This window comes from Lepisma saccharinum, chromosome 28 (genome assembly GCF_977018435.1).
Source record: "Lepisma saccharinum chromosome 28, izLepSacc3.1, whole genome shotgun sequence".
Lineage (NCBI taxonomy): Eukaryota > Metazoa > Arthropoda > Insecta > Zygentoma > Lepismatidae > Lepisma > Lepisma saccharinum.
In genome coordinates this window covers 25,084,267-25,156,355 of record NC_139256.1, presented here as the reverse complement: position 1 = coordinate 25,156,355, position 72,089 = coordinate 25,084,267, and the positions used below count along the sequence as shown (strand labels likewise).

The window sequence follows — 72,089 nt, the reverse complement described above, 5'->3', positions numbered from 1 at the left end:
TTATAATTGCACTGGTCATGATGAACTTGGAAAATATCGTCATCATCAATTCCTCTGTCTTCAAAGAACTCCTTAATTACTTTCATTTCTTCATTGCTCAACAGAACGTCTGGGCGAATATCAACCTCAATGTAATCTACAAGGATGCCTTCTCCAAAAGCTACACACACGTTAACTATCATATATCTTTCGGTGTCAGCTTTCAAAATTTGGAAAATTATTTCTGGAATAAAGTAAAGCATGTAAAAATAAATAGGTGTCTCTGTTTTACACATGGAAGGTTAAAAGCGCTAATCTCTCTCTCTCTCTCTCTCTCTGATATTCGCAAGCATACAGATTTAGTAGTGCAAAGTATTGAAAAAGTCGGAAAAAGTCGTACGATATATATATATATATATATATATATATATATATATATATATATATATATATATATATATAAGAGTTAACGTGAAACAAGAAGAAATGCAGCCGACCCCCGTGGCAGAGTGATTAGCGCATCGCGCTACGAGCCCGGAGGTCCCGAGTTCGAATCCTGGTCTGGGCATGAATGTTTGTGAGTGTCCATTCATCAATTTCATCATGTCATAACTCATCCACATCTTCGCAAATTAGCCACAAGTAGCACAAAAAGCGAAGTAAAATAAAGCAAATAAATCAGTCAAGAAGAAATGCAATATATGGATAAAAAGGGGTTTGTGAAATTTAAACATTTGAATTTTACGCTATGCATTTTAAATTAGAAAATTAATGGATTGAGAAGCCCTAGAATCGAGTGACATATAGTGGTTCCGATCACAGTTTGAACTGTAGGTCCAGTCCCGATTAGCCTATCTGCGCACAAAAATAACTAGAAACAAAACTCAGCGAGAATGTAGTTTCAAAGCATGATTTATAAAACGTAACAATTTACCAACAAAGTTGAAGTAATACTTTATCTATTTAATCATATATTGTAAATAGATCGTAATTTTTGGAATATCATCATTCATCATTGTGTGAGGTTTTTTTTTTTTTAATATTCACGGTCTTTGGAGACAATTTCATGGAGGATCGTGTGGCCTCCGAGGCTTCTTTCATGGCGAAGATTTATGTCATTGAGTCAATTGGATTGGGGCTGTCTACATGTTGGATTCATAGGCGTACGCACGGGGGAAAAGGGGCAGTTGCCCCTCCTAATATTCGCACTTAGAAATTTAGTGTAGAGAAATCTTATTACCATTATCAATTTTGTTCTCTTTAAAAAATAAAGTATTTTTAAGTCGATCAAAAGTTCCGGCGGGATTATTTCCTATGTAATTGGACTCGCTTCGTTCTCCAGCAAATGACTTGTTTTTAAGACTCACCCATTTTATTCGTTAGCCTAGTTGTGTTTCACCTATGTGGTCGCAGAATAAATTGGTCACACATTGGAAATTAATAGATTATGTGTAGTTGTTTTAAATCTGGTGTACGAAATCATGTTTATGTAAATTAGTGAGAACCACAGAGAAGGAAAATAAAGATGGAAGGAAACGGAGAACGTTTATGCCACGAATGCTGGAATTCTTCTAATAGAGTGATTTTCGGTGGGTCCGGACACACACTATATACTTATCCCCCTGTTTAATACTACTACTACTACTACTAATAATAATAATAAAATCGTCTTTAATAGAGCGCGCGTGTTTCGACCTCGAGGGCCGCAAACCCTTTTCTCGGTGATTAATACAAAGTAAAGTTAAAGTAAAGTACAAATTTAATATATGATTACATGTTTGATGGATGAACATTGAATACAAAAATACAAATTGAATAAACATAAGAAAGAAAAAAGGATTATATGTATAAGCTAATGGACATAGATATCTAATGTTCGTCGCTTTCATCTTTAGTGCATATACATATACAGGGAGGTCACAAAGTGGGCGTACCTCCCTTTGTTCCCATACTACAGTGGTTGTTGTTATAGCGATGTGATCACGTGCCTGATAGTTCACGTGTCCAGGACATCGGTATGGAGACCATCATCATCATAGCCAGTGATGTGCGTCTACGCGTAAACAACGATAGTCTACATTCTACACGTAGACAATTTTATACGCATAGATGACGTAATCTATGTAAACAACATGGCGAAAGGTGATAACTTGGCAAAGGGCGCCGTGGAATTAAAAGAAAATTAAACTGCATATCAGTTGCTGATGTGTAAGGATAACTTGTCATACTCTTTCTTCCAAATTCGAACAATTCCTCACCTAGGAAGATACCTAATATGGGAAATATTCTAGTGTTTTAGGGGGAAAAGACCACTCTTGGCTCACGACTGCCATCTGTTGTCTTTTTTGCATACTATTTATCTTTTTCCATAGTTGATGATAGAAGAGAAGAGAAATTTTGTTGTTAATAGGATTCTTTTCAGTTCGTTAGGAATCAATATAGTTGAAAATGTTACTTTCCTTTCATGAAAGCCTTGAAAATTAACTTTAATGCAATTTAGATTGTCTACGTAGTCTATGTAAACTACAACCCAATGTAATCTACGCGTAGATTACGTGTAGACAACGCATGTAGACGTAAACTTATAGTCTACGGCACATCACTGATCATAGCACAGCTGAATTCTGCGCCGTGTCCTGGCAGATGCTTTGCAGAGATATTCCGGCGTCACGTCCTATCAGCATCAGAGAGTTCATTAACGTGACAAGGACGGTACGGCTTGCACTCAACAATCAACTTTCAAGTGTTTCATCATGGTCCAACGATTGCAAATCCACAACAATTAAACACACTTTCCGACGAAAAACCAGGGGTACGCCCATTTTGTTGCCACCCTCTATAAAGTCAGCTGGAACAATGAATGAAACAGCAATAGCAATAATAATAATAATAATAAATTGAAAAGACAAAAGAAAAAATAAGAAATTTAGAATGCTAATAGCTATAACAAGTTACATGAACAGAGTTGTCAATTATTACAATGGATATATACGTATATGCGTGTTTCAAAATGATTTGAACGATAAGAAATCGTTCCATGAGCTTTAAAACACTATCGACTATTAAAATTGTATTGAAATACATTCGACCACATCCTCGAGTTTTGTGTGGCACGGTCATAGTAGTTCGAAGTTCTTCCGTCAGATTGCAGAGTGACAAGTTGCAAGATGGCTGCCTGTGGTGCAGAAAAAGCATTTTGCATCCTACAATTTCACTTTAGTCAGTGTTGTGAGAGTTCAACGTGAGTTTCGTACCAAATTTCGTCAAGAACCACCACCAAAGAACTCCATTCGCAATTGGTATCAACAATTCAAGACAACAGGATGCATTTGCAAGGGAAAATCGTCTGGTAGGCCTTCCACGTCTGAGGCAGATGTGGAGAAAGTTCGAGCTTGTTTTCAACGCAGCACTCAATAGTCTACAGCGAGAGCTAGTCGAGAACTTCAAATGTCTCGAACAACTGTGTAGCACGTAGAGCGTAAGCGTTTACACATGTATCCCTATCGAGTGTAGTTGTTACAATATTTAACACCTAATGATCACAAGTTCCGCAATGAATGATCACCGGACTTAACCCCCTGCATTTTTTTTGTGGGAACATGTCAAAGACATTGTGTACAAACCACCTCTACTCCCAAGATGTCCGTGAACTGCAAGAGCGCATTACTTCTGCAATGCAAACTGTTGATGAAAACATGCTGAAACCAGTCTGGGAAGAATTGGACTACAGAACCGATGTATGCAGGGTAACAAAGGGTGCTGACATTGAGCATTTGTGGGTTATTGTTTTACAATTTTTACCACTAAAACTTTGACAGTTATTGTACTTATGTGTAAAATTTTAAGTAAATTGCACAATTAATGAAAAAATTATAAGGAGTTGAAATCGTTCAAATCATTTTGAAACACGCGGTATATTTATAACAGAAACGTTGCTCGTGATTATGTGCTTAGCTGCCTTGCTAGTAGATGATTGTTTAGTTTCATTTAGTTTCACTGCTCATGACACTGGGTGGATGTTAGAGAGTACTCTATAATACAATAAAACAGGGGCCCTGAGTTCGAATCCCGGAGTGGCCATGGCTGTTTCTGAGTGTCCTTTCATCAATTTCATAACATCATTATTCATTCCCATCTTCGCAAATTAGCCCAAAAGTGGCACAAAAGCGAAGTAAAATAAAGCAAATCAATCAGTAATACAGTGAGATGGAATGAGGTTTATCTTTCTCCGACTGAAGGCTCATCAAGGCTTTTGACCCCCCGCCCATCCCCTAATCAGAGGGTCTGCGCACGCCTATGAATGGATTATTTTGATGTTAGTTAATATGTTAATGTAAACATTTAATCGCCAGGAAAATATCTTCACTTACCTTGGTTGGTCTGTGTGTTGTAGCATTGCACTGTTTTGCCAATGGTGCACATTGCTGTCGACGGAAAGTTGTACGTGTAGGAAAAAGCCCTTAGCACTGCTACACTTGCATTGTGTACATGAATGTTGAGAGTTGTACAATCAAACAAAGGATATGTCGCATTTAGGATTATCCAATCGCCAACCAGCTGTTGGAATACACAGAATATAGGAGAATGTTACATTTGGTAAAATCTGAGAGGTGAACATAAATATTTGATTTACCAGTATATTTCTTGTCCAGTCTTGCGGCGGGCGGCAAGTGAAGTGTCGAGCGGGGAAGCGACCAACAGCACGAAGAGACACACAGCAGCTTGTGGAACGAGGTGAGCGCAGCACCTCCTCCCGCGACGCCGTAACGTGTCCGGTTGGTCCACGGCGTATTCCCCGCTGCCCACTTCCCTTGCCAGCATGTAAGCCGCCCACCGCAAGACCAGAAAAGAGCTGTAGTAAATGTTAATTGAGTGAGACGAGTAAATGTATATTGCCTTTTGTAATGTGTCCATAGCTCCACCGTTGTTTCTGACATGGAGACATTACAAAAGGCTTGGTGATATGGGCGGCTTTTGCCCCTGTATTTCAACCTGGTTCCCCTACTTTTCACCTCCACGAAAATCGTTATATAATTTCTATATATACATATATATACTTATATATATATATATATATATATATATATATATATATATACAGGGTGTCATTTTAATGGCGCCCACGGACCACAGATTCGTATAGAGGACATCAAAACAAATAACTTTTCCCAGTAACATTTTCCTCGTTGGTGCGTCGATTCGACGCTACAGCCGTTCAAAAAAGACCGTTTTGCCGCCTGGATGCTGGCAACCCAACACAACATTTGATCGTACCTGTGAGGTCATATCCTGCAGCGAAACAGCGCACGGCAGAGTTGCAAGGAACACACAAATTTTGTGAAAAATGACAAACTACCAACCACATTATTAGCTGTAAAACGAAGCGAGAAACGCGTCCAGCAGACCGAACATCATAGCCTACCAGCCAGAAGATTAGCAGTCATCTCAGGGGAAGGGGGAAGTGAACCACCGATAAGATAAATGGTAAAAAACGTATTCAAAATGAAATATCAATGTCGGATTTTGTCTCAGACTACATCTAAAATATCAACAACAATACATTTTATTGGACTTACAGCTTACACGTGGCTGTTTACGCCCAACTACATGTCAAATATTTACAAATCTCGTTGCAAGGTTGATATCTACAGGTTTGTGTCCAGATGCCTTATGCTACTTTTGTGCTGATAATGGAAGTATCCGACGTTCACATTACGGCTAAAACAAGTACAACCACAGTAACAATCTAATGATGAATCAGTAGCGAATATACTGACCTGTTCACATTTGCAAATTATTACATGTGTATCCGGTGCATAGATAAACACATAGTCGTCTTAGAGCTTGTATTACTACTACTTATATCCCTGTATTTTCAACCATTTTTACCACTTGCCTCATAATGCTCTGAATATACATTATATTATCTGTTGCTTACCTTTGGAATTTTGAGTTCCTTCATTTCTATTTTGTCATCTGTTCAGTGTGTCACAGACAACTAGTATCAGAAGGACGAAGTGGATAGACTAAATTGTAGATGCCAACTTGGTAACTAGATTTGCAAATATTTGAAGTGTAAGTTGAGACATGATATGACCACTTTCACTTGAATTCTATTTTCTTTCTACTATTTTTCGTATCGTTTGTTTACTTCCTGTTGGGTTACAGAACGTATTTTCTCGTTTTGTGTTACGGTACATAATGTGGCTGATTGTAGCTATGTCATTTTTCACAGAGTATGTGTGTTCCTGGCAACCCTGGAACGCATCGCTTCACGACGGGATATGGCGTCACAAATGCAATCAAAAGTTGTGTGTGGTTGCCAGCATTCAGGCGGCAAAACAGGCTTTTTTGAACGACTGTAGCGTCGAAACGACGCACCAACGAGAAAAATGTTACTGAAAAAAGTTGTTTGTTTTGATGTCCTCTATACGTTTCCGTGGTCCGTGGGCGCCATTAAAATGACACCCTGTATAATACACACACTCTTATTTATTTAATACTTACAGAACGATATCAAAAATAACGGGAATCTCCTAGCTTATTATTACATGATTTTGCTATATGCTTATCATGTTGTGCATCAGAAATTTCAATTAATAACTCTACACAAATCCAACTATTTTAAAAACAAATATCTACGCTTATAATACAGAGATGATATTTTGGCGTTACTCAATGGAGATGTACTGGTTTGGGGCCGCTTCACCCAGACATCGACCTCTCCTGCTTGGGGCTTTTGAAGACATCAACATCAACCACGTACCGCCTTTCAAGACAAACAAATCTACATAATATATTCAAAAAACTAACTAAGCCGCATTACTTTCATAAGAAAATTAGCACCGACATTGATCGCACTGCCATCTATGTTTCTCATCCGTCTGGGGAACCAGTTTCTTGGGTCGTTTTCCACACTACGTAATTCAAGGTGATGTACCCTGGGTAAGGATATTTTAGAGACACGCATGGTGATTTTTGGGTACGTTGTAAGGAGTTTGATCCAGGTGGAGGCACATAGTGGTTCGGATTCCACTTAAAACTGTAGGTCCATTCCCGATTAGCCTTACTGTGCATAAAGTGGACTTAAAACACAAAATCAATCCAATCCAATCAACCACTCAACTTAAGTTACGGTTTTAACATGGAAGTAAACAAATTTAGCAAATTTCGCACACATTACAAAACGAAAAAATTAATTTCCAAAGGAATACATTGCCATCCTATTATGAAATTTTGCACACAAATAGTCAATTGGTGTCTTTAAAACATATATTAAAAAATGGTGTTTTTTTTATATTTAAAAAAATCTTTTTTCAAGTTTTTTAAAAAATTACAAAATTCAAATACCACAGTCATGTTGCATTTCAAATTAAAGCTCATTAAAAGCAGAAGAGATTGACACCAATTTGAGCTCTCTAGGTCAAACAGTTTTTGATCTACAGCTGTTCATAGATTTCAAAATGCCGTCAAATTTTGGGATTTTTGCTTCTTTGAAAGTCGATAACTCAAAAACTAAGAGCCGAAAAAAATCTGAAATTTGGCAGTTTTCGTCAACTTTACTGGTACTACCACTGCACCAAAAATTATCAATTTCTGAGATGTCAAGGTTCAGACCGTGGTTGATTTGACATAGAATGACCCGGAGAGCATTTCTTTTCCACAGTTGGGGAAAACTTTAGAAATTTAGAGCCTGCAATACGTGTGCACACAAACCGAGAGCATTCAAGGTTAAATTTCTCCAATGTTTGTTACAGTTTGGCCTGCCTCTGAGGAATGAATTCTCAAAAGTAACTGTTTCTGTAATCACTGTTAATGTTTACAAATAGGTAGAAGTACTACCATTTCACAAAAATTTACTAATGTTGTCATGTTATGATTACAGGGTCCTGGAGTTACAGTCACCGATAAAAAAAAATAGAACAGCTAGAAACTGAAATATTCGCTTCCCTGCAAGAAATAATATCCCATCGGTACGAGTAGAATCTTGGCCAGACTTTGATTTTGTTGAGAAAGAGGTTTCTACACAGGAAGCGGCCGTTGCTTACCTTGAGGGAAGGTGAATGAAGGTCAGGGCAACATGAAAATTTTCAATGGCAACTTCTACCACCGCCGTAGATTTAGGCAACACACAGAGCCTTGCAGAGAAGCCAGTATTTCCAGTGGCAGCTGCTTCCTAGCACGCTACTCAATTTACTAAAATGAAAAGAAAGAAAGGGAAACATTTCATAGATTGAAGAAGTTTAATAAAACACTGAAGCGAAATGAAACTTCTCACGTTAAGAGGCTCAAAAATTTTCAGCGCGCTATGTATTTTCCGCACGCTGTTAAGCTACAACGAATACCGGGCTATTGGCTTCATAGCACGTTTTCGCCACCTCGCGCCGCGCCGAATCTACCCGAATGCCCCTCGGTTCTGCGGAGGAGGTAGGGTCTTTGCTAATCAGCTCGGGAAATCTGTCTGCCAGCGTGCTACACAGATCCACAGTACGGTAATGGTCTATGGGCCAATTGGCCAAAATCAACAATTCGGTATAATTTGGGGGTACTAATTTTCCTTTATGCCACAGTTATATGGGTGTATAAGGTTACCAAAACACTATGCTTGACAACTAAAAGTGGTAGTTAATAGAAATGGCGGCAAATTCAAGATGGCGGATGTTGACATTTGAATAAACGACCATATCTCTGAAACTAATGGTCCGATTTCAAAGATATTTTTTTCAAATGAAAGCTTAAGATGTGTTCTATACTTAATGTTATTTTAGGTTTTTCAATAGATGCAACTGTTAAGTAGTTAATCACGGATTAGTAAAGAAAAATTGTATTTTTTACTATTCATTTTATGTTTATCATTAATTTATTAATAATCTAGGCATCTGAAAAGAAAATGTTGCAAACAAAACTTGTAGCGTATATACTTACCTTTACTTTCACATATTACACTTGTTGGTTTTGACCTCAGAAATTATTTAAAACGAATGAAATATGTAGAGTGTGCAGCGAATTCTTCTAGCAGGATGTGCCCTTAGTCCTATTTAACTACACCTATTGTAACTGGTATTGACTATTGAACAGTATAATTCAGTTATATACATGCAATATCATTTAATAATAATAATAATTGTTATTCTTAGTATTGTTGTAATAATAATTTTATTATTATTAGCATGATCATCATCAGTTGTTGTTGTAGTACTAACTAGCCATAAATTTTGTTTAAATGTTACCGATGTTCATGGAAGAATGTTATTGATTGATTGAAATTTAAATTTTGGATGCGTCAGCACTTAGGCTATTTGCAACCGTCATATTATACGGGATGAAACTCCTTACAACGTACACAAGAATCACCATGAGTGTATGTATCTAAAATATCCTTACCCAGGATATAAACCGAGCTGAGGCTGTATAGGGACTCTCAATACATAACGGGCAAAACAAAGAACAACATGCAACAAATGGCGCTATGACATCAGGGGTCCCGGGTTCGAATCTCGGCCTGGGAAAATGTTTGTGTGATCATTCATCAATTTCATCATATCATACCTCATCCCCATCTTCGCAAATTAGCAAAAAAATGCACAAAAAAGCGGAGTAAAATAAAGCAAATCAATCAATTAACATGCAACCATACAAAGTAAACATCTCCGATGGCGTAATGAAACGTCGTCACCTTGTTATCAAGGCGATACCCTGTGGAGGCACATGTGGTTCGGATTCCACTTTAAACTGTAGGTCCACTTCCTATGTGTGCATAAAGTGGACTTAAAACAACAACTCAAATCAAACAACCGTAGAAAGGATTATGCTGGCCGTTGGTTCAGTCGCCAGAGCCTCGTTGGGCTGCAAGATTGCAGTTCCCGAGGTGAAGTACGTGGAAATGAGGATAACATTTGGTTGTGTTCAAGTAGGTTCCAAGTGAGTGTTTGTGTGTGTGTGTGTGTGAGTCCTTTCCTTACCCCCTTTCCATCAATTCCTTCAGCAAACGTTGTTGATTCTGGACATGCTAATGCTCTTTGAGACATTGTCCTTTCATTGAAACTGCGGGACATGCTCACACTCACTAAATGCAAAACAAATGAAGAAAATAGTTCTGCTTTTACGAACAACATGATCAACTACCAGTCTCTTTCAATATCTTTGGGCTATTCGCTGAATTAACCGTCAAAACAAGCACTTAGCTGCATTCACGGCAACAACAGTAGGCTACATACTGTTTGTTTGTTCTGTTAGTGTTAATAACGACAGGAAATGCTAAATGAGAATGGCTGTAATGTGTTCTCTGATACAAGAGATAGCACCACATTGTGAGATATGGTGATTTCCTCCACCAGAAGCATGAAATTTGTGATTAAAATATTTCAGTTCACGAACGTGAACTCCGAGATTAACCTCAAGTGGCAGAAAAGCGACACAAAACAACGAATTGAAATTATTCTCGAAGTTTTAATTCAGTAATGTTGATGTATAAAGGTAATTGATAGGATAATCTAATAATATCTAAAAGGATAATTCTAGCATTACTAAATCCGACGTTTTATTGCCGTAGCTCAGTATGTTTTCTATCCGTTTCAATGGGTAGGGTCATCCAAATCTATACCAACCATACCGACTTAAAGGTAAAATACGTTTAACAGTTTTAATACATCCAACTGTCAGCAAATGAAAATATCACTTTTCCACGTCATTACCAGGCAGTACGTGCCGCTTCACTATATTCTGTTCATTGATTGATTTGGTTTATTTTACTTCGCATTTCTTCCACTTTTGGCTAATCGCGAAGATGAGGATGAGTGACGATATGTTGGAATTGATGAAGGGACATACAATGAACACCCATGTCCAGGACGGGATTCGAACTCGGGACATTCGGGCGTCGTAGCTCGCTGTGCTAACCACTTCGCCACGGATGGCGGCAACTTCTGTTCATTTTATTAATTTCACTACTGTTCTAATCATTAGAAGAAATCAGTCTTGCTGCAACTCTGCTCATGCTGGGATCATTGATAAACAGTTGCAAGGCTTCAGCAAGTTAACCCTCGAGTACTCGCGTGGCATCCCGTAACACGGATACTCGCGCGGGTGACAGTTGTCACCCATAAGGTATTTTATTTATATCGAAAAGACTAATTATTGTATGGTGGATTTTTTTGTTTTGTTATATTTAAAATCTATTCTAGGGACACTTAAAGTATTTTTTGAATTATTTTTGTATCAAACAGGTGTCGTAAAGAAAAAAATACCAAATGGTTCTTTAACAAAATTTTGCATGGAAAATTATCTTAAATTTTAGGCTACCATAACTTTTTTCTAATGCAGGGTAACATTGTAAAACTCCTTGCTCATCTGAAAGACTGCTTTATTGAGAATCCATAAACATATATATTAACATATTTTGGCCTTTATTACAAGGCAAAAGAAATCGCTAAAACGTACCCTGCATTTTACATATAGAAAGAGTATAGTCACAACAATGTTTGTTACTCGTAATAATTTTTTATGCATATTGTAGGTTGAAAATTTCAATGACAAAGAATTGATGAATGATCACTACAGATAAGACGTCCACATTTTTCACAATGTTTTCTGGTTGTTTTGTCTCTCGCCCACCCACACAGATAGCAGCGACCTCTACTGTTATCTTGTTGTCTACGCTCAGGCTGAGGAGTTTCTTCGATTACAAGAAGCGCCTTTCCTCTGCTCTTCAGGTGTACAGGGATGAAAGGAAGCTGGATTAGACTGTCCATCAGAGGTTTTATGAGTTCCAACGCCAAACTTTTCAGGAATTCTCGTCTTGCAGGTGGTTTAGCTGCAGCATTGTTGAACTTGTAAATGATTGAGGCGCTAACCACAAGTTTTGCCCCACAAGTTCTAGGACTTCTCTGATAGGCGCAAGCCGATCAATTTCTCTTCGCTACTTAACGAACTCCGATGTCGTCAAAATGAAGACATCGCATGAGGAAATGAAATATATTCTCACTAATGGCAAGATAACAGACTTCCACACCAATCCCTGCAGAGTTGTCCCACATTGCTTAGTTTTTCTTCTTTTACTGCCAAAACAGCCGGTTAGTAGCAAAATGCCTATGAGAGCACGAATTTCAACAACATTCGTGTGTTTCGCATCCCTGTCTCGGCTAAAATGCTCCTTTATATGGTGAATATAAATGTTGGTTGATGGAACTATAGTTCCAATAACGTTAAAAAGTAAAAAGCAATCAAGTGCAATGCGTGCTTCCCTACCCATGTCCAGTTGGTCCTGGGAGCCGCAAAATAATGTTGTCAGCTCTGGTTCGTACATTTCTGAGCTGAGGGGATAGTTTTTCCACTTCATTACATTTTTAAACTGTTCTCCTACCATATATAAATTTGCAAATGGGATGTCCTCTTCATCACTGGATTCCTCTTCCGCATTTGGCGCCAGGTCATTTTCGGCATTTTTCACTTGGTCCTTTTGTGGATCATCTGCTTCTTTGGTGTCAAAGAGATCGTCCTGGACATCTAAATGATCATGTCCACCATCGTCACTATCATTCTCCACAACATCGTCCTCATCGGAACACTCACCAAGCAATACGTCCAAAATAAGAGAGTTATTACAGAGTCGTGGACGCTCTGGTGCATTCATAACGCCGTTAATCGCGCGGGGGACAAGTGTCACCCAACTGACTTTCAAGCGCAATAACACGGGCCACTCCTCACTACAACATACAAACGCACACTAGTCAGGTAGCTGGAAATGTAGCCGGAAGGTACTGAAGCCCCTACCACTCCCCTCCACCACACTGCTTGGCGGTAACGAAAACAAAGGGGCTGGGTGACAATGGTCACCCGCGCGAGTACTGGAGGGTTAAGTAAGACAACTCAGTTACTATTACTTCCAGAAGTAACCGTACTGTAACTGGGCTACAGGGGGGAAGGGATGAAAGCCCCCATCCCGTTGACCAGTCCCATGCACTTAATGCCCTAGTAAACAAGAAAAACTACCGAAGTAAATGTTCTTTTAGCTCAAATATGCTTATTTGTGTGGTATTTAGGGGTAATCAATGTGACTGCCGCCCCTACCCCCAATCAATAGAAAAAATACAAAACAGATTTATCACATTTCTATATTACAAATTCAAACTATTCAAATACTATTATAAGTATGATAACCTGCTGAATCACCTAGAAATAGATAGACTTGATGTCAGAGCTGAAAAGCGAATAATATCTTATATAGTAGGAATTTTACAGGGAAAATATCAGGTACCAAAATCTCTTCGATTCCTATGGCTTAAAGTGAAATCACATTATTTGAGAGAAAACAGCGGGTTACTATCAATTGATAAGAAGCATAAAAATAATAGGTACCTACAGTTTCTCATAAACATTTACAATTCGAATAGCGACAGATAAATATTGAGTAGTTCAATATTGTTTTTAAATTCACATACAAGGAATACTTACGAACTCTTCTAGGGGAGAGAGGGGTAATAGCACGTGTACCCCTTGATCATAATGGACTCTACCCAGCATCGTTAGGTAGCAGAAGCTTGTCTGAACTTGCACGAGTAGTTTGGTCGATGTCGGCGGAAGTGTTTCAAGTTGGTGAGTCTTTTTGTGTTTTTGTCATTTTTCTTATAAGATTTTGTCGGGAGATAACTGGGCATGAGTTTACAATACCGGACCACTCTCCAATTTCTATAAAATTTCGCCTACTTACTAATTTCGGTGTCCTGATGACGTATCTGTAGTTCATATTTGGCGGTCACTTGTTACAATTGTACATTTACGTGTAGAACTTGTAAAATAACCTTGCGATTTACCACGGTCATTGTCCATACACAGCAATTCGGAACCATCTTTCTTTCGCAATTCGTTAATGGTCTTCCTTTACGCACAACAATCTTGCTACCTTGAATATTGACGTCAGACGAGGAATGCCTACGAGGTTAGGTTAGTCCTGTTAGGTTAGGTTCCATTAGCATAAATACAAAGAAAAATTAATAATTTCGCTAAGAGAACTATACCCTGTCTTGCCTAACATGAGAAAGCGCTCTCCCGTGACGTCAGAACACTATGTTGCTAAAGTGTTGTGCGATAAGTGAACCCCATTCGGGGGGAAAAGGGTGTGTTCCGTGGAGATACTGTTCTAATGGTAGGGTTACGTTAAGTTAAGAAAACGTAGTTTATTTCGTTTTTTTCTCGATTTCCATACTCGACCGCCAATTATTACATGCAGATTCGTGATTAGGAGTTCACAATTAGTGAGTAGGCGAAATTTCATAGAAATTGGAGAGTGGTCCGGTATTGTAAACTCGTTCCGATAACTGCGGGTAAGTTGAAATTCAGTATGACTAAAATAAGAATTCTCACTCTATCCACTACGTTGGTACCTTTGGTTTGAATTGGAACGTGGTTTGCCTCAGTTGTTCTTCTTTTGTTCACACGAGTTAGGTAAAATGATAGTGACGTGCAAGTGGGATCGTACGCGGTGAGTATCATTACCACACAGAACTCTGTAGCATGTTTTAAAACTGTTTGTTCTAAGCATATTTCACTGTTTCAGTGAAGCAGATTTCAGGGTAAAGATGTGCCAGGAAGACGGAAGGGAGCATCAATACTGAAGCTGTCTGCTTCCATCACAGACTCCAGACCAAGATAGTATTTCAGATGTAGAGCTGTATCAAGATGACAGTTCAGTTGACTGTAATTCCTTTCCTCAATTCAATGATACTCAGAACGTGTGTCTGTTTTGAGGGGAATTTTGTCAGGATAGGGAGTTGTGGTAACGATGTGTGCTCTGCTCGGGGTGGATACATGCAGTTTGCAGTGATGCAGACAGTGCAGTCAAGTATAAATGTGATTTTTGTTCAGAAAAATGGACATGGTATTCTCCAACATTGTCAACCTATGTAAATTATTTTGCGTACTATTGCCCGCATGGGTGGGCAATGGTACGCTTTGCATCACTTTCATTTTTTCTTTACAACTCTGTAATTTTTACTTATTTCGAAAATCTGTTCCCAACAATGTTATCCTAAATGTATGTAGTATTTTCACTAAGAAAAAGAGCTTTGTAAGTAAATAAATAAATTCACTGTAACCGTTCAAAGTTATGTGCGTTCAGTTCCCCCTCTCTCCCCTATAGTTATATAGTTCAAAATGTGACAATGTCTCTTTTAATTGTTTTTTTTTATTTTATGTAGTTTTAGGTTATATCTGCAAAATATTTTGAAATGTTTTTTGTCTAATACTGTGGTTTTGGGTATATTGTTATTTCTCTTACTTCCACTGTGTATACTATTTCAAATATCTTAATTTTTCAAAACCTACATGTCAAGCAATTTTGTACTGCTGTATCATGGCTCAATGGCTCTTTACGGCAGTATAAACACCCTCTGCTTCAACACTCATCTGTTTCTGACGCCGTCACTGTAACATTAGGTTGTTTTACAGTTATTATTGCTGGAAACCTATTGTCACGACTTACATATCCGTGTAAGACGAAATTAATGTTCACAAGGTGCCTTGGTCGTAGTAAACTGTAGCGCGCGATTCCAATATTTTTTTAAAAATTAAAAAAACCGGACTTCACGAGAGTTTGTACAGTGTGTCCCTTTATTAATTGTGTATTATTTCTAGGCAGACGTTGCGAAATAATGCCCCTTCCCTAAATAATTCATAAATATATTTTAGCTACTTAATCTAATACAGGAATGAATATGCTAATTATGACAAACTTTTAAATTTATATCAAATCAAGTTGGCTCGGTTGTTGAGAGCCGTAAGTGGTAGACTTTCGACTCGCTACAGACGTTTTCGGGTTCGAGTACCGACCTGTGCATTCTCATCGGCGCGATTAGAAGGGCTGTGAAAAATGATGGAAAGGAAGCCAAGTGACCGACTTCTTGTTTGTACAATAGTAATTAAGTTCCTGATTTATTGTCGCAACACATTAGTGTCCTGGTAAATTCATTTCTTGTGAATGTAAGATTTAAAATTACGGACTGTTGTATTTTATGTTATGTCAACCTTTTGCCGATAAAGGGTGGTAACAATTGTGAACACGAAGACATGAGATTTTCATCGCTAAGAGAATGCTGAGGATGGCAGTTCGATGCCCAGAAGAAGGAAGGGAAAGTTTCCTTATAGATGGAAAAATGGGAAAGCCATTTTAAAATCGGGTCGTGTGATCGAACGATAGAACTTTTGAAAGCATTTGAAGCTGAAATTTGGCAGGAGTCGAACCGAGTACTGCAGAAGTCCCAGACGCAAGGACTAGGGGACTAAGGAGCCGGGGGTTCTTCGGATGGACCGAGGAGAGGCTGAGTCGACCCTAGAGCGGGAGCCGGACATGTTCTTTGGAAGGTGGAGGAGCTGAATCTGTCTGCACCTGGGAAAACTCCTGATGACCAGATGACCGAGATGTCCAGGAGGTTCCAGGATTCCCGGAGGAAGAAACCGTGTGGAAATAGGATATCTAGTGCAGTGAAATCTAGACTCTTAATTTTCAGAGAGACGGTTGTGGTGTGTAGTGAAAAATAACGTTATCAGTGAACTTTTTCTTTTTTCAGATACAGTGCTTAACTTCTCTCAGTGACTTTAAGACAATTCACATAGACTGAAATTTAAATTTCAGATTGAATTGTAACGCTGGGGAGGGGGAATCTGTTACCCTGCCCCCGTGTCAGGGCAACAGTGTTTTTTTTCCTTATTGAAATATTTATTAATATATTAATTAATTGGGTAATCAAGTGTATAAACATATATATGTGCGATTAGTGTAAATCAATTTATTATGCATTTTTAGGTTCGTATTATTCCATGTATAAATACCATGTAGCTCTCTGTTCTTTCTTCGTGTTTCGAACGTTCAAAAGAAAGGCGGGCTTAAAAATTTTGAAAGAAGGGCGGTTGGCAACAGACGCCAACAAAACGTATATAAACTCCCAGATGAGAGTGGGGGAGGTCGGCTGTTGGAACTGAGACTTGGAAGGGAGAGGCTGTTTTTGCTTCGGTTAGCTAGGACCGGAGGACAGGTCTCCCAAAAACGGATGCTGTAAGAGATTGGATTGCCGGGCAAGCTAGTGCCTTGGTGTCCAGTTTACAGGTAAAAAGGTAGTTTGTACTGGATGTTAATTTGAAGTAATTACGGTGCGCCGGGCAGCCTAGTGCCTTGTCACCGTGGAGGTTGAGAAATGTACACGTCGGGCGACCTCGCCCCTGTTAAGACGTTTCTTGGAGTAACGCGAGTCTACCTTGTGACAAGCGTACTTCAGATGTAATTCATGAAATGTAAAGCATCCAGGTACAAACAATAGAGATTCCAACATCAAAATTAGAGTTTTGGCCCGATAAATAATTAGAAAAATGAACGTTCGGATACGACTTGTATATACTTCAAATTTTACATTAATTAAACTATAGAAAATATCCAAAATTTCAGTTTTTAATTTCACAGATGCTGGACAAGGTAATTTATCCCCCTGATCATAAAGGTTTCGCAAGAGGTTTTCCGTTGTCTCTTGTAGTTAATTATATAATTATGTTGATTTGTAGCAACCCACGTGCATTGTCGTACAAAGAAAGATACCCCTAGACAAATCTGAGCCGAGTACGAAGTGCACCGAACCTCGAGTGCGGAGGTAAAGTGTGGGGGGCCAAGCTAGTAACATATTTATTTGATCCCGGACAGGCCCCCAAATAAATATGTTACTAGCTTGGCCCCCCACACTTTACCTCCGCACTCGAGGTTCGGTGCACTTCGTACTCGGCTCAGATTTGTCTAGGGGTATCTTTCTTTGTACGACAATGCACGTGGGTTGCTACAAATCAACATAATTATATAATTAACTACAAGAGACAACGGAAAACCTCTTGCGAAACCTTTATGATCAGGGGGATAAATTACCTTGTCCAGCATCTGTGAAATTAAAAACTGAAATTTTGGATATTTTCTATAGTTTAATTAATGTAAAATTTGAAGTATATACAAGTCGTATCCGAACGTTCATTTTTCTAATTATTTATCGGGCCAAAACTCTAATTTTGATGTTGGAATCTCTATTGTTTGTACCTGGATGCTTTACATTTCATGAATTACATCTGAAGTACGCTTGTCACAAGGTAGACTCGCGTTACTCCAAGAAACGTCTTAACAGGGGCGAGGTCGCCCGACGTGTACATTTCTCAACCTCCACGGTGACAAGGCACTAGGCTGCCCGGCGCACCGTAATTACTTCAAATTAACATCCAGTACAAACTACCTTTTTACCTGTAAACTGGACACCAAGGCACTAGCTTGCCCGGCAATCCAATCTCTTACAGCATCCGTTTTTGGGAGACCTGTCCTCCGGTCCTAGCTAACCGAAGCAAAAACAGCCTCTCCCTTCCAAGTCTCAGTTCCAACAGCCGACCTCCCCCACTCTCATCTGGGAGTTTATATACGTTTTGTTGGCGTCTGTTGCCAACCGCCCTTCTTTCAAAATTTTTAAGCCCGCCTTTCTTTTGAACGTTCGAAACACGAAGAAAGAACAGAGAGCTACATGGTATTTATACATGGAATAATACGAACCTAAAAATGCATAATAAATTGATTTACACTAATCGCACATATATATGTTTATACACTTGATTACCCAATTAATTAATATATTAATAAATATTTCAATAAGGAAAAAAACACTGTTGCCCTGACACGGGGGCAGGGTAACAAGTACCGACCTGTGCATTCTCATCGGCGCGATTAGCCAAAACCGGAAAAATGGCGACGTAAAAAACACAAATTGTTCAAATCAAATTATCTGGCACGTTGATGAATGAATGAACACTCACATACATCCATGCCCAGGCCGGGATTCGAACCCAGGAACACTGGCGCCGTAGCGCGATGTGTGCTAACCACTCCGCCACGGGGACCAGCTGCTCACGATAGTGTCTGTGGTAGTATGTAGTGCTTTCTCAGGTTTGCCCATTGGGCTGCTGTTATGGGTCAAAAGAACGTCAGTTCAGTAAAGACAAAAAGTGATATAAGACGGTGAGTATTGTTTTGTGTGGAAGATGAACTTCATGAATATATGCCATCACACTTATTTGCTTTCCTTACGTAAGAGCCAGCCAGCCAGAAACAACTTCGTGTGTGCAGCCGCAATCTGGACTTCATTTGTTCGTACCTCTTGATCTGACGTCACCGGACGTCACCATCACTTCCGCAACCAAAGAGACAGCTGATCCCCTGAGCGGTGAAGACAATTTGCCATTAACATGTAATTTCGCTCGTCGTGTCATACTAAAGAATTGGTCATGTAACTGCTATTCCAAGTATTCCGAAATGTCATATGTCTAATTATGCCTCCCCGATGGCGCAGTAGCGTCGTTGCCTTCTAATCGGATTCGATACCCAGTGGAGGAACATAGTGGTTCGGATCCCAGTTTAAACTGTAGGTCCAGTCCCGATTAGCTTTACTGTGCATCAAGTGGACGTAAAACTACAAATAAATCAATCAATCAATCTTTAATTATCAATCTCGAGGAGAGGCCTTGACAAATGCAGTCAACATACTGATCCTTCATGTGGTTAGGTATGCTGTGAAAGTTTTCATTTTCTTCTGTCAAAGATTTTATTTCATCAGTAACATATGACATATACTATATATTGGGATCTATGAGTATTACCATGCTAATTGTCCATGACCATTTTAATTAATTTTTATCTTACATCCTATGCATTTTTAACCGACAAACCTTGCTCCAAAATACTAAGTTGGCAACAGTAGTACGTACAGCTCGGCTTCCCTTCCACTTGACTGTTGCTGGAGGAGCGGAGTTCTGTCGTCTGCTCACCACACAAACGTCAAACTGACCCGAGAAAAGTGTAGTTCTTCCCCTTTGCAAAGGAACAGAGACAGATGAAGAATTGACAAGGATCGACCACTATTCATTTGATTTTCGCGATAACTGTCTCATGAGTGGTAGTTCTTTCTACGACTGTTTGTGGCTAAATCACTAAGCAGATTGGGAAAAGAAAACGAAATGAAGAAAAACCTAGATCGAAGACATTTTTTGGGAGGGATGGGGAGATAACGTATAGCAGACATAATTGTCGTACTGATGGTCGGTAACACTTTTGAAAAAGTCACGCCACGCCACTGATTATTTCAGGTATGCGACATTTGTGTTCTCATGTCCTAAGTCATCATCACAAACAAGCTAGAGATTAGGAAAAATATCATGCAAAGGTAAAACATAAGATATGAACTTGCAGAAGTAATGGTAAAAAGTTTAGTACATTTAAGGTAAGGGGCCCAAATATCGTTCCTAGTCACTTTTGCGTACCTGGAGACCATATCAAATGACGTAAGAGGTACAACATTTTATATAACATTCGTCAACTATCTCTTTACCTGGAAACTAAGCCAAAGCGCTTGTATAATCTATTGTTAGTATCAAAACAAATTAATTTAGTACGTACTAACATATTGCAGAACCAAAAAAGTGCCTAATTTCTTCCCCCTAAACAAGATCGGATAAAAGAGGGTAATAATGTTTTGCCAAGGTATTCATGTTACTTACAAAAGGTCATTACAAAAGTGAACATAATGAACATAGTTAGTCGAATGTAGCAAACTGCAAACATGAATTTAGCACAAGTCAGAAATAATACTATGGTTACTTTAAAAAAATAAACTTAAGTTAATATTTATTTGTAAGATGAGCTTTTAGCCTTCCAAGTAAGTATAACAAATAAATTGCGCACAGCTTTTGACGTCGGAGCATGTTTCGTGGAACCATATGAAACATTTGTGCAGAGGATCCCGAGGACGAAATTAGGAACATGACGGGGGACGAAATTAGGAACAAGACGTGGGACAAAATTAGGAACACAACAGGGGACGAAATTAGGAACAACCCTCAAACTAACATAGCGGTTATTACCTTTTCAACAAGTGACCTTGATGGAACACAACGCACACACTCTTTTATATTGACAACGTACCTAAGCCAATGACAAGCAGCGAATATAAAACAATGACATTGCAAGAACTCACCTGTTCACGAAACCGAAACTTTTCCGTTACACCAGACCATAAATTGTCTAGAGCCCAAAATTTTCACAACTCTGTGTGCCTTCCGCAATCCTTGAGTTTGCTCGTATCTGAATGAATACACGGATCCAAAACTTTTCACTTAACTAAAGCATTACATAAACAAAGAAGATACTGCAAAAACAGAATATCAGTTTCGAATTCTAACAGAATTAATGATGTGTAATCTGTTGTCATAGATCAGTCCTCGTAAATTTTAAACTGTAAATTGAGTCACATCTTCAACTTTTAGGTAGCCTGGACACTTAAAGAGTAATTGCCACCTGCTGTCAAATAATCGGACAATTTACACAATTTAAGTTAACACCATTAAGCCTTGTTTCCATGATAACCAAAAACTCAAAATGCTTACCAAGGCAGATTTTTTTTTATTCTAAAACATAAACGCTACGTTTCAATCTTCTAGCAAGGTCTTCTTCAGATTCTGTACCAAGTACAAATGAAACAAGGTACAAAACAGATACACAAAAATCACTCCCCTCTAGACACAAGATTATTAGGAAGTTGTTTATCTGGAACATTCCTTTCCAGGTGTTCCAGCAGGTGGCGTTCTCCTGTCAACTGTTGTTTCACCTGACAGGCGATTAAGATGAACATTTCCTTTCTTCTGGAAAGTGGTTGGACTCCTTATCTCACGCTCTTTTTCTTTATGCTTTCTTCCTTCACTCCTCTTCTTCCTTCTTCTCTCCTCCTTTGCTCTTGTCCTTTCCACTCTTTCTAACACCTTCTTCCATTCGTTGTTTATCTTCAGTCCCCCATTCCAGTTCATTGTGTCTTCTTCACCTTTCTTCTTTATTTCCTTGGCCTCCTTCCATTTTCTCACTAGTATTATCTTCTTCCTTCCTATGTGCTTAGCCTCATCCCACAATTTAAGTACTTCCCATTGGGTAGAAACAGTGGCGGTTATTGGGTCCCAAAACCGGGGGGGGGGGCAAGGTGCCAAAACTAGGGGGCAAAGACAGTATATTTTCCTTTGTATATAAGATTTAGCATAGTGCGAGGGCAAAAGTGGCCACAACTTTGGGGGCAACTGCCTCCCTCGCACCCCTAATCGCCGCCACTGGGTAGAAACAATACTTCTTTGACACATTGACTGTTGCACGGAAGCGAAGTTGATACATTACACCAACTGTGGTAACTTCTTAACCTCTTCGCCCCCCCACCCCCAATTTTATCGCTCCTATAATGGCTTGCTTATCACGGGGCCAGTTTTTATGAGGGACAGAAACCACCTACAATTCCTTAAATAGCGAATATCTCTAAACTGTTGGAGATGTCGAAAGATGAACGGAATTTTACAAAGATTTTTGTCATTATTTTTCATCGTCACGATTAACCTAAAAAGACGAAAATGCAACCAAAATACACAAATGATATATTTATATTGAAAAAAGTATATTGTATAAGACCCCCTTCCCCTCCCCTCCCCAGCTCCCGAGAGCTTATTATTTAATGCGGTCGCATTGAAATCTATAGACACAGTTTTCTAGTCATCCTCATCTCTCGATTTACCAAAAGAGTTGCAAAAGCGACGTAAAATATAACAATATCTGTTTTGTTTTACCTGTTCATGAAATCGACATGAAATACAAATTATCCAACTTTGTCTTTTCAGTGCTATGTGCACTGACGACCCCAAGTAACAAATAAGTTTAGATCTAACACTAAAATATTGCCATCCTCTTTTTATACCCCAAATAGGAATCGGGGCAATGCTTAGAACAAAAACAAATAACTGTAACACAAACATTTACATTATTACATTTTATTTATAAATCAGTCCAATAGTTTGAAAATATAAAATTTAAGGATAATTATTGTTCATTCCAGTGGCCAGCAAGGAAATTAAACTAACAAAAATTTGATACAGTTTTCTGTGCAGAGTGAATCCTTAGATGCTTAGCAGATAAAAATATTACAATTGTAAAATAGAGTGCTAAGCCCTTATGGATGGTTTGCTGGTTTACCTGTAAAGAAGAAATAGAGAGAAATTCTAGTTGAATCTAAAAAAATACATTTAAAATTAGGTGTCAACTGAAAAACTAGAATATTCATTTTGTAACATTTATGTTAACAAATCTTTGGATACTGGTGATAAAATGTTCTTTTATATATTATTTCGAATAATGGTGAGTGAAAATGGAGAAAGAAGGAAGGTGGTAGAGATGTAGAGATATGTATATAGAAGGGAGGAATGGGGGAGAGAGAGAAAGGAAAATAGATATACATAGGAAGGTAAGAGGAGAAGAAAGAATGATGGAGTGATATAGATAAAAGGAAAGCGAGAGAGATGGGAGGAAACAAACAAAGGAGAATGATATAGAAAGGAGGAATGAGAGATATATTAGATAGAAGGGGGAGAGAGATAGAAAGATGGAAGGACAAAGGAAGAAAGGGAATAAGGGAGAGATAGAAATAAGGAATGTCAGAGAGAAAGAAGAGAGTAGAAGGAGAAAGAGATAGGAAGATGGAAGGATTGGGAGGTGACCGACAAGGGGAAGAGAGAGAGAAAGGAGACAGACAAAGGAGAGATAGAAGAAAAGATGGAAAGATAGAATGTAGGAATTAGAGAGTGCTAGAAAGACGGAGCTGAGGGAGAGATGGTAGAGAGAAAGGTGAGAGCGATAAAATGGAGAATGAAAACAGAAGGGACGGAAGAAAGAAAGAGGAAAATGAGAGACATAGAAAAGTTTGTACCATCTGCCTCTACCTGGTATCGACCTCGGGACCCCTTGATTACAAAGCGACGACATTACCACTGCGCCATCGAGGAGGCAACGTCACCAATGAGCCATCGAGATCTAAGGAAAGGGGGAGAGAAGAAGAAGTAAGGGAGAGAGAGAAGGATAAAGAGAGGGATGGAATGTAGGAGACAAGTAGAGATATAGAAGGGAGAAAGCAGACGAAGGGGAGAGAAAGAAGGATGGAAAAAGAGATAGATGGAATGGAGAAGGGACGTTCAAGTCAATCGGGGACTTTTTTCCAGGTTTAAATAGACGCCTAGGCTGGAGGTTTTGTATGAAGTAGGAACTGGCAACTGTGTGCTGTTACTGGTAGGTGGCGCTCATTTCCCGCGCTTCTGCATAGATGGCGGACAACAGTGTGAACAACGTCTACATGGAACAGCGTGTTGTGATGAAGTTTTTAGTAAACGAGGACAGAAAACCTGCTGAAATTTACAAAATACTTCAGGCTCAGTACGGTGATGAGACACACTGTCGCAGTAAGACATTTGAATGGTGTAAGCGCTTCAAGGATGGCCGTATCTCTATTACTGACGATCCCGGTCAGGGTGCATCACAGCCCACGGCAGTCATTCCTGGGAACATTCAGCGCGTAGAGCAGCTGATCCTGGACAATCGTCGCATAACCTGTCGTGAAATTGCAAGGGTGTGTAATCAGTGAACACAATAATTCATGATCATTTGATGTTCCGAAACTGCCGTGTTCTGCGTGATGTGCATAAGAGTTTACGGAAGAAACGTCCGGGTTTCATCACAAAGGGTGTTCTCTTTTTGCAAAACAATGCACGACCGCATACCGCTCAACGCACATTCCAAACATTCCAGGAAATCGGCTGGGAGATATTACCACACACCCCCTATAGTCCTGACTAAGCGCCAAGTGATTTTCACCTGTTTGAACCCCTGAAGGAATTCCTTGGAGAAAAACATTTCAACACTAATGATGAAGTAAAGAATGCTGTCCTACAATGGTTACGCCGTAATGATAAATCTTTCTATGCCGAAGTATTCCAGGCATTAAACGCTGGGATAAGTGTATAACTGTAGCAGGAGGTTATGTGGAAAAATAAATCCAGTTACCACACTTTGAAATTTGTTCTTCTATTTTTTAAAAAACAAAAAAACAAAGGAGTCCCCGATTAACTTGAACGTTCCTCGTAGTAGGAGGGAATGACAGACAAATTGAAGGAGACAGAAAGGCGAGAGGTATACGTAGAATGGAGGTATGAGAGAAAAAAGAAAGAAAGAGAGATGTATAGAAGAAAGGAGACAGGCGAAATAGAGATAGAAATGGATAAAGTAGAGAGAAACAAAAAACAGCACAGAGATATGAAATAGAGGGAGAGAGGAAGCAAGAGAGAGAGAACACGTAAATGGTGTTTTTATACAACTACAACGAAGTGGATTTTAACTTTAACGTGTCAATTTTTAACAATGCTGTGAACAGGCATGGACTTACCGACTCCCTCCTGAAGTTTTGACAAATTACGCTGCTTTGAAATGCAATTTAGACATAAACAAGGGTAAATAATACTACAGATATTGATGTGATGAAAACTGTCGATTGTTTAAGTTTCCTTGTCGCATTTGGTTACGAGAAATATTTTCTTTGTTATTCCAAACAGCTTTCTCTGTGTTTAACCAGTGTCAATTTACAAACCAATTTTCATAGAACGTTGTGGTTCTGCCCTCAAATGTACAGAAATAACTGATATATTTGAATTAACAAAATAAGTTTGGATAAGTTTTTCTTAACAAGAAATAAACTTTTTTTTAAATAACTATAATCAATTTTTTTGCTAAATCTAAACAAGTATGCACGATTACTTAAAGAACATTTGTTTGTCGCTTATCTAACCAAATGTTAGTCAGCAGAAACGAGTGCATTCATTTGGTTATTGTGCCGCTCGACCGGGTGCCCATGTAGCGGCTGGAATCACGCCGCTTGCCGGCAAAATCGAATGGCAGTGTATTCTTCTTCTCTACATTCTGTCTCGGGAATGTGTGGAACAAGGCGGCGTAAAACGGCAGAGGAAGGGGAGACGAATGGGTGAGAACGCAGTGCGCACTGCTGCAAAAGGATTGTAGCTGCGGCCGCGTTTTCTCCTCCATCCACTCATTTTCCCTCTCACGAGTTCCTTAGTTGTCACTACTTGCGCAGAGGATTTGCTTTCGTTTGCTTGCACCAGAAACTCCTAAGACAGAGTATAGATGAGACATTTTGACTATAGTTTATGATAGTATGCAAATACACAAGAAAAGAAGAAGGAAATAGAACAATATAGGAAAATGTTAGGTAGAATAAAAGACGAGAGAAAGTAGAAACAGGTACATAAATATAGTAAGAAAGAAAGAAAACACAGAAAAGAGAAAGAAAGAGAAAGAAGAGAGGAAGAAGACTGAGAAAGAAAAAGTAGAGAAATAAAAAAAAGTGAGAGAAGAGAAGCAGAAGAGTAGGACAGAAAAGAGAAAGAAAAAGAAACAACAAATAAGATAAGAAGGAGAAACATAAAGAATGGAAGACGGAGAAAGATAGAAAAAGTAGAGAAATGTAGAAAAAAAGAAAAGCAGAAGAGGACAGAAAAGAGAAAGATAGAGAAACAACAAATAAGAGAGAGGAAGAAGAGAAATACCAAGAAAGAAAGAAGGAGGCAGTTAGAAAAATGTAGATAATATAGAAGGAAAGTAGAAGAGGAGGACAGAAAATAGAAAGAAAGAGATACAACAAATAAGAGAGGAAGAAGCATAGATAGAAAGAAAGGAAGATAGAAAAAGTAGAGAAATATAAAAAAATAAAGAAAAGAAGCAGATGAGGAGGACAGACAAGAGAGAAAGATAAACATCAAATAAGAAACATAGGTAGAAACAAAGAAGCAACAAATAAGAGAGGATGAAGAATGGGCAGAAACAAACAAAAATACAAATTAAGAAAGACGGAGAAAAGTAGAAAGAGGTATAATAATATAGGAAGAAAGAGAACACAGAGAAAATGAGGTAAGAGAAGAGAAAAAAAACAACACATAACAGAGGAAGACAGACAAGACAATGGGGAAAAGAAGACTGCTCCAAAGGTTACCAGAACGTTACGCCTACGTTAAAAAGCAACGAATTTGCTTACCAATCACTTCTTGTCGGAAGGTGGGGGTGACGAGGGTCTCCGAAACTCGTCGATCTTCTTGGCAGCCTCGTCGACAATGTTGGCAACCTTCCCAGCGGCTCCCTTCACGCTGCTGGCCACGGTCTCGGCAGTGGCCCCAGCGGTCTGCTTTGCTGACTCCCAGAAGCTCCTCTCGTCTTCGGACGGTGAGGTCTCGTCCTTGGCTGTTTCTTTGGTTTCCTCCTGCACATCAGGTCTCGACACGGTCACCCTGTAGAAGGGGTTCGCGGATTCCTTTGCCGCCTCGTCGGCGACCGTATCGGCCGTCTTGGGCACACTGTCGGCGCCAGATTTGAACATCCCCTTCATTTCGGCCACCCCTGTCTCGATAGCGTCCATGGCGGCGTCAACCGCGCTTCTCCGTCTCTAGAAAACAAAATCACACAAGAGAGCGTCGTCAGAATATTTTCTCTCTCTCAAGCAATTGACAAAAGCTTCAAGAGTAGAAATACATGGTGGCGCAGAGATACGGCAAAATTTGAATGTGGAATTGGCAACACTGTAGCGCCGGCATTTGTTCGGGACCGATTCGACATCATTGAGGAGGCTTTGCCAATTAATTTAGTAATGATGCAGCATTGGAATGGTTCGGAACGTGCTTTCGCTGTGATAGCTTTTTATAAGAACGGCGATAGTGTGACTGCAGCGCAAAGCGTATTTCGGCAGCATTACCAGCTAGGACGTCATGCTCGTGTCCCATCGGCTCGTGCGATTACAACATGGGTGCGTAATTTCGAAGAAACCGGTTCAGCGTTGAAGAAGAAGCCCCCAGGTAGAGTTCGAACAGTACGTATACCAGAGAATATTGAAGCAGTTCGAGTTGCCATTCAAAGCAGCTCTCACCGCTCCGTTCGACAATATGCATCAGCCCTACAATGTAGGCGAAGAAGCGTACAAAGAATGTTTTCGGCCCTTATGTTTTTGAAAGTGAGGAAGGCATTGCAACAACAGTGACATCAGATCGATATGTTGCTATGCTTGAAACATTCTTTGCACCGAAGTTGCACGACGCACATCTTGACACCGACAACATGTTGTTTCAGCAGGACGGAGCCACGTCACATACTGCTCGACAGTTGATGGAGGCGATTCGCAAATTGTTTGGAAGGCGGATCGTTTCACGTAACGGTGACATTTCATGGCCTCCGAGATCCCCTGATCTCAGTGTTTGCGATTTCTGTCTGTGGGAATATCTCAAAAGTAAAGTGTACAGCACACGTCCTGCAACCATTGCTGAACTGAAACAGAAGATTGCGGAAGAATGCACTGATATTCCTCGAGACATGATACAGAGGGCATTCCAGAGTTTCCACATCAGACTTTCAGAATGTGTACGCCGAGATGGAACACATCTTTCTGATGTAATCTTTAAGAAGTAAAGTGACATGTAAATGTCATAGTTAATGGCATACTATGTACATGCATATCCATCATTAAATGTATTTTTTCCTGTAATTATTCGTGCATTTTACGTCAATTGAAATTTTGCCGTTTCTCTGCTCCACCCTTTATTATTAATAATAACAATAATAATAATAGTTTATTTTAAGGCTACGAGGGACATTTTCGCACCATTTCAATAATGTCGAAATTTGAACTGCTTCTAAAAAGAAAAACGACAGGGGCAAAAGAGAACATTTATTTCTCGCCATGTTGGAAGTGGCAGCTGTTTTTTTAAGTTGATTATTGGACCAGATACGATCTGTGAAAAATATGATGAATAAGTATTTACAGGATCACACATTGCTTATGGAGAGGCAACTTCAGTTTCAAATTACATTTAATTCGACTTTTCTAACCGGAAATGAAATCTTAAGCCTGTTCTCTTTCCGTTCATATGTTTTTCTACGCCATGGGAAGTTTTATACTCTCTTTCTCCAGCTCGCCGCTGGGAAAGTTCGGTGGTGTAGGAGCAGTTTAGGTCCTCGCGTTTGGCTGGACACAAACTGTTCTCGTGCCCTTAAGTGCTGAGCATAGTATACAACCTACTACAACACTAAGTCAAGTAAAACATACAAAATTGCAGGAACAAAACACATAAGATGTACAATAATAGAATAGCATTACATTTTTAAGTTATTGTTTTCGACAAGAGCTTCTACTACTAATAATAAATAATGCTGAGCACGTCAATGGCCAGATACATCACCGCGTCCAATTTCTACTTAAATTAGTTCTTTTATTACTTCACCACCATTTTTGCCATTTACTGAAATGAAGGAATTTTGTCTAGTGCTAAACCTATTTGGGAACCTTGTAAGCAATATCTCTTATGAAATGTAAATAATAGTCTTTGTGGTTGGCATTATACAATATTAACTTATAAATCAATTGAAATGAACAAATTTTATTCCAAATTATTATTATTGCTATTATATCCTTTGGAAAGACTCTCCAACAGATGAGTGAATATCTATGAGAACTGTTTGTTCAATATTGTTTAACATTCCATTCAGTTATTCTATTTTGTTACTAACTTTTACACACCCCATTCACGAAAAGCTTTAAAAGTTAGAATATTTTAGTAAAAAATTATGTTGTGTTATTTCTCACAGGAAAAAAACTATTTTTTTCGGGTGTTGCAACTTAAATCATTCATTCTTTGGATTAAATGGTAGAATATACTCAAACTTTTTTCGCTCTAACTGAGGTTTATTTTTATTCTGAAGGAATACTAAGGAACTGAAGTTTATTTCTGTTATTAACAATAAAAACAACATGCTTTTCTTGTAACTTTAAATAAACAATACCGGTTAAGGGGGAGGGGGCGTCGACGGACTTGTTCGACCCAAGCATCAAAGCTGACAATTATCATCTTCCCATAGATAATTTTTTTTGTTAAGGGAAACCCAAAAACATCTTAATTTGTTTTTGTTTCATTATCTAATTGATCTCTGCATGTATTGTAACTTTGCTGCATTTTAGCATAATCCCATTGCTGAATATGGCCCATGTGTATAAATCTCGGTTAGTGCCTGTGTACCTAAAAGATAATATTCTTTTCGACGCGCATGGAGTCACTTCTGACCCACTGAAAAGGTCTTTCCATGCCTGTGAACTGAGGCCATTGACGAACTTCCACCTCCATTCGTAAACTTGCTGATATTGTAAGCATTTTTATTTGCTGGAGAATGTGTATAGATTTTTGGCTTCCAGAAGAGGATGAAAGAAATAAGGATAAAGTAATATCAAGAGACAGAGAAAGAAGCAATGAAAGACAGAAATAAATAGGAAAATAAAACAAAATAGAAAAGATAAAGAAAGAAATAGAACAAGAGAAAGAAGCAAAAAGGCAGAAAGAAATGGGAAAATAAAACAAAATAGAAAAGGTAAAGAAAGAAATAGAACAAGAGAAAGAAGCAATGAAAGACAGAAAGAAATAGGAAAATAAAACAAAATAGAAAAAGATAAAGAAAGAAATAGAACAAGAGAAAGAAGCAAAAAGGCAGAAAGAAATAGGAAAAAACAAAATAGAAAAAGATAAAGAAAGAAATAGAACAAGAGAAAGAAGCAATGAAAGACAGAAAGAAATAGGAAAATAAAACAAAATAGAAAAGATAAAGAAAGAAATAGAACAAGAGAAAGAAGAAAAAAGGCAGAAAGAAATAGCAAAAACAAAATAGAAAAAGATAAAGAAAGAAACAGAACAAGAGAAAGAAATAGGAAAATAAAACAAAATAGAAAAGATAAAGAAAGAAATAGAACAAGAGAAAGAAGCAAAAAGGCAGAAAGAAATAGGAAAAAACAAAATAGAAAGATAAAGAAAGAAATAGAACAAGAGAAAGAAATAGGAAAATAAAACAAAATAGAAAAGATAAAGAAAGAAATAGAACAAGAGAAAGAAGCAATGAAAGACAGAAAGAATAGGAAAATAAAACAAAATAGAAAAAGATAAAGAAAGAAATAGAACAAGAGAAAGAAGCAAAAAGGCAGAAAGAAATAGGAAAAAACAAAATAGAAAAAGATAAAGAAAGAAATAGAACAAGAGAAAGAAGCAAAAAGGCAGAAAGAAATAGGAAAAAACAAAATAGAAAAAGATAAAGAAAGAAATAGAACAAGAGAAAGAAGCAAAAAGACAGAAAGAAATAGGAAGAAAGAATATAAGAGATAATGAAAGGTGAAGAGAGTTTTAGCAACCATTAGCACCAAAGCAGACTCAGCCTGCAATATTTTGTTCACCCGGTGCCACTTGGCCTCAACCATAATTGCATCGCCATAAAACGTATTCAGACACACCAATTTTCACACCGATATGTAGGATATGTGTCTTCTTCGGTGTGTAAAGACATTTTTCCTTATCTTCATTCAATATATTTTTTTTAATGTTTATATTATTTAGACGCAAGATACAAACATTTCTTTCGAGGCTCTTCATCCACACTTGCATTTCTTTCTCTTTTACGTCGCTTTCCTACAACTTCGGGTTATCGCAACGACGAAGATGATTAAATGAAATTTCCAAACGAAACCAATATCCATGCCAGGATTCCAATCTGTAACATTCGGTGGTAAGTTATTGCATGTTCTTCAGGTCTTCTCCAATGTTACAGGTATATATTTAACAATATAATAATAACAATAGCAAGTAACAATAAAGAATAGCAAACTAAAATACATATATGCGATAAAGTGATTTACATATTGTTACAGAATAGCCTTTTGAAACATGCCTGGTTTTCAAAAATGTCTACTCGGTTTGCTAAAGCGTTTTATTGGCCGTGTAGTCTGTGAAAGAGAGAGCGCTGGATGAGGCTTAATCTTGGGTTCTGATATGTTAAAAGCTGAGTGCTTCTTGTGCGAGACGGAACTCAAAAATGAATTTCCTATTCCAAGAAATTACTCCTGCATTAAATATCGTCGTCGCCTTGTAACCAAAAGGCTCAGGGTTCGAGTCATATGGTCAAGGGCGCCCGCAGAAGGGGCCCAGGGGGTCACTTGCCCCCCCAACCCCCATGTAGCGAAAAAACATGGACATGTAGTGCCTTGAAATGCAGTAGATTAAGTGCCTTTGCAAATTATTCTAGTGCTGGGAATGCTATATGACAATTCTCTTAACTGGAAGTAAGCATACTTTAAGCGCTGCTACCCCGCCCCCTGAGAAAAATCCTGCGGGCATACAGTGGTTCGAATCGTACTGTCGCTTTGGTCCTGATTATGGTTTGAGTTGCTGTTTTAAGTCCACTTTATGCACAGTAAGGCTAATCGGGACTGGACCTACAGTTTAAAGTGGGATCCGAACCACTTGTGCCTCCACCGGGTATCGAACCCGGGACCCCTTGATTACAAGGCAATGACGCTACCACTGCGCCATGGTGGAGGCCCAGTCCTGATTATGATTAGCGTATCTGTGCATAAAGTGGACTTAAAACTCAAACGAAAATAAGGCCTCGCCGATGGCGCAGTGGTATCGTCGTCGCCTTGTAATCAAGGGGTCCCGGGTTTGATTCCCGGTGGAGGCGCATAGTGGTTCGGATCCCACTGTAAGCTGTATGTCCAGTCCCGATTAGCCTTATTGTGCATAAAGTGTACTTAAAACACCAACTCAATCAAACGAAAATATAAACTCTGCTATGTCAAGTTTTCCTATGTCTATTAAGGACATGACCACCATGGATAATCTCTTCAAGCTTCTATCTCTTTAGTATTTAGTTTCCAGAGACTTAAATCATACAATGTGTGAGAAGCTTGTGTAATTGAGATTTCTTACCTCTTGTGCTTCCTCAATCAACTTGGGCTGGTCTTTCTCTCTGTCGTCAGCACCTGTGAAATAAAGAACAGATCACTAATATAATTTCAGGTGTAGCTTATTGCTTCTGTAATAAAATAGCTACTGTCGCAGCAAGAAGAGAAACACCGTGATCAACTCGCGAACTAAAGAGGACCGTCATTTGTTTACTCCTCTTACTGGTTTCCCCAAGTCGAAAAAGTCCTCTTCACCTTCATGATACTGAATGAAGATGGTGAGGATGTGTTAAAAAAACGACGGCGCACTATTTTGGCAACGCAGGGGCAAGATTGCATGGCAAGCTGCTGATTGCATCACCTACACTTGCTTACGGTTGACATTTTTGACGAGTCCGCAGGAGGGGTTTGCTCTTGTTGGTAGGGTAGTACAGGTTATCAAGTGGTCCAGGGTTCGATCTTCTCTGAAGTCACATGTTCAGTTCTCCGCATTGCACCAGGCTAAATCCTGATTAGTCTACTGAACATCATAACATGGATTTAAACAAAAAACTTTAAAAAAGTGCAGGTGGTAGGATCAGTGTCTTAGAAGGGTGATCACTTAATTTAGATGCCATGGGGATAGTCTTTTCTAGACGTCAAAAGTCGAAGGGTGATCGCTACTTACACAATTTTATTTGTGATGTTTTGTTAGTTTTATGCAACTGTGTGGGGTGTCTTCCACCTCTCCCCTTTTTACGTCCTTTGGTACAGATTTTACAGTCGCGTAAGGCCTTCCCGATGGCGTAGTGGTAACGTCGTCTCATTGTAATGAAGGGGTTCCGGGTTCGATACCCGGTGGAGGCACGTGGTGGTTCGGATACCACTTTAAACTGTAGGTCCAGTCCCGATTAGCCTATCTGTGCATATAGTGAACTTAAAACAACAAATCGATCAATCAATTTACGGTCGCCAAAAGAACTTAGTATTTGCGCAGTACACTTCTAAATACATCATTTTTATTCCAAAATATAGTTCGTCCGACTTTGTTCAATTGTTTTTAAGTTTTCTATTACTTCATGTAATTAATCATCAATTCTTCTTAGTAAAAATACTCTAATAAATTTTACAAAACGTTAAAATGAGTGCATCACAATTGCTTTGTATAAATTATACAGTAATACTAAATTATTGACTGTACAATGTTACTACATATATCCTCTCCGTAGTATTAAAGCAATGCCTAGAAGAAAAGTATGCAGCAAGACATGAACAGTGAAGAACAGGATTGTTTTGTAGAAGTAATGAAAATTGATAAGTTGCACAGTTATTTCCATCTTCACAATTTACGAGCCAGTATTAGAAAAAAGAGAACAGTTAATTCTAGCATATCGATTTCTCCACAGATTGCAGTTGCAAGCGAATCTTTAAAAGTTAATTATTGAAGCTTGGTTAAGCTTATTGAAAATATTAAATGTACTCTTATTTCGATTCTTTCGTATGGGAAATAAAAACGCTCTCTCAATTAAAAGTTCACCAACCAATGCTTTGTTATTTTTAGTAACAGCCAGTTCTTCATCGACCTTTCTCCTTTCCGTCCATGTACTTCGTTCATTTATATTGAGTTGCATGTTCCTAAGAAGAACACTTCCATGTAAAGCTTTAGCCTCGAACTTCATGAACTAAACTGCACCATAAATGTGTATTCTTTGAATAGCATATTTTTTAAAACTCCCAAGAGATGTTTTAAGAAGCTTCTTACAGTGCTAATGCTAAAGTAATTTACGTTGAATTAATATAAATGTAAGGAAAAGCACAAACCTTATGTGGAATAATATATTTTTCTATTAATATTTTAACTTCCTTGTGAACGATTGTAACATCTTTCTCGATTCTCTGTGTACTTTCATAATATCACAAGCTTATATTTGTAACAGTTTGAGTCTTATAACAATTCTAAATTTAAACATTGCTCACTTTTAGTGGAAAAGTTATAGTATTTACGAACTATACGCTTTCGCTACTACTGCATAACCAAGTTGATAAATGTGCAAGGGGAACAGTGCACGTTTAGCTTGGGTATCAGTCAATACATTCATATATTCGTCATTTTCGCGCAAACGATTCATTTCCGAACCCATGCTACTATTTGACTACTTTTAGTGTGTACTGTTTACCCTTTATCCAATCAATTCTTGGATTAAGATATCATTTGGGTGTAGAATTTCAAATTTGATGATCTGTTCAACCTTTAATTAATCACCATGTAGTATTCTTACCTGAAGATTCCGACATTGTCAGATGTTAAGTCGAATTTCCAACTGGTTACGTGTGTTACTCTACTTCTTAAATTGATGTGCCTGTATTTGCCTGGCGCCCTGGAAACCAGAAAATATATTAGCTATAACATAAACCGATACAAACAACAAAATGAAATTCGATTATCAAGAATTAGCAAACAATATATTGTAACCTTATAACTGTTGCCACGATTTTGCAAAATTCGGAGCTTCGTAATTTTACGTTTTCCTATTCTCAGGTGAGCCCGATTACTTTCGAAATATCTCTGCTGACTTCACGGAATCTAGCCGGCGAGCCTACTAACAGCGTAGAGCGGCAGCGAGAGAGTTAGGGATAGGTGGGTTTCATGTGACGTCAGGATTCGCACCGCCGCCATGCTTGCGGCGAAGTTGCTTGTCGTCTGCAAGGAAATACCCAGCACGTAGCGTTCGTTACACCTGCGCCAACTGTACGTTTGTTAGTACTGTGTAAAATGTCGGTAACATTGCATAAAATTAATGACAAAGTCGTGTCATCTGGGAATAGCGGTAATTTTCCATATGTTCAAACTCTTTGCGCAATCGACAGAAAAAGATGTGGAGAAAAAGTGAAGTTTTGCGGTGTAATCCATATGAACTGGACAATAACGAAATGAAAAGGGGCCTAAACCTTGGCCCAACTGTAGTTCACGTGTGTTTATTTACTTGACCCAGCTACCTGGAATCAATTTGTTTTCGTATTCATTCCTGGTTAGAATTCTGCTTGAAACATTTACATCCAGTAAAGATTAACTGTAAATTCCAAAATGTTCAAGGGGAAATGTTGATGTGCTCGAAAACAGTAATTTCACTCCTTGCTTTAACAATTTGGGATTTACCGGCCTCCGTGGCAGAGTTGTTAACATAGGGTGCTACGATGCCAGGGGTCTCGGGTTCGAATCCCAACCTGAGCATGGGTGTTCTTTGTGAGTTTCGCTTTATCAGGTTCAACACATCTTCACCCAGCCTCGTCTTCACGATTAGCCAAAACTGGCATAAAAGAGAAGTAAAATAAACCAAACCAATCAATCGATTTGAGATACTTTAATAGCAGTGTTTATTTTTCTGACAGTACGCAAAGCCAACTAGCGGCACCCTTTCTCATGGATCGAATAACAATTAATAACAGTTCGTGTTAAGGAACGAAATATAATAATAACCAAGTATAAACGTACATTATCAACATGAATTAAACTTTGAAGATTATCATTTTTATCGTCAAACTTGTCGGAAGTATCAGCACTTTTCTACCAAAAAACAAGGAAACACTATTGCAAGTATGATTAAGCACACCAGTTCGATCCATTTGTACTAAAAGTCACAAAGATGGCATATGAACTTACCTGAGAGGAAATGTTCACTTCATACTCTGTCAAATGTTCGCTTTGATCATTAATGTTTGCACGATATACTTTCGAAAACCAGACGACGCGGTTGTATCTCTGATCAACAATGATCGAGTCCCGTGCCCTGAACCGCACCTTCTGTTCTTTCTCGGAAAATTCGAGGATACGCGTGAGTTTCTGTTAAACAACCGAAAACTACACAGCACAGTACCATCGTAAACAAAGTCGAAATCTCCCGCCCGCCCGCTTAATTCCGCATGTTTACAAGATCCGGCCTCAAACATGGCTGCTCGATCCCACAATGCAACAGTTTGTGACGTAGGTGAAACGCACCTATAGTTGCTGAGTTGATATGACGTCATCGGATCGCTTGTTTATTGGAGACCTAGAGAGTTATGATTCGCTTCTAAGTTGCAAATGCATAAGAGCCAGAGCTTCTGTAAAATGTGATGGATATGGTGGGTTAAAGAAAAGTGTATCATGCAGAAAGTTCACACTTTGGATAAATTGAGATAACGAGCTAGTTTTATACTTATAGTTAATACCCTACTCCATTCACGCAATTCCTAAGCGTGGTCATTGAAAATTTTCCAGTTGCTGATAATTTCATACATACATAAGTATTATGTGTACGCATATAATGCATCGAAGATACAACCGTACAAAACGACATGACATTCGAACTTGTACAATTTAAGGATCATTTCACAAATTACTATAAAAAAAGAACCGATTTGGTTTATGTAGGCGTATTTTTAGTCTAACTATACTCTGTCCTGAGTATCTCTGGAGCAATGGAACGAATGAGCACGTGAGAGGGAATGGAATTGCGTGGAAGGCGAAGCGACTGCCTTCACAGCAGCGTATACTGCTTCTCTTTGCCCACTCGATCCCCCCCTTCCTGCCGCTATGCGCGGCCTTGCTCCAGAGATTCCCGTGAGAGAGTATAGTGCCACCCCATTCTGCTAAATTGTTATCTAACTTATAATTTACATATTGCCCATATGTTTCTGAGGAGTAATCTGGTAGTGACAAATTCTCCTTCATACCCCAACAAATGCCACCATCATTTGCAAACAATGGAAGCTTAATTGAAAAATATTTCATAATAAAATGGACAACGTTATTCACAAAGATTTCCAGACAAGATTTCAACATGAATTAACTTTTTATTAATTTCAAGTTTTTGAAGTTTTGATATTACGCGACACAAGCTTTCAACACTTATTTAAATTACACTGAAATATATATATATTTCCAAATATGTTCTCATTAAATTCTAACTATAACCTTCGCCAAGTATCGTGTGATAAAAACTTCATTTGGCCATTAAATAACTTGGGATTTATCCCCTTGTAATTGCTATTTACAAGAGTCTAATTATGTCACAGGTTAGTTTCAGAAAAAAATGTTTACATTTAAAGAAATATTATCTAGTTTCTATACACAATTATTTTGCTTTCACGTCAAAGAACAATATTTAAGGATTTGCAGCTTTCAAGAAAGGAATAACAGTCAAATGTGGTTTGGAATCATTCATGAGCTGTTTCTTAACATACAAGCCCGTGCAGAATTAATAGTTGGTAAATTTTAAGTCGCTAGTTTTGTGTATTTTCTTTTATACTAAGCTGTATACTTGTAGTGATGCTGATGTACTGAACATCTTTGTCCCTGGCGTTTTTGTTTCATTTCTGGAATCTTACGTTTTGTAAAACAAAGTGAATGGTAATAAACAATGTTTCTACTATTATGTTTAAGATCAACATTTAAACAATCAGCGTAGAAGGTGGTAAGGCTCCTGATCCTGAAAAATCTATTTTATGGTTTGTCTGGAGTGTGCACACACACCTAAGCTCCGTCTTTAGATGTTACCACATCTAGTGGGATGCTTAGAATATCGTATATAATCTACCTAACCTCTCACGTAAAAATAAAATAGCAGGTAGTGCCTAAGTTTTCACACGGAAAACGAACATGTCAGTAGGTTAGGCAGAAGGGGGCGCCCAGACAAGCCATTTTCAGACTTCGCTTGCAGAACCGTCCAGTTAAACATGTCAGTAGATTAGGCAGAAGGGAGGGTCCAGACAAACCATTTCCAGACTTCGCTCGAAGAACCGTCGAGTTAAACATGTCAGTAGGTTAGGCAGAAGGGAGGGTCCAGATAAACCATTTTCAGACTTTGCTCGAAGAACCGTCCAGTCGATAGCCACCAATGCAGCAATAGCTTAAAACATTGTTTCAAACAGAAAGTTGTTGAAGCTATGCATTTTGCTTGAACAAATTCACACTATCGAAATGTGATCCAAAGGATGGAGTGAGTGTAAAGAAAGCATCTATGGAAACTAAAATCAAACAAGAACACATTTCTTGTGTTCTGGAATCTTCTTTAAATGTAGGTTAGAGAAGGTCACAAAGTTTACCCAAAATTACTATTCTAGAGTGCTTTATGTTAATTCCTCGTAAACTAAAGCATACGTTGAAAATTAAATGCATAAAGTGTAATAGCGTTATTTCCTGAAAACCAAGTGACGTCATCTAATCTTGCCCGTTGAATATCCCGGTCGAGCCCCCACTTGGGTAAAAGCCAGTGATTACTAGAATTTCTAGTAATGTAATCTAGAAGGAAACTACGGAAAATTTTAACGGTAGAGACAGGTCGGCGACCATGTTGGAGTAACCCTACTCGATATGTACCAATGATGAGGTATGTTTGTTTCTAATCTGTTCCTAGATGTCTGTGCTACGAATATTCACAAGAAATAGTTTATCATGGAACAATAATTTCAAAGATTGACAATCATAAGAATACAAGCACGTTACCAAAATGTTATGTGTGAAAACCTACAATTATATCATACACAAAAAGAACTTCACACATGCGACAAGACTAACCTGAACTTTTGTTTAGTTCTCAGGCTTGAACGTTGATAATTTCGTATTTTAGGGAATGAATAAACAAAAATTTTACACTATGAAGTGGTTGATGTGTGGCAACTGGATTTACAGCCTTGGTTACGGCTTGATTTTTGAAATGCTTGGAAACAAATGAATGATGTAAAACCCATTGTTGCTAGATCGTGAACGATTAAAAGTCGATTAATCAGTGTGAATGTTTCTCGTATTATGAAACCAATTACAGATTCCACATGTTCTATCGTTTTATAATATACTTGTTTATTATTTATATCTAAATAATAAACGTAATATTTAGTATGTATTGCTAAAATTGAGTTCGCTGATATTCTTTAAAAGAAAGACAATTTTAAAACTAAATTACTACATTGTCTATTATGTTACACGTATTCTTGGTTCGGATATATTAAAATGTTTATACTATTTTTAAAACATTCAACTTCACATTTAATTTAAACTCTTTAAACTTATATTTTTACAATTTATTTTCATAATTATAAAGAGAATGGCACAAAATGAGTAAAATGATTTACTCAAACTTTTGATTGAATTGCTAAATCTTTATTCATTCTAAGGATTATAAATAGAAATTCAATGTTAACAGGAAATATATTCAGAGCACTTATGCACAATTTACAGCAGACTGAATATGTTTATAAGTTAGTGGTGAATAAACGCATATATTTCTAAGTTATTTTATGTACTCAATCGTGTCTTGTTTCGGTTGAATTATATCTCATCTGCAAAAATTGAAATATTTTAATGAAAAGCTTATGCATAGTTTTGCTTGATTGAAACACAGAACAGATCATCTCTGTCCTGTGATTTTAGTTCAATGTTTATTTTTAAAAGCGAAAGAGAGTAAGTAGGTACACGATACAGAGTAAATGAGAAAATTGTGACAAGAAAAGATGCGAAGAGAATAATGGTAAAAAGCGATTCATTAAACAAGCAACGAATAAACAAACATAGCCTACCCAAACCTGGGAAAACGAAATAAGACGTGAGAATGGAAGAATTACGAAAGGGATTACTGTTCCTGTTTTTCCTGATCCGATTTTAATTCATCTGTTTTAGATTTTTGTTATTTAGAGTCACTTTTCTTCCATTTTTAGCTAATCGCGACGATGAGGTTGAGTGATAATATTTGGTACGGTTAATAAATAACCGGATTAGTGCTGTGAATGGCTGAGCCTCCTTTGTGGTACCTGACACTGTGAGCGCCATGACTCACCTCACTGAATGACTGACTGGAGCCTTGGAGGCAAATTGCACATACACCTCCTCCCTTCACTGACAGTGCTGCTACCTAGCGACACGGCCTAGAACTCGTCTCGCAGACATGCGGCGTACCCCAGCCTGGCCTACATATCCCGTAAGTTTAATCGCTCTGTCACTTTATTTCGTTTTTTCACGGCATTAATTCGGTTATTTATTGGCCGTACCAAATATGATTATATGATTAAATTGTTGAAGAGAACACAAAGAACACCCATGTCCAGGCCGGGATTCTAACCCGTGACTCCTGACGTCATATCGCACTGTGCTAACCACTCCGCCACGCCACGAAGGTAGGTCTTAAATCATCTGCATATAGAATTACGTTTACAATCTTGTAAACTCAAGATGCATGCTAGTTATATGGGTAAATTAGTGTTTGTGAACATGAAATTAATTCTTTCTACTGTCTCAAAGTGCAAACGTAATAACAGTCTAGCTTATCTATTTCAATTGGTTCATCTGTTCCATTTTCTACCACTACTCTATTATCACACAAAGAGTTGTTGGTCCCTCCCACATATTATCAACCGTGTCTCCTCCCCAAGTTATCAACGGAAGGAAGTTCGTTACTATGTGATAATTATGCGTACGAGAATGAAATCATTCTCCCTCTGCATCTAACTCTCTACATCAGAACCCAACCAGTTAACTTTCGGTTGGAGTACAGAACAAGATGGCGGCCTTAATGGTTTTCCTGCTCTTTTGCGGCGGTTTGTTCAACATGGTGTCGTCCGACAAACGCCAAGAGTTTCATCCATGTCCAAACTTTGTGTTCCGGGATGTAATAAATATTAATGAGGTTAGTGCAAGGGTTTAATTTGATTTGATTTTTGTTATTTAGCTTCGCTTTTCTGCACTTTCGGCTAATCGTTACCATGAGGATGAATAATGATGTGAAGACTTTGATGAAGGGACACTCGAAAAGAACCCCATGCCCAGGGCGGGATTCGAACCCGGAGCCCCTGGCGTCGTGGCATGTTGTGATAAATCCATATTTTCTTATTGAGGAAAGTTGCCCTTTTTGCTGTGCACTATTTCAAACTACTATTGTTATTGGTATTATCAGTGACGTATACTGAGACCAAGATCTGGGCTATCTCACTGTCACGTGGTCCTAGGCTATGAATAGAGATTAGTTTACCAACTCATAAGAAATCAGGTTGCCAACTCATAGGAAATCAGGTTGCCAACTCATAGGAAATCAGGTTGCCAACTCATAGGAAATCAGGTTGCCAACTCATAAGAAATCAGGTTGCCAACTCATAGGAAATCAGGTTGCCAACTCATAGGAAATCAGGTTGCCAACTCATAGGAAATCAGGTTGCCAACTCATAATAAATCAGGTTGCCAACTCATAAGAAATCAGGTTGCCAACTGCAGAATCGTCATCATCATATTATCATTGATATGAATAATTTTGTTTACATATTCTGATCAATTTTACTCCTGTATTTTATTCTCTAGACTCCAGGCTTCGCAGATAGCCTAGCTAGCCTAGAATAAATTTATATTTTCCTTATTTTTGTCGCTTTTCTAAACAAATTGATAAGAAGTTGTGCAATTGTATTTCAAGTAGCGTAATTTTTCAGTTTATATTTTTGGCTACTCATATTTGAATTATGAATATATGAATTATGATTCAATTAAATCGATGAATGGGCCCTTCAGTTAAGCTCTTATGTTAATGAAAGTATATTTCGTACAAATACTAATGAAGCCTAGGAAATCTGTATCTCATGATCGCCCAATAGTCACTTCACAATTGAGTTGTTGACCAGTCCTGCTTTAAATCAATGACCCAAAGAACACAAACGCATTGCTCTCTGTCAGTGGTATGTCCAGTATTTCCGAAAGGGGTGTACTTATACCAACCCCTCTTGGGCGATCCACTGCTCTCACGCATAGAACCCACTATCTCTGTTCTTGGGACTGAAGATAAGCACATGTATTTAATAAGTGTTTATGTTCTTTACACGTGATCTTCTTCCGTAATTATATGTAGTTATATGTTCTTGCAGGTGGAGGGTCTTTGGACAATGCAGGAGGTCACGTCTTCATTCCCGCCTTGCTTTTCTCTGGCGATCGAAAGGGTTAATTTCACAACAATACTTCTTGAAGGCATTGTTAGGGGAAGGAATGCTATACATTTAATTTGTTCAATAACGGGACCTGGGTATACAGTGTGTCCAAACGAAGGTATGTTGATAAGGTTCAATGTCAAAATTAGTAGCTATTATTAGTAGTATAATTAATGTAATGAACTGAGCATTGAAATCATGGGCGTATATAGCAATGGAAAAATAATTGGTGAAAAATTTCATGTCATTGTGCTTTTTATGTGGAAAGTGAAAGAACAAGCCTGTGTATTTGAATTTGCCACTCCAGAAAACTGGCTCCCACGCCTTTGGAGAGGACGGTCCCGGGTTCGATCTCCCCCTCCCCATTTTGGCGTTAACCCAGCTTCTTGAGGATAATTGGGAAATATCTTGAAAAGAAAGCGGGCTCAAGCCCGTAGCTAGAATTTATCTCCAGGGGGGCTTTGCAGACCAAGTACATTTTCGAAAGTTTAACAGTATTAAAAATGAAGGTAAATTACGTGTGTGAGAGAGGGAAAGGGTGATCAAGTTAATGTAAAACATATACGAATACTACAGTTTTTTCTATATCTTCTAAAACATCTCTTGAAGTATTAATTGACTTCTACTGACATCATCCCGTACTATACATTCCATACTACTTTTGATGATACAGATATTTATATCATACAAGAGAAAATACACAATATTCAATCATAGGACCTACAGTACATTTCACCCCTGCCCGAAGCAATAAAACTCCCCTTTCTTCCCAAAAATTGGGAGCTGTTGATCTTTGACGCAGATGTGGAAGGGGCAGCGAAGGTACAGATAAAGAAGTTCCCTTAAAAAGAACTTCCTAAAGTCTTGAGAATCTTCTACCTAGACTTCGGTTCATAAACAAGATGAATGAATGTAATAGCTGCTGTCTGCATTTTCACTCTTCACTGCAAACAACAACAACAACAAAAAAAAAACCAGTTTTACCTAATGACCTAATGTCAAGGGGACTGACAGCAGTGCCAGGGGGGGTGGGGGCTGGTCCCTTCCTGACTACGGCTTGAGCAGACTTCGTTCTCCAAAGCCACGACTGGACTTAAAGCGCTGACCACGGGTCACCAATGAAGAAGTCATGCTGGCAGGTGCATTAAATGTGACTAGTCCATAACAAATTAATGGAAAGCTGAATTTTGGCTAACTTTTAGATCCAATTAGACATTAATTAAACAGTTTTCTTGGTGATTATTGTTTACGTGTTCCTGCCTTCGCAAAGTCAAGGGTGCCGTCATAGGAAATGTACAAAAAATAATATTGTGACAATGGAAAGAACATTTTAGACAAATTATTTTTGTTGTAATGGGAAATGATCACCAGACTTCTTGGATTTGGCCACAGAGATAACACTGGTCGACATTGAGTTCCGAAATAGAAATTGCTACTTCAGGCCGCAAGAATTTCACACGCTACCTGCGCTCAACATAGTAGTCCGTTAGTTGCAAGATTGCGGAACTAAGGCTCTGTCCGAAAGGTACAAAGTACAGACTTCACGGAAGTGACGTCACCTAGTACAATTTGATAGCGCCAAGAACAGAAGCACGCAAGTGCACCGCTCGCAGTACAGATGGTTGCTGACTAGGTCACGTGACTTTCGCATCCGTTGTTCAAATTCAAGGAGGTAGAAAGCTAGCAACACAGATTAAATATACGTTATGGGCCAGCAAGTTGTTGGTTCAAGTTCTTCTAATGTGTGGAAATGTATGTGTACGAACATTTGAAAATGCTATGCGATTTCTATGCTGAAAAAGAATGTTTAAAAGGCGGGGAAAACAACGTGTCCTCGTATTTGGCGCTGCAGTCGAAGTGCAATTCGAAAGACTTTCACTTCCAGTCCACGACTTCAAGACCACACTCCAAGACCATACTCGGAGGATGCTCGTATCAAGTACGGTCTTTCACCTTTCGGACACGGCCTATGATGCGTGGAATACAAAGTATAGAGTCCAGCGCAGATAATTCTGCCGTGCGATGCGCGAAACAACTAAAGAAGCAGTGTTGCTAATGGAGCAGATAGAAAAATCGCTGCAGTGCGCCGATGCACAGCTGTTACGTACAACAATAAAATTAGAGAATTCAGGTCTATCTAACGTTGAGTTTTAAACGTCATGCATTATACCAGGACTAGGATTAATATGTACTAACAAGTGGCTTTGTATGTAGCTACATACATATGGACTAAAAATTCACAAAATATGAACTAACACATAAGTAAAATTACCAAAAATGCTGCAAAGAAGACTTCTTCATACGATTCCTTATTTGAGTGATTTCAAACAAAATAAAAAAAAATATATATTATTTTTCATTGCATTAATGCACTGGTGGCGTTCTAACTTTTCACTCCCAAAACCCGTATACACTGGTATGGAACTGCAACGGCAGATATTAACATGCCAACGTGTTAAACCGCTACAATTGCGCCATAACACTCCTCCTGAAGCAGTATTATTATTTCCTCTCTGAGATCGGCGACAGTCGGTTGCCTTTGTTGTACATTTACAAAGGATGCCGGCTTCCACAACAATAACAAGTACATATACTGCCACTAGACGATAAGCTGCGCGGCTTTTTCTTTTGTTATGAACCAGGGCCGGCGCTAGTCATTTTGCCTCCCTGGGAGGTGGCGGCAGATGCCGCTCTATTTCGACCCCCCCCCCCCGGTCATTACGCAGCAACGGAAAATTGAAAATCAATATATTCCTAACTAAAACATCAAAATATAAAATAAATAATGAAACTTCTTATGCTATTTCAATACTATTCAGCGCAAAAGAATATCTCGCTCGATCACAGTTTTCAATAGGCTTATTTTTTTTCTCATCTTCAAATTTTGCCGCTCTGGGCGATGGGACGGTTCGCCCTCCCCTTCCGCCGGCCCTGCTATGAACTTGGTCACCCATCAAAGCATGCCAATTTTAACACAGAAGACAATATGTATCGCATTAAGCAGCAAAAATGACAGCATTCCTCTATGCAATTTCTACAAGAACACGTGCCGGAGCCATAGTTGAAATGATGTTGGAACCACAAAATTTATTTATTTTGAATAATTCCAAAATTATGAAATATGAACAATTTGTTGCTGCTGTTCGCTGCTCTCTTGCCAAAATGCTTTATTGGGATGCTAACACCATGACTGGCTTCCTCCTTCATGAACTCGTGCACGTTGCTTAGAATTTCCCGAGCTTGGCTATGCAAGGTTTTTGATTTCAACTTCGACAGAACTGGAGGCATTATGGAATTTAACGTTCATTAGCAAACACACACTTTTACATACACACACGCAATACACGCACACAACGTCAAACCGGTCAAATACTTAGTATAAAATAAAAAAATATGGTGCTTCCAATCCAACAAAACTCACCGCCACTTTACCTGCCTTTTCCCCTTCCGTGACAGAAATAGTGCTTCATTATTACAGTTGGCAACACTAGTTACTAGCTAGCCAATGAACATGCACTGCATAAAAGAAGCAACCACTACGCCGTGCTATATTGCCACATTAGCGTCCCTACCGAACGGTGGGAACCGCGAGCTGGAGCGCTATTCAATTGTTTTCAATGATGTTTGCGCGAGTGTGTCCAGGAATGGAATGACAATGTGGCAACAATAGCGAAGGTTTTCGAGCAGGGTAGAACACATGATGCTAAGAGAGAGGGAGACGAAACGAAAATTCGTTTCTACGCAACGGCAAATTTACGTGTGTGGCACTCTACCTGCAACAAGGACGTATTTAGAGGGTTCGGAGGGGGGGATCGGCCACCCCACAAATACTTACCAAGTATTAAAATAAAATAATAAAAATTAACTTTTTAGCATTTGTTGTACTAGCGTATAATCAATCGTTATTTATTTCCTATGAACTTGGAAGACAAGGATTATTACATAGGGATCATACTGCTTTGAAGGAAAGTACCAAAGAAGATTTATGCAGATTACTACTGACGAAAATATGCATAGAATATTAACCAGGAACATCCTTTTTTATTATTCAATAAATATTCAATTCTTTATCTATTTGACATTAATTTCCTTCTTTTTATACTAATTTGGCTATCTTAAATGCACGCAAACTAGATAATAAATATATGCTGTTAGATTTATATTCTTGTACAGTGGGATCCATGAGTATTACCGTGCAAATTGTCCACGACTAGTTTCATTCATTTTTCTCTTACATCCTATTTGTTTTTAAGCGATGGACTTTTATGTATGAGGGTGCAGAAGTTGGCAACAGCTTGTTTTGAGTTTTCTTTTAATTCTTGAAGCTCTTATTGGGTCAAATAAAGTGCACGAACATGGTGATGGTCAATTTGCACGGTCATACTCATGGATCCCACTGTACCATCTTTTTAAGTATTCGTGTAATAAAAATGCAATATTTATAAATTTACATATTTTAATTAATATTTGATTTAATTATAAGTTAATTATTTTAATTTAAACATTATTATTATTATTATTCCTGGGACACTTGGTTCGGACCCCCCCCCTTCCTTCCCCGATATGCCTGACCTGCAAGTTTGATTATTTAGCCGAAGCGCATCTTTAGGTCGCGTATACGATAGACTTAAATAGTAAAAACTTTTACGCACTGTATTCTCGGAGAATAAATCATTCGTCTATAGATAATTTGTGTACTGGCTTCAACTGAGGTGTATCATTTAGAATTGGCCATCAAATACCGCAGTTTTTTTAAAAAAGTAATGAACCCCGTACTGCGAAACGGGTGAGCTCTATGTTAGTGCTCTATATAGGGTGACAGATTCACAGACGTGCGCATAAACCTGAACACGCCACTATTCCACTCAGATTTAGAAGATGTTGATTTGTTAGTGATTGCTGCCACTACAGTTTTAAGCAATCCGATTGGCTGACGTGATGCCATTAGTGAGACTAGGTTAGGTTGTTTGGAATTAGTACCACAACACTCTTTCTTCTTCTTCTATCTTACCCAACCCAGCCTAACCTAACCTAGCGTCACTAATGACGTCACGTTAGCCAATCGGATTGCTTAAAACTGTAGTGGCAGAGGCTGGGTTGGGTTAGATAGAAGAAAAAGTGTTGTGGTACTAATTCCAACCGTTTTTATAAGATCTCATTCATTTGTTTCCATTCCAGGCACTGAATTCCGCATAGCCAGGATTAGATCCCAGGCCTACATGGTTGTCAGTTACTGTAAATGGAACAAGAGAGGCAGGCACGAGGACATTTGGACTGCCATTTTTACTCGCCAGGGGGTTGTCTTGAACACAGGACAGAAGAATCGCATCAGGAACGTTCTTCTCAACGCAGGTGTCGATCCAAGTACACTCCAGAGCAATATTTCTCCTTACTGTTAGGGAATATTAGTTCAACATATGTTTTGCAACTGCACAGCATTACAATTAATAAAATTAATGTTTAGAATGATTACTGATGTTATACTTCCGTTGCCTCAACAAGTAACACTTCCGCTATGGTAATTAAGAATCAATTTCTGTCCTTTAGTCTACATCAGCGGTTCTTCAACTGTGGTCCGCGGACCACTGGGGGTCCGCAGAAACCCTCCCTCATTTCCCACCCTGAAAGTTTCCAGACTTCGTTGGGAAATCGGAGAGTTTTTCCCATCCCAAACATTGGGATTAATATAATTTCTCAACCCGACCAAAAAAAAAAAAATGTCCCGCCCATCCCTAATATTCAGTGGAACCTCGGTTTTAAGTTTTTCACAGTACGAAGCTGAAAAAACTTAAATAACGGAAATGGAAAATAGAGGAAAACATTTTTTTTCCTGTGTCGGGACCATGTACATTAAATGTATAATCCGACAAAATGTAAACTCTGTGAATGAAAATTTGGGATTCTACTGTATTTGTTCTCAAGAGTTTAGGAGAAGCTGATAATTTTGCAATAGGACATTATTTGCAACTGTCTTACCAGAATTTTTTAAATTGGGTAGCTTTCCTCAGTTTATCTACTTTGGAACATCTCTTAATTACATAGGTTGGATTTAAGTTGAGTCCAGTTGCCTTTTTTGGTGTGATTTCAGAAATATTTAGAGTCGCAAGGTCAGGTTTGTGTTTAGTTGAGTGGGTTTGTCTAAATTTTGGTTCTTTAGAGTGGTTAGTACACCACGCTACAATGTTAATGGTCCCGGCTCGAATTCCAGCTTTGGCATGGATGTTTGTGAGTGTCCACTTATCAATTTCATAATATCATCACTCATTTCTACCTTCGCAATTAGCCAAAAGTGGCACAAAAGTGAAGTAAACTAAAGCAATCAAATCAATAATACACAGATCCGAATTAGTTTGCAAAAAAAAGATCTTTAATGTTTTTTTTGTCATTGTGCCTGGTTCGTTGGACTGGTAATTCTGTTTCTGGCTCCTGATAAATGACCAGAATTTATTTGAACCCTTAATATGATCAGCCTTGGAAGCTTCGTTACAGTTTTGGTAAACAATTCATTCCTTTTTCTAAATTTTGTTTGTTTTTCATTCATATAATGCATATTTGTTTCAAGATATACCACATTCTCTACATATTTTCCCTACATTTTTCATTGTGATGTGATTTTGGCCTTCAGATCCTTGCAAATGTTCCATGTGAACCATCATTGATAAGATGTTTTAGCAATGAAATGAATGCACTGAACACATTAAATAAACTAACTAACTAACTCCCTAGCCTTCTTAAACCCGAAGGTTCATGGCTGCAGCAACACAGGCCTTCCATCTTTCCCTATCTTGAGCAAGTTCTATATACTCTTTTCCATCCCTACCGATTTCCCTTAGGTCCATCTCAACGTTGTCCCTCCATCTTCGTCTTGGCCTTCCTACAGGTCTCTTACCATCAGGTTTCCCAACAAGAATCCTGTAAACTCATCTTTCCTCTCCCATTCGTGCCACATGGCCTGCCCACCTAAGTCTTCTTGATTTAATCATTCTAATAATATCTGGACATGAATACAAATTATGTAGTTCTAAATTATGTAACCTTTTCCACTCACCTGTCTCCTCATCCCTTTTAGGTCCAAAGATTTTCCTAAGGATCTTATTTTCAAATACTCTCAATTTATGTTCCCCTTTCAATGTAAGGGACCAAGTTTCACATCCATATAATACTACAGGCAAAATGACTGTTTTGTATATTTTAACTTTTAGTTTCTTAGATATTAAACGAGAAGACAAAAGTTTATGAAGAGAGAAGTAACATGCATTTCCTGAATTAAGCCTACTTTTTATTTCCTCTTTAATATCATTTTCATTTGTTAATATTACTCCTAAGTATTTGAATTTGGAAACTTGTTCAAACGAGTTGTTATCAATAATTAGATTTTGATTATTACCTAACACTTGGTTTCGGCCTGTAAGCATATATTTAGTTTTCTGTTTGTTAACTTCCAAACCTATCTCTTTAGCAGTTTTGAAAAATATTTTAACATTATTCTGAATTGTATTCACATCATCCCCCAGTAAGTCTACATCATCTGCATATGCTAACAACTGAGTCACACCATTTAATTTTAGTCCTTCTTTAGTTTCTTTTACCTTCCTAACAGCATATTCTAAGGCAAAATTAAAGAGCAATGGAGATAATGCATCTCCTTGTTTTAACCCATCATGAATTGTAAATTTGTCAGATATATTAATACCCACACGAATTTTACTTTCTGTTTCACTGGTGCATATTTTTATCATACTAACAAGCTTCTTAGGTATTCCAAACTCTACTAATATATTATATAATTTATCTCTTTTGACCGAATCATATGCTTTTTTTGAAATCAATGAATAGCTGATGGACATTTTGATTATATTCCCACTTTTTTTCAAGTGTCTGTCTGATGTGAAAAATTTGATCTGTAGTTGATCTGTTACGTTTAAATCCACATTGATAATCACCTATAATTTCATTAGCATATGGGGTTAGTCTTGTTAAAAGAATGTTTGATAATATTTTATATGTTGTTGAGAGTAGAGAAATTCCACGGTAATTATTGCAGTTCATTTTATCACCTTTTTTAAACACAGGAACAATTATGGATTCTTTCCACTGTTGAGGGATTTCTTCTTTATTCCATATTAAACAAATTAATTTATGAATTTGACATATTAATGAATTTCCACCATATTTAATTAACTCAGCTGGTATTAAATCAATGCCAGGTGCTTTGTTATTCTTTAGCCTTTTAATAGCATCTTTAACTTCAGTCAAGTTAGGTTCTGGAACTAAAGGTTCTGCTGTGTAGACTTCATTTACTTCTGATTTATCTCCTACATGAACATTTAAAAGGTAATTAAAGTAGTTCTTCCATCTATTTAGAATATCGCTTGGGTCAGCTGGAAAATCACCATCTTTATCTTTTATCAAGTTTACTTTAGGTTGCCACCCCTTTTAAACTCATTTACACCTTTATATAAATCTCTGATAATTATATTTTTGCTGTTTGTTTCAATTTTGTTAATTTTGCTTTTCAAGTAATCTCTTTTTTTACTTCTAAACGTGCGGTTAACTTCTCGCTTTATTCTATTATAATTGTTTAGATTTGTATCATCAGATTTATTTAACCACCTAAGTCTATCCTGATTTCTTATTTCTATTAGGAACACATTAAATATATATCTAATTATTTCTTAGAATTTGCCAACAGCAACATAAACATCTGACTGATTTTACTTGGTCTCGGTCACCTTGTTAAAATTTTAAAACAATGTATCAGTCTTCCAATTATAGTGTTTAATATTTATTTTTGTAACTTTGGATTTAGGTAAGGCATGCACTATGGTCCTAGAGGGATGTATTGATGAAATAAGGTAGTTTTTATTATTTAATAATAGATCAAGTGTTCTGTTGTTGATATTCTTGATAGAATGTTTGTTTTTTGGCTTGTTGAAGTTGAGAAAATATTTCTGTTCATAGGTATGTATGCCTTAAGCAAGTTAATAATGGTACCTGTAATTTCAGTCATGCTGATGTCACCAACAATGAACAGTGGGTTCTCCAGACAACAATGTACAATGATGGTGCATTAATAAGGCTTTATACACCTTGGCAGACAGTGGCATGCTCAAGGGGAGGTTGGTGGGTGTTATAACTTCCCCTTTGGTTTAGTATTCCTAAGATGTAGCCCTTCCCTTTTGAAAATGCTGGGCATGCCACTGTTGGCAGTGTTTTTCACAGCACACAATGATGTGAGAGGTCCCAGGTTCATATCCTTGTCTGGGCATGGATATTCTGTGTGTGTGTCAGCTCCTCCCTCCCGATTGCGCAGTGGTAGCTTTGTTGTTTTGTAATCAAGGGGTCCCAGGTTCGATAACCAGTGGAGGCACATAGTGGTTCGAATCCCACTTTAAACTGTAGGTCCAGTCCCGATTAGCCTTACTGGGCATAAAGTGAACTTAAAAAAAACCTACTCAATCAATCAATCTTTATGTGTGTCAATTACATCGCTCATCCTCATTGTCGCGATTAGCCAACAGTGGCAGAAAAGCGATTCTACGTAAATAACAAGTCTGGGAATGCTTCATGTTATTCTAGCTGAATATGTATGCAAATGCAGCAGCCATGGTTGTTCTGTTTTTAGATTTTAATTAGAATCTTCAGGTTTTGTTGCTCAAGAGAGCTTGAACGATTACAGGGTAGGTACTCATCTTGAATTCCGGGAATTGTTGGCTCTGGGAATTGTCCATGAATTTTTCCCCGTAGATGTAACTTTTATTAAACCAAGTGCCCCAAGGCAAGTGTTTCACAGTTCAGCTTTTATTTTTATTGAGGAAGGGAAAAGGAAGCTGCGTGGAAAATAAATAACAATTCTCTCAATCCGTTTGCTGTGTTAGTGTCCTTTACAGAACAATCTGAGAGGCAGAAGATCATTGCAAGATAGGATATCTTGAAGTTGATTAGGTAAATTTGAGTTTGAAATTTTTATACAATTGACAATTTTTTGTAGTTTATTATATTCCGTAACATTTGTGGCTTGTGCTTGCAATTTTTTTTTGAGTCAGGGTATGTGAAATGGCAAATGTAAATTCTGCACCTTGAATTGAATATTTTAAAGAGTACATGATATACCGTTTAATTGAATTGAATTAGAATTTTTGGATACATTGGAATCATACAGACCCTTTACATTGTTAATGTATTTGGGTGTATATATGTGTGCGTGGCGAGAGGCGGTAATACATAAGATTGAAATAGAGAAAACATCTGCTTGAACCCTTGAATTTTTGGAAAGTTCTTGAAAACTGGTAATTATACTTGAAGTTTATCATGATCCTAGAGTGGCCACCCTGTGTTACAGGATTACACTTTCCATGCATGACAACATCTACAGATTTCCCTCTTTGTAGTGAGTTTAGTCCAATCGTCATTTCATGTTTCTGCATAGGAGATTGAAGAATTTTTTAGCCATGTTTCAATACATGCTACACTATCATAACTGCTACTCATAGAATTAACAAGTGCTTTGTTTCGGAACAAATTCCTCTTCAAGATTTTGATAATGTTTATGCATCCTTTGCTTGTCGATACCGATGAATTGCTATCTGTCAATACCCATGGTATCAATAACTGAAAGTATTGGTTGGAATTTATCAGCCAATGCTTTTTTGGAGCTGGGCATTTTGCTGTCGACAAAATAGCCACTCACACTTATGCAGTGTGGCCATCCTGAAAATTATGTAAAATACATAACTTGGATATTTGTGATACATTGTAGAGATAAATTAAGTAGGTGCTTAAATTATAATCTTATGTTAATTATATTTTAAAGCAATGACAATATTAGAATATTTACATTAGGGATGGACCAATATGAAATTTTGGCCAATATTGATAAAGCACCAATATAAAATTCCAAATGGTTCATTGACCACCTTAATAAACTTAGAAATTTCAGTGAAAAATGCAGGCTCGATCAGGACTCAAACCTGGATCTTTGGCATGCAGTGCCATTGATCTAACACTAAGCTATCAAGAGCCGGCCTGGCTTCACCTGATTTTTCGCTGTCACTGTAGCTCAGTTGGTAGAGCAATGGTACTGTATGGCAGAGACCTGGGTTCAAGTCCTACTCAAGCATGCATTTTTTGTTGAAATTTCTACATAGTATATCTCATGTGTGCCAAATCATAATGTAACCTTGGTAAATGGATGCTACCAGATGGATGCAATGCAAAAGAACCTGATCATTTAGATTCATACTCACGTGAAATTTCGTGTTTCTGCATTGCACAATTTAATGGATATTTCTGATTAAATTTGAAGACACTCTTGTCTTCATTCACTAAGGGTAAGGTGTCAGGAGCGGGCACCATACTCTTAGTGAATGAAGACAGTGTGTCTTCGAAATTAATCAGAAATATCCATTAAATTGTGCAATGCAGAAATACGAAATTTCACATGAGTAATTCTTCAACCTCGTTAACCGCATCCATCATGAATTTAGAATTTTACTTTTAAAAACAATTACAGAATGGAGATTATATGTTTTTGTGCATAAAAATTACAACAGAATGGCACAATATTGCATTAATTGCAATATATTTATGGATATATTGATCAGTAAAGTTATCAGTAATTTTACAGATAAAGCGATACAAATATGCATATATTGGCCGATATGGATGGGGTACTGATTAATCTGTCTCATCCCCAATTTGCATATTGAAATCAATAAATATCCTGTACTACTTTGAACTCTTACAATTTTCAAGTATTGTCATGGGTTCTGGGGTAGATCAGAGTATTGGTTTAGCACTATCTAACTAGCTAACATATTTTGGGAAACTAGAGATGCTATAGTAAATAGAGAAGCTTATATACTTGCTTTCCTACAAAACTGTTTTTTATTCTATTAATTTTGGTGGCTACTGCCACCATCCTGATTGCTGGGAGAACAGCCACAGGCTGAACCTCGCCCTTTAATAAAGAAAATTTGAATTGAATTGAATTGAACTTGCTGCACTGTTGCTTGGGATGGCATGTGGTTTTTAGATCGTCAACTTCTGCCAGGTGGGCTGCTATTCTGTAAAACTGTACATGCATTGTCATTGTACACTTTTGATTTTGATAGATAAAATATGTATCTCAACCCATAGGCATGTGCAGACTAAGTTATTTGAAAGTGTCTTAAGGGAAGTTTCAATTGCTTTTTGAACAATATTACCATAATTGTCATAACTTCATGTTTCCTTTCACTATTAAGTATATGAAGATGACATTTTAACATTATGGTCTCTGAATATTCATTATCATTTTAGCACAAGTTTTCCTCTCATTGTGACGATATTTGTAGTATTTAAGTAATGAAAGTACGCAATTGAATATCAATATGGATACAGAATAACCAAGTCCGACAAATGTAATAAAATGCAAAGTTATATGTGTACAGGCAATATCAGTTGAATCTAGTAAATGGACAATATCGAAAATTTGATATCGTGACATATCAAGAAAATATCCTCACAGACAATAGAATAATTTTTTGTGTATCGTCATATTGGATTGCCGACACGATATATATCGCTAAAATATCGTGACTATATATTGCCAAAATATCGTGACAATATATCGCCGGCACGATAAAAATTGCTGATATATCTTCTAGTTGATATTGCCTAAACAATATTTCTCCAATATCGCGATATATCGTCCCAACACTAGTTGAATCCCTCTGATGATTGTCATTATCCAGAATGTCCCATACTACTTTGGCAAACTGCCTGAACTTCACTCTGACCACAATTATGCTAAATTCGTTCGGTTCCTGACGATGCGTGGTTATAATACAAATACATGATGGACTACACAATAAACACTAACTACTACAAATTAGGCTGTAGAATGTGCATTTACAGCGCACTTGAAACCGTGCAATAGTGTCACGGTTCTTGACACAAAGACTTCTTTTCTATGACTCCCGTCAACACCCATGTGTATCTGCGGGCTCAACACTCAGGATGTTCCCGAATTTTATCTGTTGGTGTAAGTTCCCATTCTTGAAGTCTGTGGGAGTATCAGCAGTTTTTTACCCCCACACATTCCGTAGATTTCTAACTCTCACTGAATAAACACAAAAAAGAGAAGATAAAAAACACTAATTATACACAATGTTAACTAAACACCTCTCATTAACAAAAATCTGTAGGTTGTTTTCCCAGTGACGTGCACTGAGGAGTAGCTAGTCTAGCAGAGATAGATCAATCAATCTCACATCTCGAATTATATTCAAATCACAATATTTATTGTCTTGTTAAAGCCACCACAGCTCATATGCAACACCTTTTTTTCCACGCTCTTCTTGTCCATCGGTGTTCTCCGTGGGCAAAGCTGGCTGGATACCCTAGCTCGTTCTTCTTCCGCCTGACCATTTTCCAGGTAGAAACGGACGCACAAAAGAAAAGGAAGATTTTTACCTCTACCTCCCTCGGCCCCTCTCCCCGCTGCAATGGTTGAAAGCCCGTGCTTTCAGGTCCCCCAGTCTATCTCCTATAGGACAGATAGGGGATTCGTTTCTCATAGATTTTTTTGTAAATCCACTAAAGAACTCGGGGTAACATTTTCTGCAGTTCTCTGTATTTGCACAACATTTTACATGTTGTACAATATGTATGTATAATATGGGATGTAGTTTTATTATTTATGAAATGGGAACATGTTATGTGCAGACAATAATGTTATGCTTTCTTTCTTTTTTTTTTCAAGCATGGAATATATAATGATTAAATTACAAATATGTGCTCGGGCTCTCTCTCACTCTCGTTTTAGTAGTGTTTTATTTAAATATACTACTCTTGGCCTCTAACAGTCATAAATACAGATGTATTTATTTGGGCAAGAGAACGCAGGTTCATATTGTTGTTGGATTGGTTTATTTTACTTCGCTTTTCTGCCACATTTGGTTATTGCGAAAATGAGGATGAGTGATAATATGATGAAATTGATGAAGGGACCTCATACGAACAATCCAGGCCAGGATTCGAACTCGTGATGAGTGCGCATTCTTGTCCTATGTGTTGTACTCTGCAGTGAATAATGAAATAATTTGGAATGAAAAATGTATCTCAGAACTCAAAAAGCCAAATGATTATTATTGAAGAAACTACAAAAAAGTGTGTTTTGTTTCCTGTTTTGTTTCTTTGCATAAAGTGGACTTAAAACACCAAATCAACCAACTGTGCGGGAGTGGTTATCACCGTGCGCTACGACACCAGGAGTTCCGGGTTCGAACCCCGTCCTGGGCATGGGTGTTCTTTGTGTTTGTACCTTCATTAATGTTATCGTATCATTTTCGCAATTAACCAAATGTGACAAAAAAGCGACGCTAAGTAACAAAAATGAAATCAAATCATTGATTGATTGCTCGATTTGGTTAATTTTACTTCGTTTTTCCGCCACTTTTGGCTAATCGCGAAGATGATACGATAAAATTGATGAAGGGACACACACAAAGAATACCCATAGCCAAGTTGAGATTCTAACCCAGGATCTCTGGCTTAGTAGTCAAATCAAATCGTTTTTTATTTTCGAATGTGGGTGGGGTTTACGTGTACTTTTTTTTAGTACTCATTCATCATTTTGTAATCTTTTCTTGTTATTGACATTCTTTTTTTTATGAATACTGGGCCCTAAAGGGGGGAGGGGTGTAACCCACACCAACCCCCCCCCCCCTTGAGCATGCCACTGACTGCTACCCCAAGTGTCGACGTCACCGCACATCACTGTGTTTTCCCAAGTTTTCTAATGTTCATCACATCATAATACAATATCGTACCTGGTTACTTGGTAGTTAATACCATGTGTTATGTATAATTTTAAATGGTAGAATTCCAGTTTTGACACATTAAATAAATATCATCTATACTTCGTGATTACTGATCATTATTTTTTGTGATTACTTTTTGAAGAGAGAGTGGGGCACCTCAAATGAAACTAAATTCTTAAGACTTTTTCAACATTGATATTATTTTCATTATTTTAATGGTGTTTTCTACATTTATTTTTATGAGGGCACATTTGGAGGTGCCCAGACACATGATCACTTGTTTATGATCTCACCTGATATCTGCAATACATACTGTTCATTGGGAACTTAAAAAAAAGAAGTATTTTCCCCACCTAGTTTACATCCCTTATAACCGATCCTCTCCTTTTCCCTTTGTTTTCGCACTGAAAATGTATTCAATGCTTCAGAATGATGTGCTAGAAGATTGTATTCCTCGCTTCATGCGGTTTGCTCTTTGGGAAATGTGTGATGTTTTGCAATTTAACTTGCTGAATGTTGAAGACTACTTGCTATGGACAACACTTATACACAGCCATTGTTGAATCAGCCATTTTCCTCCACGGGGATATCAAACTTCACAGGGGGATGTCATTGACATCAAATTATAATACTATTAAAAATAATACTAATATTTTTAAATTGCCCCTTTCAATTAGACTGCACAAACATGTTACAAGAATAGCTCACATTACACCAGCCTGCATACACATATTCATTGTTGAGTTTAAATAAAATGGAATTTTATAAGATATTACTAATTAGCAGTTACCAATATGGTCACTGTTTATTATGAAAAAGCAAGGAAAAGTATGATCTGCATTCAACTAAAGTGAATGAAAGAAAGTCAAAGTAAATACAGTTGCCAAATTCCTTCACTATTGTCCGAATGCTCTGCCAGGTTATTGCAATTTTTGGCTGGTGGGGATTTAGGAGGGGATTTTCCACCCTGAGCCACACCCTGAATTCATCACTGTGCATAGCTTATTGTCAACGTCAGATGTTAAAACTTATTTCTTTCGTTAAGAATTTTTTTTTACATAGCCCTTGTGATGATTGTAATATATTGCTTTACTCATGGTGATTCTTTATTTGGTTCAAGTTGGATCATGTGTTCTGTGTAAGCATACGCCAAACTCAAAGCAAGTGATACCACACCTTTAACCATTACTGTACGTAGCTGTTGTGTGGATGTTTTGGGTGGGAGACACTGTACAGGGGTCAAGCAATTCTGCAGGCATATGCTTAGTCATCTATGGAAGGTGCATCAAATTTTCCTCACCCGAGCCTCTGAAATCTCTTGATATGGAGAAGGATATTTCCAATTCCCTTTTTGGATTGTGTTAATACTTTTCTAACTCCTAGCAGTTTTATAGACTTTTGAAATCCTTTTGTACAGAACTTGAATATTTTTGCTTTTGTGCTTTTTATTCTGTTCTAAACAACCCTTTTCTGCAGACTTTATCAAACTTCAAGCTTATGCCTTTTTATATTACACTATTGTTTATTGGTTTAAACTTTAGTACTTAAATCATGTAGTTAAACATCGATTTAAATGTTTCCGTGCATGCTTTATATTTATTCCACTTCCCAGCATATCTCAGAAATATTAAAAAGTTTAAATTTTTTTTTACTTCTCTATTTGCTTATATAAAGGATATTAAAACTTGAAATGTAATTTGTCAAAAAAATCAATCATGTTATAGAAAGAGATATTGTTTGTCTCAATCTTAGATATTTCATTTTTGGTTCAGTAGTTGGGCTCTGCCGTTAATGGCCTCTAAAATTTGGAAAAAGAAAACAACTTTAGATATTAATTTAAGCTTAATGTCTTTGAGCTAAAGTTTGCTTGTACAGGGAGTCCATAAAGTCCTGCAAAAAACTAAAACTCTAAAACTTGAAAACTATTAAGTTTATTAACAAAATATTTTGTGTGTACTTACAGCAAGGTTCAAAGTTTATTTCCTGCTTGTTAGGTTCATCGCCAAACCTCCAATTGTGCACCATTCACGTCCAAACACTGTTGCAGTCTCTTTGTGAAACCGAGAATTGCATGCTGACGGTGCTCTCCTGGGATATTCAGACTCACATCTGTTATTTTTTCTTTTAGGTCATCCAGATTAGCTGGTTTCTGTGAATACACCTTAGTCTTTACATGTCCCCACAACCAATAATCGCAAGGTGACAAGTCTGGTGATCTTGCAGGCCAAGGTGTGGTCCCTCTTCGGCCAATCCATCTTTGTTTTTCAGATCGTGTACAAATTTTAACTTGTAGGGCAGGGCCTTCACCTTCTTGCATACGATCTTGTGTAATGTTGACTTCGGTATTCCCAGTTCCAGTGATCTTCATTTCAGCGATTTCATTGGACTCCGATGCACGCTGTCCTGCACTGACTGAATCACATCATCACTCGATGCTGGCCTTCCACTGCGTGGCAAATTTGACACACTTCCCATTGCCTTGAACTTTTCATACCATCTCTTGATACTTGAATTTGCTGGGGGTGGTTTCCCATATGTTGTCTGGAACTTTCTCTAAACTGAAACACAAGATTTTAACTCTGCAAACCACAGAACACACTGTGCCTTTTCCTGGATGGACGCCATCTTAAGTCACATGATCACGTGATTACCAGCGCAAGCGTCACTGAGCAGTGTGGCCAGAACAAAACTTTAAACTTCCACCCTTCTCACCCAAAAAATGTGTATTGTTAAACGCAACAGCTAAAAAGTTATAGAGTTTTAGTTTTTTGCAGGACTTTATGGACTCCCTGTATTTTCTGTTGTGGGATTCTGGAAGAAAGAATACAGCTTGCTGCAAGCATGAAGCAAGTTTACCATGGCTAGCAGCAAGCTTGCCGTGGCAAGCTATTAGCTGGATGCAAGCTTGCATTAAGCAATCTAGTTACCACAATTGGAAGTTGCAGCAAGCTTGCCAAGGCATGCTTGCATCAAGCTTTTCATAACTAGCTGTAAGATTACAGAATGCAATGCTCAAAGTAAGCGATAATATGTATCTTTAAGCTAAATGTTCTTATATATATCTCTGTATATACATGGCTATAATGTACATTGTATACACTTACATTCATAATAGCAAAACTAGAAACAATTGTGGCCAATTAACAAGAAACAACCATGTCTCAGTTTCTCATTGCAAATTATAGAAATGTTTCGTGCTCCCCCAAAATAGGCAATAGTTAGGATGAAGAGTTCAATGAACTAATCAATAATCAAACAATCTCTAACTATACACTATAGTGTATTCAATTTTTCTTTGCAGTACTTAGATCCTGATTATATAGTCTGAGATAAAAATATTTATCATGGGAGTTTCACCACATTTTATTTTCTGATCTTCGTTGCAACTTCAATATTCACATATCTTTCGAAGGATAATAAAACACATTTTTTTCACTAATTACAATCAAAGTTATCCTTACTGGTGTTACTAAAACTTTTGTTTAACATTTGAGTTGCACTGCCATCTAATGTATGCCACATGGAATAAAAGCTTTGGTGCTTTATTCGCACTGGAATGTATTCCACTGTATTTTGGTTTTATTTCATTTTGTCACTGTTGTTTATGTTTAATAAGTATCTCTATTGTTATATTAAATCGGTGTCTCTATTGTTTTATTTTTTTAAAAAATGCATCCTCTGACGCTAGTTATCACATGCATCAGGCTTACGTCGAGCTTGCCATGTCAAGCTTGCTTTGACAAGCTAAAAGGAAGCTATCACAAGCTTGCCACAAGCTTATGTGCTATCTGGGTAATTTGTAATTAGAATTTAGAATTAAACGTTTTGAATAAATGTGAGAGAACAAAATGTCAAAATCCTTAAAGCACAATTTTAAACTGCAGAAGTACAGGAAATAAACAACCACCGCAAGATTGCAAAGTTGATGTTTTTCTAAATTTTATTATTATTATTATTTTTACTAAGCAAAACTTATATTTGCAGTCTTGAAGGTTCTGAAAAAAAGGATGACTTTTCATTGTCCGAACCCTGATTAAAACTGAACGTAAAACTCAATATGCTGACCAAGGCAGAAATTTATTTTATTATAAAAAAATATTAACTAAACATAACGTTTCAACCTTCTAGCAAGGTCTTCATCAGACTCTGTACCAAGTACAAATGTAACAAGGTACAAGAACAGGACGATATATATACACAAAAATACTCCCCTCCAGACTATTAGAAAGTTGTTCTGGAACATTCTAGCAGGTGGCTTTCCCTTGTCAACTTTACTTTCACCTGAAAGTATATTTTAATAATAAAATAAATTTCTGCCTTGGTCAGCATATTGAGTTTTCCATATCATGTAAACAAGGCTTAATGGTATTATAAACAAAGTTCCCCATGCATATAGCACCATGCCATTAAGACACATTTAGTGGGTGTGGGGGTAGGGCCCCACACATTCTCAATCTCGGGCATTTTGGAGGTGATATCATAACTAATTTACACTGATTTGTGGGATAAAGGGTATTTATGTACTAATCCTTCATTCAATGCATTATGCCTAATGTGAATTAGTATGGTGCAAATTCTCAGAAATGTAGCTGTAAAAAGTGTAGGAAGCATTTTTGAGGAAAAGTGCGCAAACAACATTTTCGGAATGTAATTGATGTGCTGATTCCGAATATTTTGTTTGCCACTCTCGATTTTGATGTTATGTGCTTCAAATCGCTAAAAAACAAAATGGCGGCCATGCGAAATGAGCTCCAAATAACTTTTGAAGGAGCAGAAAGAAAATAGTGATCTTGGTGTCAAACATTGTGTTTTTGGGTATGCTGAATCCCAATATTATGTTTTGTAATCTGAAATTTTAAGCTATTTGCTCCAAATCGCTAAAAAACAAAATTGCGGCAATACGAAATGAGGTCCTAATAACTTTTGAAGGAGCAGAAAGAAAATAGTGATCTTGGTGTCAAACATTATGTTTTTGGGCATGCTGAATCCAAATATTATGTTTTCCAATCTGAAATTTTAAGCTATGTGCTCCAAATCGCTAAAAAACAAAATGGCGGCCATACGAAATGAGCTCTAAATAACTTTTCAAGGAGCAGAAAGAAAATAGTGATCTTGGTGTCAAACATTATGTTTTTGGGTACGCTGAATCCAAATATTATGTTTTCTAATCTGAAATTTTAAGCTGTTTGTTCCAAATCGCTAAAAAACAAAATGGCGGCCATACGAAATGAGCTCCAAATAACTTTTGAAGGAGCAGAAAGAAAATAGTGATCTTGGTGTCAAACATTATGTTTTTGGATATGCTGAATCCAAATATTATGTTTTCTAATCTGAAATTTTAAGCTATGTGCTCCAAATCGCTAAAAAACAAAATGGCGGTCATACGAAATGAGCTCCAAATAACTTTTGAAGGAGCAGAAAGAAAATTGTGATCTTGGTGTCAAACATTATGTTTTTGGGTATGCTGAATCCGAATATTATGTTTTCTAATCTGACATTTTTGAAAATTGTTGTTTTTTTCCTCTTTTTTAAACAAAAGAACCACATTAATGACTAAACCTATAATATCTTTTTTTAATTTTTTTTACTTTATTTCAGAATGATAGAAACATAGAACCATGGATCCACTTATAAATTTGAGAAGACCTGCACCTGTGAGCCATGATCTTCAGATGTTTCTAATCAGTTCCTCCAGAACATTGCCACAAACAAAGGATTTAGCTACTTCAGATATTCAAGATACTCTCCTCAAAGCTGAAACACTGGGCCAGGTAAAGCTAGACACCTTCGTGAAGAAAAGGATGATGGCCCCTGGTAAAAGTCACACACAAGTCAAGTTAAGTGATCCTCTACATAAGTCAAATGCAAAGACATTCAAGTCCCTCTATGAAGTTAAATTGGTAGTAAGTGGCAAGGAAACCATTTTGAAAACTGACAGGAATATTCTCCAGCACCTCGTAACTGCCTATGAGGCAGGTCGTAATGTGGATCTAAATCGCATTTTGTTTCATGAACTAATGCCAATTCCAATCTCCCTTGCCAACACAAACAGAAGTCTGAGAACAGGAAACAAAGCCATTCTAGCTGATGTGATGACCAAGGATGTAATTTGTCCACCTGATATATCAATTCCGTCTGCGTCATGCCTTATAATAGATGGTCAAGCATAAGTTGTTGCACTTGGAAAGCCTGCAGGAGTTTTTAAACTTTGGTCAACTGGCAGATGCATTTCTTAACCTTGTTGTTTCTATGGGAAGAAGCTTTAAGAGGATTGATGTCACCTTTGATCGGTATAACGCAACTTCAATCAAGGCTGGAACAAGGGATATGAGCTTGAAAGATGCTCATTCAGTAAGGAGAGTAATAGAAAATGGATCCGTGCCAATCTCCAACAAATTCGGTGACTTTCTTGCTAACTCGGAGAATAAAAAAGATTTGGCCTGTTTTCTCTCTAATCATTTGATCAACAATGCTCCTGAAGACAAAATATTTGTGGTGTCCGGTGGATTTCACAAGGAGGATGACGTACGAACAAACAACCGTGATTTGTCTATTGAAGGATTGCAGGCAAACCACGAAGAGGCGGACACGCGCATTGTAGTTCACTGTCTTAATTCTGGTGCTGATAACATTGTTGTCTCAGCACGTGATGCAGATGTATTAGTGCAATAGGTAGATTAGATGTACGAAATTGTGGTTGCGAGCAGGAACATACATTCCAGTACATGAAGTCAGGCAGAAGCTTTCATTTACGGATCCTGTCTTCGAAACTCTCATCCCATTCCACGCCATAACAGGATGCAACAGAGTATCCTAAATGGCTGGGATCAGTAAGAAGACAGCATGGAAAATATTTAACACTACTAAATCTTGGTGTTGACGAATTGAAACAAGAAACAGCACACAAGGCAGAGAAGTTCATATGCAAGTTGTATGGTGTACCGGATGCAAGCAGCTGTGATGAAGCCAGAGTAAAGCTGTTCAGCAAAGGAAAAACACCACAAGCACTGCCCCCCATCTCCCACTACCGATGCTCTACGGTTACATGTACAACGGGTCCACTATCAAGCCATGGTGTGGAGGCAGTCGGTCATACCAAAACCTGTGTTACCACCACCTACTATCTTGGGATGAAAAATGGTTGATGGACAGCTCGTTCCATAACTTCAATCACTGCCACCAATTCCACAACCCTGCTACGACATTGTCACCTGTGGATGTTTGGGTGGTTGTATATCCGCTACATGTTCCTGCAGGAAAGGCCAGCTTGTATGTACTGCAGCTTGCAAATGTGCAGATACTGGCACTAAGGAGTGCATGAATATCCGTGACTAGAAAAATGTTATACTATTTTTGTAGGCAAAATAAGGTTGAATAAGGATAACGTGCGGATTTATCATACATTGGTACTGTTAATATTTCAATATGGTCTTATTCCTTGAATAATATTATTATTTTGCATCTTTACTTCAGAAATGTTCTATACTTTTTTCTGTATTAAAAACCTACTGTTACACTGTTTTATTCCTAGTTCAAAAGTATGGATACGAAACATTGCATGGATGCACGTAGCCGCCATTTTGTTTGTTTAGCGATTTGGAACAAACAGCTTAAAATTTCAGATTAGAAAACATAATATTTGGATTCAGCATACCCAAAAACATAATGTTTGACACCAAGATCACTATTTTCTTTCTGCTCCTTCAAAAGTTAATAGGCACTCATTTCGTATGGCCGCCATTTTGTTTTTTAGCGATTTGGAGCACATAGCTTAAAATTTCAGATTGGAAAACATAATATTTGGATTCAGCATACCCAAAAACATAATGTTTGACACCAATATCACTATTTTCTTTCTGCTCCTTCAAAAGTTAATAGGAACCCATTTCGTATGGCCGCCATTTTGTTTTTTAGCGATTTGAAGCATATAACACCAAAGTCGAGAGTGGCAAACAAAATATTCGTAATCAGCACATCAAATACATTCAGAAAATGTTGTTTGCCCGCTTTTCCTCAAAAATGCTTCCTACAGTCAGAATTTTCGAAAATTGTCCCATTCTAAATCAAAGACTAGTTGCTCTAAGTTTCAAATAGATTGAATTACTTGTCCATAGCCTCAGTGATGGGAGTGGTCAGCATAACTTGCTACAAAGTCAGAAGTCATAGGTTCAAACCCTGGTCAGACATGTATTATTGTTTCTCCTGTCACCATTTCATCAATTCAAAAGTCATAATAATCGTTGTGATTATGCTAACAGATAGAAAAACAATGTAAAAATAAAAGAAATAGTTGACTCCATTGCATTTGAATGTCCACAGGTAGTGAAGGATTGTTTCTCTTGTAGGTTACGGTGCTTACAAGCACATAAGCACAACTTTCAATGTAACGTTCCAGGAGAACACATACTCCCTTCATCAGACATTTATTTCTAGTTTGAATAATATTAGTTATAACAATGTAGTCAATTTAACAAAAAATAAAAAGCAGTTTTATTTGGATCGTGTCAGTAATGAGACATTGTTGAAACAACTCTGACACTTTATTATTTTTTTTTCCAAAATTTTAATCATGGGTCCCAAATGTCAGGGAATTCAAAAACATATTCCTATCTCTACAAATATTCTTGATCTATTCTGTAGAACTAAATTACCAAGGTGGCAGCTTACCCAATTCGTGAAAGTGTCTTCATAGCCATTTTCATTATTTAATTTCTTCCAATGTTCTTCTGCAATGAAGTACACCTCCCATGCATTTAAATATGTCTCCTGTTATTCTTTTTAATCATATGTTTATCTTCGATGATGTGACCTGTCAAACCCGTTCGTGGGTCCAGGGCCTCCCCGATGGCGCAGTGCTAGCGTCATCGCCTTATAATCAAGGGGTCCCGGGTTCGGTACCCGGAGGAGGCACATGGCTCAGTGGTTCGGATCCCACTTTAAACCGTAGGTCCAGTCCCGATTAGCCTTACTGTGCATAAAGTGGACTTCAAACACCAACTCAAACCAAACCATTCGTGGGTCCAAATTTTGACGTCCAAATCATGGTCATGCCATCTTATTGCCATTTTTCGTGGTCTTTGCCCTACATAATCTGGAATGAAGATAGTAGTGTGCCACGGCTTTGTTTGTTCTCACCAGCAGAAGTTCAGTTTTCTCTTGTGCTGGTGTTCGTTTCTTTGTTTGCATTGTATCCTGTGCTTTCTGCAGGCAGTTTTCTGCCTTTTGTCATCTGGCGGTATTGCAGCATGGTGATTGGCAGGTTGAGCTGGCTGCTGCATTGTGTTGCTTAGTGCAGCATGGCTCGTGCTCCTTGGGCAGTTGAAAAAGGGTTGTTCAAGAACTCTGCATTCTTTCGTGCTGTGGAATTTTTTGAAGTACAGGGTGCAAGGTTGGGTGTACCTGTCTATTGTTTGTTTAGTGCTGGGTTATAGCATGTGTTTCTTTAATGGTGTTTTCCATGAGGGAGCCAGTTGGGTGAAGTATGGATGTGGCGTGTGAGGCCTGATTTGTGGTGGCTCTTTTTTTTAGGTATGCTCCAATTCGTTCTTGTACAGTACGGATAGTCCTGCTGATGTAGCGGCTGTGGCATTGGTATGTGGTCTTGTAGACACTGGATGATGAGGTTTTGTAGGCAATAATCTCTTGAAGTTTGGTAAGCCTCTTCTGATTCGAGATACGGGTTTGTGTATGACTGATGTTGAAAGGTGCGAGTGCCTTGGATGGTTTGCTAGATTTGGTGGAGTGGTATGCAGTCCGTTTGGGTCATTTCTACATTGTGGGTGCTGAACTGGGTTTCTGACATTTGTTGCATCCATTGTTAAGTCCTCTCTCTGTGATGTGAATTATTTCATCCTGAAGGTCATCTTCCAAGGAGCTGCATGTGAAGGTTCTTCTATAGGAAAAAAAATTCGGACCTCCTGTACAACTCTCCTCCACCTGCCCAAGGAGCACAAATCACGCTTCAAGAACACAAGGCAACAAACAACCTAACCTGCCAATCACCACCCTCCAGTGCTTCCAGAGGATTGAAAACAGAACAACTGCCGGCAGAAAGTGCAGTGTAAGCTACAAAACACACACCAGCACCACCAAATGGTGGAAAATGGAACTACTGCTGTCCAGGAAAAAACAAAGCAGTGACACTACCACCTACATCCCAGACACTGTAACCTCTGTTCATGAAGGCAGCGATCCTTCGAAATTAATCAGAAAAAAAATCAGTTTACAATGCAGAAGAACCAGGGTGGCTACTCACCGGGAATTTTTTTACATAGACGTGAAAAATTACAAATTTTCTTGATCCAAATTCCATTGAATTTAAACATATTTATAAATGGCCTGAGGCACGTTTCTCACAGTTTAGCTTTTATTTTTATCAAGAAGGAAAAGAAAACTGCATGGAAAATAAAACTGAATTCTCTCAGTCTGTTTAGTTGACTTTGTTAGTGTCCTTTGCAGAACAATCTTTCTGACAGACAGATTATTGCAAGATAAGATTAGTTAAATTTGAGTTTGAAATTCTCATATAATTAACAATTTTTTGTAGATTTGTACATCCCGTAGCATTTGGTACTTGTCTTTCTAGATGTTTTTCGCATCTTCTGAGTATGTGAAATGGTAAATGCAAACTCTGCACCTTAAATACACAAGATATTGTTTAAATTGAATTGAGATAGAATTTGTGGATACATTGGAATGTCGCACTTTTTATATTGTTAATATATCTGTGTGTGTTGGTGAAAACAGTAATACGTAAGGTTGAAGCAGAGAAAGCATCTACTTGTATGCTTGAATTTTTGTCAAGTTCGCCATGAAAACTAGGAATTATGCATGAATTTTATCATGGTCCAAGAGTGGCCACTCTGAGTTTGAAACCTGTGCAATACATTCATGTGTGGTTAGTTTCTTGTAATCGCCACTGTGCTTTTCAATGCTGAGTTCTTTTCTACCGTTATGTCATATGGTCTCAAAAGTGATGGAATTTTTGTTACTTTTGAGCTGATGAACCCATAATAATTTTAATTCAGGTACTCACGTTTTCCGCAAAGCTGGTTTAAGTCATTTTCTTTCTATTAATTTTGACAGTCACTGCCACCATCCTCGTTGGAATTTGTTGAGATTCCTTTCATATTCCCATAATTCCTTTACATATGAAGGTCCTGAATTCATACCATGGGAATGCGAGACGTGATAATAGATAATTCAGGTACTCATGCTTTCTGCAAAGCCATTTTAAGTAATTTTCTTTCTCTTAATTTCGGCAGCCACTGCTACCATCCTCGTTTGAATTCGTTTTAACATAATGAGGATTGAATCAGTTGACAGTTTTCACACTCATGTAACAATGCAAATAGCAATCTTGTAATTTTACAGGGCTGCAGTATTTATCCAGTCAAATCTTAAAATTATGTAATCTCATGCCACGTAGACTGTGCATCATCTATGGATGATTAAGAATGGCGATTTTTTTTTTTAAGTGTAAGGAAATCAATACCTGTCTTCAGTTGCATCTGATAGTGAAAGTTTTCAACTTACTGAGCCTTAGTCTCTCAATCAGTTATGTTATTCATGTTATTGAACATAATGAATGCATTGTACTTTGGCAATCGATCTTTTTGCTTTGTTGGTCTGTCTGTCAATTCAAAATTTTCATGTTATAGTAATTGGAGGGAATACTTGTATTCAAATAAGTGCACAAACAACTGTGCAAATAAATTACCTATCAAATACAAAATGAATAAGTAACACTCAACAGTTTTGCATGTTCTAAATTCCCTAAAGACTTATTTGCTGGATATATTTTCTTGTGAGAACTTCTCCTTACATGAGTAGCCTTGAAATTTGTGTCAATTAAGAAGTATTGATATATTTTTTATGCACTAACAAAGTAGATTATTGCAAGCTTTCATGCTCTAATAACAAATTGAGGTCATCACATACAAGATATTAAGGACAAGTTAATATCCGAATGTTGTGCATTGAAGATATTGCAAGTTAAGAAGTTAGTCTTTCGTTTATTTTTTCTTGTAATGCTATTAATCAGCATGTGTGCAATTACAATGATCCATTCTCTCCTAATCCTGCAATTGTAAGTGTAGGGAAATTTGAATTGCTCACATCAAACTGTATTGAACATCCTATATTGAGACTTGACTTAGTATTGCTTCTTGCACGGTTATACTCATGGATCCCTCTGTACTATTGGTCTTTGAGCACTATCTAGCGTCATCCATACAAACTAATAAAAAAATAATAAAGAACTCTTATTTCAACACTAGAGGATTTTATATATGGAAAACAAGTTATTAAGAAATTCGAAAAAAAAATAGTTGTGCAAGTTTCAACTGTTCGCCTCTATTTGCTGTTAACTTTTCAAAATGAAATAACTTATTCTTTCTTGCAATACAATGTTGTACACAATGTGTGTGTCTCGTACAATGTACATTCAAGAATGATGGCACAAAGTATGGTAAACACAGACAATTGTGAAGGAAAATGCCATTTGCGCATGCACAAGCATGCACAATTGATCTTGAATATCGAGTTTTAATAATATTATGAACTTTTAACTGAAAAGAGCCCTTCTTTGTTGAGGATTAATAAATTACAGAGGTAACCACAAATTTTTGTCTGGGTTGGGGGTCAAATACCAGGATAAACATGTCGTAATAATAATTAGGGATGGGACCGATTAATCGGTACTCTATTGGTATCGGCCGATATAGGCATATTGGTTTATCGGTATTACCGATTATTTTATATCGATAAATATCTGATAATTTAGTGCAAAATTCTGCCATTTTGTTGTAATTTTTATGGATAATCTCCATGCTCCACTTTCTAAAAAAGTAAATGTCTAAATATGGAATTTCTTTTGCACTGCAGTCACCTTGAAACATGCATTTATTAAGGAGGTGAATGAACCTTTCAGGTTCTTCAAGGACCATTTGGAATTTTATATCGGCTTGGCATAGGCGTCCGGAAGGAGGGGCCGTGCCCTCCCCTGGAAAATGAAAGTCAACTAAAAATTATATATTTGACACATATAATTTCATTTCAGTCACAATAATATGTTTTATTTAATGAATGAACATGATAAATTCAAAGTTAAGCAATGTTTTTTTGAGGGAACATTATTATTGGGGAAAATGTGACTTTTTTGCCCCCCCTGGAAAAAATACCATCCTTGCCCCTCCCTGGAAAAAATCCTGCGGACGTCCATGCGGCTTGGTAGAATATCTGTTATCGGCATCGGTAAATTTTGTATCTGTATTGGTCAAAATTTCATATCTGCCCATCCCTAATAATAATATAATGGTGGTGGCGGTGGTGTTAGTAGTAGTATCAGACATGTTGTTATCCTCGTAAATCACGCAAAAAAGGGGGTAGATGTGTGTGCTGAAGCATATATGTTGGAACAAACTTTTTGAAATATTTTTTTCTGAAAGACAGAAAATGCATTCCAAATATAATTATTTTTGTACATATGACATGTATAACTTTCACTTACAATGTGTTTTACACGTGTGCAACCTGGAGAGACTTAAAATAAGAAAATACATATGCAACATGTTAACACTAAATTATGTATGTATTCAAAGTTTTAATACATATATACATAACATATTTAAATACATTACATGATCAATTCATCCACCTCATAACAAACCAACAGCAAAATGATACAAATTGTGTCTCAAATATTGCACACTCCTTTTCCTCCAAACATTCGTGCATTTGAGACAAAACTGTTTAGCAGCAACAATCTGTTGGTCTCACTCTCTCTCTGGTAGTTTACAATGCATTACAGAAAAGAACCCTATTGCAAGCAAGACAATTTTTTGATTCAAATTTTTGCAAGCTGAAAACAATATATTTTTTAATAAGGCTCAAATAATTTCACAGGCTGCCATAGCATTCTCTCTACATTTTTTTTTCACTTGGATCATTCAGCTCCCAGGGCCGACTCCCGCCGCCCTTGAAGCTCAAGCTCTGAACCTGATATGAGTGTAAGGAAAGCAGATATTGTGAGCAAAGCGAGGAAGAAAATTTTATGAAATTTATTTTTATTCATACAAAATTTGAAATCTAGGGGGCATTGCCCCCTCTTTGCCTCCCCCCTGCATGTGCCTTTGGCAGTCTTGATGAAAAAATGCAAGAAATATGTGAAAATTAATTCCATCTTGAGTATCTTTTGTCCTGCTACTCTTAGATTCTACTAACCTTGCTTTATTTTTTACTTCAATGCCCCCCCCCCCCCCTAGAATTGATTTCCATCCAAAGTTGCAATGCCCCCCCCCTGTAGTTGCGCCAATGATGAATGATCCTTTTACTTGGCTCTAGGAATGTTCCAAATTTATACGCGTATGTGCATCTTTAATTAAATACAATGTGGTGGTGTTCAAGAAAATTTTAAAGCACTTTTGTTCATTGTGGATTAAACTTTCCTCACATAAATGTACATGAATTTTCACACAAAATAAAGCTACAAATAGTAAAAATAAAGAAATTTGTGCAAAATGAATGTCTAAAAGTCTATGTCCTTTGAGAAGCTATCACTTTCTGAAGTATTCTCTCACTGATGCAGGTAAAATAGATGCTAGATATGGTTTGATAGAAATATGCCCAGAGTTTGAGAAAACAAATATATTGTAGGAAGTAATTTAAGCAGAAAACCTGAGTAAATTTGATCATTGAAGCTATGTGGCAGGCAATT

At 37.7% G+C, this 72,089-nt stretch overlaps 3 protein-coding genes across 3 annotated transcripts in view; 1 reads left to right on the top strand and 2 right to left on the bottom strand.

The window, feature by feature from the left end:
• Nucleotides 1-10,198, bottom strand: part of LOC145980652 (uncharacterized) — an 11,374-nt gene extending 1,176 nt beyond the window's left edge. Inside the window, exons 1-3 of the mRNA XM_083113702.1 lie at nt 9,942-10,198; nt 4,350-4,536; nt 1-223 (exon numbers count right to left, since the gene is read on the bottom strand). The exon at nt 1-223 is cut by the window's left edge and continues 1,176 nt beyond it. Of these exons, the coding sequence (XP_082969828.1) occupies nt 1-223; nt 4,350-4,536; nt 9,942-10,094 (563 nt within the window). The 5' untranslated portion in view covers nt 10,095-10,198. The remainder of the gene's footprint in view (nt 224-4,349; nt 4,537-9,941) is intronic.
• Nucleotides 10,199-22,820: 12,622 nt separating this feature from the next.
• On the bottom strand, nt 22,821-39,325 carry LOC145980772 (uncharacterized). The gene is made up of 5 exons (XM_083113843.1): nt 39,190-39,325; nt 34,913-35,011; nt 32,680-32,732; nt 26,934-27,338; nt 22,821-23,038 (listed from the first exon to the last, which is right to left on the bottom strand). The coding sequence occupies exons 2-4, from the start codon at nt 34,926-34,928 to the stop codon at nt 26,937-26,939; spliced, it is 471 nt and encodes a 156-aa protein (XP_082969969.1). The 5' UTR covers nt 34,929-35,011; nt 39,190-39,325; the 3' UTR covers nt 22,821-23,038; nt 26,934-26,936.
• Nucleotides 39,326-41,110: 1,785 nt separating this feature from the next.
• LOC145980822 (uncharacterized) lies at nt 41,111-48,012 on the top strand. The gene is made up of 3 exons (XM_083113909.1): nt 41,111-41,290; nt 42,510-42,687; nt 47,748-48,012. The coding sequence occupies exons 1-3, from the start codon at nt 41,165-41,167 to the stop codon at nt 47,966-47,968; spliced, it is 525 nt and encodes a 174-aa protein (XP_082970035.1). The 5' UTR covers nt 41,111-41,164; the 3' UTR covers nt 47,969-48,012.
• Nucleotides 48,013-72,089: the final 24,077 nt, after the last annotated feature.

Coding starts and splice junctions, on each gene's coding strand:
- LOC145980822 (XM_083113909.1), top strand. CDS start 41,165: ATGGCGGCCTTAATGGTTTTCCTGCTCTTTTGCGGCGGTTTGTTCAAC. Junction 41,291..42,509: donor ATGTAATAAATATTAATGAG/GTTAGTGCAAGG, acceptor ATGTTCTTGCAG/GTGGAGGGTCTTTGGACAAT. Junction 42,688..47,747: donor TACAGTGTGTCCAAACGAAG/GTATGTTGATAA, acceptor TTTCCATTCCAG/GCACTGAATTCCGCATAGCC.
- LOC145980772 (XM_083113843.1), bottom strand. Junction 27,339..32,679: donor TGATTGAGGAAGCACAAGAG/GTAAGAAATCTC, acceptor TTTGTTTTCTAG/AGACGGAGAAGCGCGGTTGA.